The sequence below is a fragment of the Micromys minutus genome (genome assembly GCF_963924665.1).
Source record: "Micromys minutus genome assembly, chromosome: 13".
Classification (NCBI taxonomy): Eukaryota; Metazoa; Chordata; class Mammalia; order Rodentia; family Muridae; genus Micromys; species Micromys minutus.
The window spans coordinates 57152313-57224401 of NC_137982.1; the positions used below are offsets into that span (position 1 = coordinate 57152313).

Sequence of the window (72089 nt, forward strand, 5' to 3'; positions counted from 1 at the left end):
ATAAAAGAGCTAGAGAAAAGCCTAAAGGAGCTGAAAGTGTATGCAACCTCATGGGAAGAACAACATCATGAACCAGCCAAGGCACGAAGTTGGAGAGGGTGATTGGGCAAGTGCCCACCTTCTTGGAAGCAAGTTGAGGAGGAGGAGGGAGAAGAGGAGGGCAAAAGGGTATAACATTTGAAATGTAAATACAGAAAATATCCAATAAAATTTAAATTAAAATAAATAAATAAATAAAAGAAATATGGGAAGTTTATGGAAAAAGTAAATTAGTCTTTGATGTCAAAAGACATCAAAGTTGATTAATGCCCAGTAAAAAATAATTAATTCTATTCTCTGACTATGTAAGAAAGGTTTATGAGAAACAAACCAGAAATATATCTATACATTTACAGAATGTTTTTAAAGCTATAAAACTTAAAATTAGCTCATACCAACAAGTCATCATTACAAATATTGCCCCCTCAGAAACAACCTGACCCTGGCAGCCACAGCCGTGGGCAAATATCCCAATTTCCAAATTTAGAATCTAAAACTGGAAATAATTAGTTAGGCCATGAGGCAAAAACCAATGTCACTGTATCTGTGTTCAGCTTATTAAATAAAGCAATCCTTGAGGATCACAATTTGGTATGTTGTTCTCCTCTTGTTTACTGGTGTAGACTGATTATACTATGGTCTTCATAGAGCATTTGTTGTGGGGGTCCTAATACAGGTCAGAAAAAACACTACAACTGGATGCCATGGCAGGGTAGGAAGGTAGAGGCCTGCAGACCCAAGGCATCCATCTTTATCTCCCCCAACCCCTATGCAGTATGTGATTGTTACAAATCCCAGAATCTGCAAAAGTGAATGCAGGGTTTAGCCTCCTTAACCCTCATAAACTCCTGAAGGAAATAAGAATAGAACGATAACTTGCTCTACATTATCCTTTTTGGGATTTATCCTATGGTCAGTTGCTTATACTAGTTTTGGTACAAAAATATCACGATACAATAAGTATGACACAGAACAAAAAAATAACCTCGTGGTATATGGAAAACAGCAAAGATCAAAGAAGGAGCTCAGTTCTATTACTCATTTCCTGTATAGTAAGTCATTCTGCTAACTTTTGTTCTTCTGGAAATCATAATTGACTTGGGGTTTAGTGTAGTAACAAATCAATGCCCTTAATCACAAAGAATGTTGAGAGAAGCTGGGAAGGCAGATACACCTTGAGTGGTTAACATGAAAGGTATGCTCACGGCTAAAATAAAAGAGATAAATAGAAAAGAAAGTCAGTGGTGACAAACATTTTATGCCAGGTAGGTCCAAGTATTGAATCAATGTAAAGAATACAAAATAAGCTGGCAAATGTGAATTTCATTCTCCACTGCTGGTAAGAGTATAAATTTCAGTCATATTTTAGGGAAATTTTGAAACCCTTTGTAGAGTTAATTGCATGAATTAACAAGGATGATTACTTGGACAAAGTGTTATCTCAACTAAGCACATAAATACAAAGTGACTCAATGATCCTTACTAAAGAAAAATGTATTTAGAAGAATATTCATAGAAAAAAAGACAGGAGCAAAATTGTACACATTTGATGATTTCACTTTTAAAGGTTTAGAAGCAGAAAATTAAATGTTGTTAGTAAATATTTTAAAGAATTAAAAGAACATAAAGATAACGGTGACAAAATACTTTGTTTTTCTTACATATATATTATATATTTGATTACATAAGATTTCACATATAGATGTACATACATTATATTTATGCATATACTGAAAGGGAATTATTTGGACAGAGGAAGAAAACCAGCAAAAGGAGGTGAGGTGAAGACCCTCCAGAATATGCCAGACACCTAGGAGGTCAGAGACTCTCTGGTAAGGACTCAAAGGGAGGAACCTTGGATTAAATGCTCAACAGTTGAGAGGGGTAACTTATATAGTTCACTTCCAATGGAGGGAGAAGATGTCAATTGGAAGGTTGTTGCTGCCATCCAACGGTCAAAAGCTCTGACACAGAATAGTTCCTTCTTTAAGGAACTGCAGGGACAAAATGGACAGGAGCATGAGACAAAGTATGTCCAGTGACAGGCACAAATTCGGATCCAGCTCAATGGGAGATTTTCAGTCCAGACAGTGTTACTGGTGTCGTGCTGTGTTTTCAGACAAGAGCTTAGCATGACTGCTCTCAGAGAGGCCCATCAAGCAACTGAAAGAGTCAGATACAGATACTAGCACCCCAACACCGGACAGAAGCCAGGAAACTCTATGGTTTAATTGGTAAAAATTTGGAAGAAGTTGAGGAATAGGACAGTCCTAATGGACTGTCTCAACTGACATGAACCCCTTAGTTCTGTCAGACATTGAGCCACAAATCAGGAAGCATTCAGCATCTGACATGAGGCCCTAACACGTATACAGCAAAGGACTGCAGGTCAGCTTAAGTGAAAGAAGGTACATCTTATCCTCAAGAAACCTGAGACAACAGGGAGTGTGGAAGCATGATAGCATGGGGGTGGTGGAGTGGGGACATCTTAAAGATGGCAGTGGGGATGAGGAGGTAAGGGATGGGGATTGGCCAGGGGCCATACCTGGAGGGGTATTATATCTAGAATATAAAAGAGTATTAAAGAATAAAAATAGATGTCTTCTTTAGTAGATTCCCATGTTGCTCTAAATGTAGTTTTATTATTCGATAGACTATATATTTATCAATTGATTGGCAGCACAGATAAATTTGGTATAATATGCACATAAAATGGTATTAAATTTGAAGAGACACCACATTAAACCAGGTACACTGAAATTATTTGAAGAGAAAGTAGGGAAAACCTTAGAACACATAGACACAGGAGAAAAGCTCGTGTTCTAAGGTCAAATATTGACAAATAGGACTTAATGAGATTGCAAAGTTTCTGTAAGGCTAAGGGCACTGTCAAGAAAACAGAATGGCAGCCAACAGAGTGGGAAAAGATCTATACCAACCCCACATCAGATAGAGGCCTAATATCCAAGATATACAAAGAACTCAAGAAGCTAGATACCAGAGAATCAAACAACCCTATTAAAAAATGGGGTACAGAGCTAAAAAAAAGTTCTCAATTGAGGAATAGCAAATGGCTGAGAAGCATCTAAGGAAGTGCTAGACATCCTTAGCCATCAGGGAAATGCAAATCAAAATAACCCTGAGATTTCACCTCACACCAGTCAGAATGACTAAGATCAAAAATTCAGATGACAGCAGATGCTGGTGAGGATGTGGCAAAAGAGGAACACTTCTCCACTGTTGGTGGGGTTGTAAACTGGTACAACCACTTCGGAAATCAGTCTGGCGATTCCTCAGAAAATTGGACATAGTATTACCGGAAGACCCAGTTATTACACTTTTGAGCATATACCCCAGAGAAGCTCCAACATACAACAAAGACACATGCACCACAATGTTCATAGAAGCCCCATTTATAGTAGCCAGAAGCTGGAAAGAACCCAGATGTTCTTCAGTAGATTAACGAACACAAAAATGTAGTATATTTACACAATGGAGTACTACTCAGCTATCAGAAACAATGACTTTATGAAATTCTTAAGAAAATGGATGCATCTAGAGAATATCATCCTGAGTTTGATGACCCAGTCAGAAAAGAACAGACATAATATGTAGTCACTGATAATGGGATTCTAACCTCAGAAAGCTCTGAACACCCCAGAAACAACTCACAGACTATGTGAAGTTCAGGAAAAAAAAAAAAAAAGAAAAAAAAACTTAAACAGAAAAGACTTTTCTAAAGCTTGAGGTATTAGGAAAGATACATTTGAGGTATTATCATAATATGTGAATATTTATTTCTTTATATATATATATATATATATATATATATATATATATATATATGCACTTTGACTAGAAATAATGCCCTCTTGTATTTGTTATGTTATGCTTGCTTATCAAATTCATACAGTCAAAGGATCTATTAAAACAAGTACTATGCTCACTGTTGATTGAGCCAAAAAAGATTTCACAAGAAATCTACTGAATACATCCAGGCTCTATGCAAGAATAAAAAACAACACAGAATTTCAAGTATCTTTTATTTTAATTTAGATAATGATATACAAAGAAAACAAGAAATAAATTAAACATATATGGCCCATAAAAGTAAATAAAACAAAAATTCCTACAATTTTTAAGCAAAGATTTATCATCTACTTGAATTGGTATATTCATTTGAAAGTGCCTATACACTAAATTGGGGAAAATAGATTCTAGGAAGAAACTACAAGTTCTTTTAGGGACAAAATTTTCTAAATACCCACCACCAGGGGCAACATATATGAAAGTTAGGTTGATATGATGTGTAAGGTTCATATGATGGGACATTTAAGCAAGGTCTATGTTAATTTACAAGCAAAGCAGAGAATTCAGTTTTCTCTTACTGTGATCAATTGAGACTTTCACACATCAAATAGAAATGAATGAATTTTAAAAAGTAATGAAGATGTTGACACAAATGTTGCAACACATTAGAAAACATAATGAGTCTGGTATACAATATCATGTAAGTTCTGTTCTACTGCTCCTGTTATATATAAAGAGTATAAAATTATACCAGTGAGTATTGTGACCTTTACACTTTGTGAATTTATGTGACCATGCATTTTCCATTACAACCCAAACCTTCTCAGTTAAAGAGGTAAGATTGATTGTTTTCTTCATAAATTTTTATAGAGCATTTATATGTTTGACAACCAGGAAGAATGATAATCTTTAATTCTCTTGATTCTTTGTATTTGCTAAACATTTCTATAGATAATAAAGAGTGAAGAAATTGAGTCCTGTGTGCATTTCAAAAGCAAACACTGTGTATTTTTTTCCCTGTCCTATGGAGAGCATCTTTTACATCTTTGTTCCTCAAGCTGTAGATCAAAGGATTCAACATGGGGATAATCAGGGTGTAAAAGACTGAAGCTAATTTATCAGTGTCAAAGGAATGACTAGATTTGGGCTGCATATACATAAATATCAATGTCCCATAGAAGACAGTGACCACGGTCAGGTGGGACCCACAGGTGGAGAAAGCCTTGCGTCTACCCTCAGCAGAGTTCATCCTGAGAATGGCTATGAGGATGAGGAGGTAAGACACAAGAACAAGGAGAAGAGAGGAAATCAAATTAAAAGCAGCTAAGAATAGCATTATTACTTCAATTTCCTGTGTATTTGAGCAGACCAAAGATAACAAAGGAAGACTGTCACAGTAGAAATGACTAATGACATTGGAACCACAGAAAGACAAAGTGAAGATCTTAATTGTGATTAGAAGAGCCACAGCAGTACAGTAAATATAAGGAATTACTACAAGTACCCAGCATAGTCTTTTTGACATGATAATCATATAGAATAGGGGCTTACAGATGGCCACATAGCGGTCATAGGACATGGCAGACAGAATAAAAAGTTCACAAGCAATGAACAGAAGAAAGAAAGCTAACTGTGTAGCACAAAGATTAAAGGATATTCTATTTTGATCGACAATAAAATTTGTTAACATTTTGGGTCCCACAGCTGTTGAATAACCAAGGTCCACAGTGGCGAGGTGTCTGAGGAAGAAATACATGGGTGTTTGCAGCTTGGAGTCCACCAAAGTAAGGACAATCATGCCCAAGTTTCCTACCAGTGATATCAGATAGATGAGAAGGAACAATCCAAACAAGGAGGGCTGTAGCTCAGTGTTGGCAGTGATGCCCATCAGGATGAATTCAGTTACCACTGTGCGATTGTGTTTCTCCATCCTAGTTCATGAGAAACCCTGTTCTGATGGGAGAAATTAGCATCACCTGTAGAGTTAAGTTATTGTTAATTGGAGAAATTTGTTTAAAAGCATAACAGATAACATATCTAATTTGTTCAAGACCTAACATTTAAAATTATATATTTAATACACACATATAACATTCTTAGCCCTAATAGTTGTTGTGATGTTTAAATAATTTCATGATTAATAATCTCAGATAAATGAAAGGTAGGTAGATGGTAGCTAGAAGCATACCTTAAAATACACATTCTAGATATATAATTTATTGGCATGTATATTAAAACACATGTAACAGTTTCAAAACTTTGTTTGCCACTGTTTATTACACTTTTTAGCATTTCATCATTAATCATTTCTATATTTCAAAATCTCAGTGACATGTAATTTTATTTAGTAATATATACAAATTCATATACTTGTGTATAGCTAAGGCCATTTAAAAATAAATCAGCTCATCTTTGAACTGAATCATGGGCTGCTTATGCATAGAGGTGGAGTATATAAAAGTGTTAAGCTATAAAATATGTTGACTAGACATGTAAGATCAATATTTCCAAAGAACTACAAATTGGAGTTGTATTAAGAAATGAAAGAGAGCTCTTGCTCTTGCTCTCTTGCAGCCTTGCTCTCTGCCCTATTCCTCCTCTTCCCCTTTCCTTCCTCCTCCTCACTCTAGGTGCTCATGGCCAGCCTCTACTTCTCCTCTCTCTCTCTCTCTCTCTCTCTCTCTCTCTCTCTCTCTCTCTCTCTCTCTCTCTCCCTCTCTCTCTCTCTCTCTCTCTTTATCATGTGGCTTAAACAGATGTGTTCATACATGTTTTGGAGAAAAGAAGGATTTTATGTTGTACTGCATGTATACTACCCCCAGTAGCTTTCAAAATCATAGGTATAAACTTTTTTCCCATTTTTAAACAGGGGTTAAACTTACCATAATGGGGCTGTATTCAAAATTATTTGTATACATCCCAGTGGACAGTACTGAACTCTTTTACTGATCTGAAATCGTAAGTAGATAGGTAATTAGATCTAGCATTTTGGTGTTCATTAGACCTATTTAAGGCATTGTCTCCCCTGCATTAAGAGTAACACTGCATTGTTCACTATGTTTCAGGTGATTCTTGATGATTTTGTGAGCAGTACGGATGAAGGAAACAACTATTACTATGACTACACAGATAATATATTCAGGAACACATCATAAGACTGTGATTTCTCTTAGTTGTTCATACTTTTGTCACACTACTTGTGAAGATGCTGTTGACAGCTGTATTTGTTATTGATGTCCTAGACATATAGAACCAACCACTGACAATTACAATTTGGGGAGGGTGTATTGAGCTATCCTCAGAGGATCCATTGGGGCAAATTGCAGGCTGGCCTTCATCCTTCAATTACATTGGAGCCTTAATTTCTATTTGTATCTGTCAAACTGAATTTAAAGGCAGGAGCTTAACATAACTCTCTTCTGAGATGATTCACCCTGCATCTGACTAAAATAGATATAGGAACCCACAGCCAAGCATTAGACTGAGCTCTAGAAGTTTTGTGGAATAGCTAGGGGAAAGGTTAAAGAACATGGAGGGTATAGGTACCCCACAAGAAGACCAACAGAATCAGCTATTCTGGATGCTTGGGGCCTCCCAGAGACTGAATCTAAAACCAAAGAGCATACAAGGGCTGGACCTAGGCACCCCTGCATATATGTAGCACATGTGCAGCTTGGTCTTCATGTGGGTCTCCCAAGAAATGGAGCATTGGCTTACTCTAACTCCATTGCCTGACTGTAAATATTGTTTCCATAAATGAGCTGCTTTGCATGACTTCAGTGGGAGACTACTGCCTAGCCCTGCTGTGATTTGAGGTGTCAGGGTGGGTTGGCACCAAGAGAAGGACCTCAACATTTTCAACGTGGAAGGACAAAAGTGATGGGGGAAGGACCAAGTATGTGGGGAAGACTGTGAGGAGGCAGAGCTATGGTTAGGATGTAAAGTAAATGAGTTAATTAGTGGAAAATATAGTATATACATGTGAAATAATTATATGGTTTTATAAATTTTTCCTAAAGATACTTCTTAAGACAATAAAATTTTGATACATATATTTGCATATTATAGTGAAGAACCTAGAAATATATAAAGATGTCTGAGCAAATAAGGAAGAATGACTTATTATTGGTTTAATAATAAAAATTTAAAATTCACTAGAGAAAAGTGTGGTTTTAATATAATAAATCATAATACTTAATATTCCATATATTTTACTATGGTAAACAACATTATGAATATAAAATGAAATAAATGTTTAAATAAATTACAGGGATAATTTTATGTGATTTTAATTCTTCTTGTATATTATGTTCACATCTTTTTGTTCATCAGTGTCTTTCTTTGCAAATATAATAAAAAATAATTGAAGGTAAGTTTGAAAATCATAGGATATATATGAAAAAATATCCAATATCTGTTAGATTAAAATATAGTGCAGTAGACAATAATTTTGTTGAATATCATGAGCACCATCATTGTTTATATAATCTATAAATAAGCAGAATAAACAAAATGCCTAACAGTGATCTGTTAAAAGAGTTTATTTAATTTTTGCTACTCACTTAAATGTTGATTATAGTTTTTCACATCAAATTATTTTTATATTTGAAAAATGTTGCATTTAACAAGAAAATACAACAACTTTGTTTCCATGTTATTTGTTTATCTTTCCATACTGAAACCTTAAAACTATGCAACATGAGTATCATATTTCTAAAAGGATAGATATAACAGTTTATTGCTTATAGATTGAAGAGACATTGAGGGAATCAAATATTTTTTCAGAGATACTCTATTACTGAGTACAGAAAGACTGTTAAACCTCTAAATAGTCTGCAATTACATGTATAATAATTTGTCATAAACATAAAAAAAAACCTCTCATATGAAAATAATGCTAGGCACATCTTTAATGACTTGGAAATTTTATTTTCCTATTGAACAATTTAGAAATTAATTATATTTATATTTATTTTTATAAATATATTTTTATAAATTATATTTATAAAAAATGAATGCAATTGTTTTCAGAGTTCCTGGAGCAAAACTAACTGACAATTAGGAAGACACAAGAAAGGAATATGAAATACTCAAAGTCCAAGTTTTGTTATTAAAAAATTAAGAGCAGTATGTATGTATTTAGGTTATATTATATTTCATACTAAATTATGTATATATGCTATAATTTAATAAACAGTAAGCAAACATTAATTTTGGCAAACAATTCATTTAAAGTTTTTATTATCATATATAAAATCAATATTTCTTATATTTAATTTGTGAAAAATAAGAGAATAGTAAATGAATCAGTTACTATATTATTTATAACAATATTAAAATTCTATGCAATATAACATTTCTGAGTAATTTTCAAAGATGCTTATAAGAAATGTTTTTTGTCATTGCAAGTATTAACATGAAGGAAAAGTGAAAGTCATTCACCTGCTGCATGAGAATCATAGGTTCAGAAATAATTCAATATTGGTACTAAAAATGGGCTCAGATTGCTGGGGAAGAACAAACTGTGACAATGCTTGAATTCATAGATGGCTATGTCACATTCTCTTACCTGTCTGAAAGCAATGTCTTCATTCTTGAATATGGTTCTTAATAAAAGCTTTTGGAGTAAAATTTATGCATTTTGCGAAGCTACAGAAACTTTTCCCTATGGATCTTCTAAGTAAATCATCAATCACATCTAAATAATTTGTGAGTCTAATGAGATGTCTAGAGGTTATAAACTAATTGTCAGAGAACCCTAGTCATCAACAGTGACTTTGTTGTTTATTAATATACCTATTTTACAATCCAGAAATATAAGTTATGTGAATATATTGATATTAGGTTCTTAAAGAGATCTGTACTCTCACATCTACATTATGTGTACTAGACAACATGTAAAAATCTACTTAACTGTCGATTCAATAATTAATAAATAAAATATTATAGAATATCAAACAAAGTAAAGATTAATGAATTTGAAATGTTTGATAACTTAGATAGACTTGCAGAGAACATTATGAATGTCCTAAGACAGAAAGAGCAAAGCAAATATTGTATAAATCACATCAAAATAAAGAAACAAATAGTGCATATATCTTCTCAAAACCAAACCAGATAATGAACCAGAAAGTATTTTACTTGATCAAACCAGAACATGTCATTAGCTGTCCAGCACTTCATTCTAAATAAAATGCAATCATATCAAGCAGAAATAGACTGAAAAAGTATGATTCAATATAAATAGGTTTTTAAAATGTACTAACTAGAAGTCAGGAAAATAAGGTCAACTTTTGGACGGAACCAATGGATTTGGCTCAGTATAGTTGACATATTTTTTTGTTTAATACTTTATTGTTTTCTCCCCCCCTTTTTCTATTGGATATCCTCTGTATTTACACTTCAAATATTATCTCCTTCCTCTTCTCCCATCCACTTTCTCACCTCCCTTGCTTTCATAAAAATGTTCCCACTCCCAACCACCCACTCCAACCTCAGCACTTCAGTAGTCCTCTAAACTGGAAAAAGGAGCCTTCATTGGACCAAAGGCCTCTCCTTCCATTGATGCTATACAATGATATACTCTGATACATATGCAACTAGCGCCACGGGCCTAGCTGTTTTGAGAGTCCAGCATCACAAGTTTTTCAGGTTAGAGTCTATAAGTCTTGGGGTAAAATGTGTCTTCCAGTTCCTGAAGACCAATGTTATGGAGTTATGGAGTATACAGGCAGCTATGTGTTTCTCTTCTTGTTTTCTTAATGGTTAATAAAGAGTAGATGTTTGACCAGACAATGGATCTTAGACATTAATATTCTGTACCTTGTATAACAACAATAAATATTTTGATACTGGTAATGGCCATTACATTTTATTTCTGACAAAGGTATAAAATGTATAATTGCTCTCAATAAAATTGTCACAGACTCAGTCTTGCTGTGGCCCCTCAAACCCTGTCTTATTTAATTTTTTTTCATTTTTATTGGATATTTGATGTATTTACATTTCAAATATCATCCTCTTTCCCCCCTCCCTATACCATCACCCTCCCTCTGCTTTGATGAAGATTCTCCTACTCCCACCTATCCACTCCTGCCTTATTACTCTGGCATTTTTAGATATCATATCAGGTGACCTTGTCTCAGTAAATAAGCAAAGGAGTTTACAACTTCTATCATTAATCCTTCACAAACAAAATACAGAACAGAACAAAACAGTGTTGAAAGACTGATTTCTGGTTTCAAGAGGAAGTGATGGGTCAGTGATGAGATTACCAAATAGCCTTGCAATTGAAGTTAGTTTGTTTTAACATTTTGTCTTAATTGTAACTTCTTTGTTTGTCCTGGTTTTTAGATATGTTGTTTTGTTTTGTTTTGAGGGGAGAGAGAAAGGGAGGGGGAGAAATAGAGGAATAAAGAAAAAGAGGGAAAGGGAAAAGGAGAGCAAAATGGAGAAGGAAAGAGGGAGAGAGAATGGGAGGGGGAGGGGAAGAGAAAGAGAAAAGGAGAGAGAGAGAGAGAGAGAGAGAGAGAGAGAGAGAGAGAGAGAGAGAGAGAGAAAGGGAGGGAAGGAGGGAGGGAAGAAGAGAGGGAGGTGGGAGGGAGGGAAGAAGGGAGAGAGAGGAAACTTAAAGTTGGTTTGCTCGAATGTGAGGAGAATCTATGAGGGTCTAAAAGGTTGGAAAACCATGAGCAAAAATAATTAAAAGAGTGTAATCTCAGAAGGTACACCCATAAAATTTTTTCAGTGTTACTGAACAAATGTGATATAAACAAAAATTCCAACAATGACCATGCCAAAATATGTGAGAGAAGGCATCAGATCTCAATCCTATACAAAAAAATTACCTATTTATCTATCTATCTATCTATCTATCTATCTATCTATCTATCTATCTATCTATCTATCTATCTATCTACACACACACACACACACACACACACACACACACACACATATTAATTTGTGAAAATGAATCCACATATTTGAAGGTTTTGAGGGAGTAAAGATAGGATATGGGAGAGTTTGGAGGAATGAAAAGGAAAGGAAAGAAAATTATTGTAATCAAATTATAATCTCAAAAATTCAAAAACAGTGTTTGATTAGAGAGGGTGGTGCTTCCATAATATTGCACATGGAATAATGACCACCAGATTATCCATATTTATCACATATAAACTTAAATTGGTAAATTATATATCCTTCACCTGTGTATTAGTATGTAAATAATTTGTATAAAATTTTGAGATGTTTCTATTTTATATTCAATGCTAACAAGTTGTTGGTTTTTCACAAAATATATTTATACTTTCCGATCAGATTTACCCTGTACTTGGAAGTAAGTACTAGATGGTTTCAGTCAAAGAATTATATTATTAATGTAAAAATATCTATGTTTCCATCAATAAAATCTAATGAATTAAATATATTTTGTAAAAATTATATTATTTAATTTCACATCTGATAATACTCATCCACTGGTACATATTTTTAATGCTATACATTAACTTTCATCAATTTACCTAATTATTATTTTTGTTACATGTTTTAATTTTTTAATGTGTTATTTTTATAATCAGTTTAGTTGTCAGAAGCTCACTACGATAGACTATGACAAGCAGGTGAGTGGTCTGAAGATTGCCTAGTGGCTTGTATGGCTGTGATTGGTGGAATCAGAGAATGCAGGATGCTTAAAGAGTTCATCTCAGGATTGCTTCTTCCTGTTGACATGCCTTTCCTGTAACTATTACATAGACAAGTAATTTCTATGCATTAGTCCACCCTATTGAATAAATTTCCTGCAGATAAATATGAGGATGCATTTTCGTAAATTAATGCTGCTTAGATGAATTAATTACTTTATAGCAGTCTTAGTCTGATGATTTTAGTTTTGTTGCAGAAAGATATGATAAAGTAAGAATCAAGAAGGGGTTTGCTACCACATTGGAAAAACAGCACTATCAACCAACCAGACACCCCAGAGCTCTCAAGAACTAAATCACCTGTCACAGACTACACTTGGAAGGACTCCTGGCTTCAGTTGCATATAAAGCAGGGGATGGCCTTATCTGGCATCAGTAGAAAAGGAAGCTCTTGTGCCTGTGAAGGTTTGCTGGTCCAGCCTAGGAGAATGCTAGGGTAGTGAGGCAGAAATGGATGGGTATCACCATCATAGAAGCAAGCAGGAGGGAGGTGGGATATAGGGTTTACAAAGGAGAAACCAGAAAGGGTTATTTCATTTGAAGTGTAAATAAATGAAATAACCAATAAAATATAAAACTAAAATAATTAAAAAAAAAAAAAGAATAGAATATGCCTTTTCCTCATGGAATAATAAGTAAAGGCTTCATAAATAAGGAATAAAATGACCTTTCATAAGTTATGATAAGAAGAGAAATAGGCTTCCAACAAACTTGTAAACAAGGTAAAACATCCATTCTAGGTAAGGTCCAAGGATGAAGCTACAGAAGTCACTCATATAAATCAAGGTCATGTGAAACTGTTGCTTTGAACTTATAATGAGGTTACCAAATGAAACACTTCTTTGAACTTACTATCACTATCCATAGGTTAGTTTCCTTTGTGTAACATTTTATCTATGAGGCAATATTATCAGGAACTTTTCTCTAAGAAGTATAAAAAAGCCAGAGTGAAGAAATAAGGCATGGCTTTTAGGATTCTGTTCCATCTACCAAAAGTGAATGTGTGTGTGTGTGTGTGTGTGTGTGTGTGTGTGGTGTGTGTGTGTGTATGGATGTGTATGTATATGCATGTCTGTCTTTGTGTATGTTTGTACAATATATTTATATGCATATATGTACATACATATATCTATCTGTATATATATATATATATATATGTGTGTGTGTGTGTGTGTGTGTGTGTGTGTGTGTGTGTGTGTGTGTATGTGTGTGTGTGTGTATGTGTGTGTTTGTGTGTTGAGACAGATAGTCAGGTCTGTCCAAATGGTGTGTATCCATGTTTGTGCTTGAGTTCTCCCTTACTTCCTTTGCTTTTCTATTTTTTTCTCTGACTCATGTAGAATTGCTGAACTCCAAACCTTTTGCTTGGTCAGCTAGGAGACCTTGAGCCAGAGAGAAACTCAGCCTTTTTCATAATTCCCCTGCTGCTATCAGCAGAAGCAAAATTACCACAAGCCAGAGGCTTTTCTTCATATAATATCAAACAAAGACTTCAGGACAAAAGAATATCTAACAGTAATTCTTGTAGCCACAGAGTAATGAGAGAGGGTTAAAATTCCAGAAGCCATTAGCTTCTGGCACTCAGCAGAGTAAGAGAGCGTTACAAGTCTTTTGCCTTGATCTGAGAGTGTTTCCCACCTTAGGACCTGATCCTGCCTGGGATGGATCCCTATATTTAGTGGAAATGATTGCTTTATTGATGGCTTACCCTTGTCTCTCTGAAGTGACCAACATGTAATATTTTTCAATTTAAATTTATATCATATTTTTATTACAATAATATTATTTTTGTAAAATAGTGTTCTATTATATATTACTGGTATAATATACTTTATATATTATTAGATAATAATATTACTATAATTGTTTTATTACTATATATTACCACTACAATATTATTATGTAAGAAATACAGGTCATAATTAATATGTACAAATTATCTACAAAAGTTTTACTTTTATAAATATGTGTGCAATCATGTATATCATCGAGTTTCCTAAGGATTAATAGTCTATTATTAACAGAGCATAAGTGTCTTCATTATCAGTGATTAAAATACCAAGGGAGATATTCCAGAGGGATTATCCTTCATTTATTTTCTAGTAGGAATGTAGCAATCTATTAATTTTCTTTATAGTGACAAAACAAGTGCTATGGGGAAAGCCTGAGTTGGTTCTCTTTATTTATATAATGATTTTTTTATTGGCCAGTTCTAAAATTTCTTAGTGTTCATAGATATCTAACCTGTTAAAAGAACATGGTGTGCTTCCAAAGGATCTTACATGATTCCAGGTCCAAATCATGTAGCTTACATTACCTGTCATTAGAATTTCAGGGTATCTAATGCTCTATTATAGTCTCTGAACACTTACATTCACATAAACATACCTCCATAAAAATAACATCCTAGCTGACAACTGTCCAAATGTTGCTGTCTTCATGCTTCCCACAAAGTCTGAAGTGACCAAGAACACAGGTGAGAGTTTCCCTCAAATAACCATTCCAGCTGGGGAACCCAAAGAGCCCATCTCAGGACCATCCCCTTTCTTTCCCAGTTCTATTCTTATATCTAGGAAACTCAGGATATAATCAAATGATCAAACCAAAAAAAAAAAAAGAAGAAAGAAAAAGTAAAACTAGGACTAGAAGGTAGAAGGTCAGAAAACATTTTCAAAGGGGAAGTCTACCTTCCTTCTGGTCAATTTTTCCACCTGGGGCAGATCAGCAGCCAGGCCAGTCCTATACCTGCCCAAACTCTGCAACCAGATTGCTTCCCAGGGAATCTGTAGTAACCAAGAACACAGGAGGTCCACAGTAACCAGAGACACATGAGGTCTGCTCTAACCACGAATGCAATGCAATTGGGAAGCATCAGAACCAAGCTTTCCAAACACAAGCCCTGTCTAAGCTAACACACACGGAAAAGCAAGATAATATCTAAACTCCTATCTTATGAAGATGATACAGGCCTTTAAGGAGGATGTAAATATCTCCCTTAAAGAAATAATGAAAAATAAAGTCAAATATGTGAAGCAATTGAACAAAACGATCTGAGAAATAAAACTGCAATAATAAAGAAAACACAGAAGGAGACAACCCTGGAGAAAAGCAATTTAGAAAGATCAGGAGCTGCAAATGCAGCATCACCACCAGAATCCAAGAAAAAAAAGAGAGAATTTCAGGTGTAATACATATCATAGAAAATATTGACACTTTGATCCAAGAAAATACAAAGTGTAAAAGCTAGTAGCCCCAAATATCTAGAAAATTCAGTATACAAGGAAAGATCAAACCTAAGAATAATAGGACTAGAAGAAGGTCAAAAATATCCTCAACAAAATTATAAAAGGAAACTTTCTTAATTTAAAGAAAGAGTTGAGCATAAATGTACAAAAAGTCTACAGAACATCAAATAGATTGAACCATAAAAGTATATATTCATGCCACATAGTAATCAAAACATTAAATGCATAAAAGAAAGAAGGAATATTAAAAGCTGTAAGGGAAAAAACGCTCAAGTAGCATATAAAGGCAGACCTATGAGAATCACAACTTACTTCCTTTTTTAATTAATTTATTTTTATTAGGTACTCTCTGTATTTACATTTGAAATGTTATCCCCTTCCCCGACAAAAATTCCCAAGTGAGGACTTTTCAATCACACCTTGAAGTTGGAAGAAAATAATCATGGGTGGCAGAGGGAGGGAGAGACCTGGAAATGAGAGAGGAGGCACAAGGGGAGGGGGAAGGGAGAGCAAGGTCAGGTATGGTGGGGGGATTTGAGAGAAGCCCAGATAGACAAGATTATAAATCCATTTATAATAAACAGCTTCCAGAAGAGGGAGGTATAGGAACACTCTATAAATTACCAGAGTCGCAGAAGGTAAGAAACACTCAAGACTCACTGGGGATGACCTTAGTCAAGATGCCTACCATTCGGGGAAGGGAACTCAGAGCCTACCTCCAGAAGATCTACGGGACCTCAAGTAGACTGGCAGAGTTACTAACCCATAGTCAAAATTTCTGACCCAGAATTATTCCTATCTAATGAATTGCAGGGACAGAAATGGAGAAGAGACAGAAGGAAAAGCAGTCCAATGACTGGTTCAACTTGTGATCCATCTTATTTGGGGGACACCGAGGCCTGACACAATTACTGATATGATATGCATAGAGACAGGAATCTGGCATTGTTATCCTCTGGGGGTTTCTATCAGCAGCTGAATGAGATAGAAGCAGATATTTGCACACTATCATTGGACTGAAGTCACAGACCCGTATGGTTGTATTAGAGGAAGAATTGAAGAAGCTGAAAGGGAGAATGATTGTGTAGGAAGGCCAGCAGTCTCACCTAACACAGTCCTCAGCGAGCTCTCAGAGACCACCAACCAGCAGCATATATACTTCTTGTCTCCCTGTCTCCACCCACATATGTAGCAAAGGTCTGCCTGGTCTGTGTTCAGTGGGAAAATATGTGTTTGATCTGTGGAGACTTGAGGTCCCAGGGCAGAGGGAGGCCTGCTTTGGTGAGAAACATGCTGTAGAAGGCAAGGGGAAGGAGGAATGTGATGGGGTAGTATTGAAGTGGGAATATCTGGAAGGTAAATAAATAAAATAATTTAAATTAAGAAAATTAAAATTAACAAAATTTAGATCAACTAAGGACTTTGATCATTTCTTTAGGTGCTTTTCAGACATTCGAGATTCCTCTGTTGTGAATTCTTAGCTTAGTTTTATACCTCATTTTTTGATTGGGTTGTTTGCTTTTATGGTGGGTTAGCTTCTTGAGTTCTTTATATATTTTGGACACTAATCCTGTATTGTATGTGAGGTTAGTGATGATTTTTTCCCAATGTGTAGGTTGTCAATTTGTCTTACTGACTATGTCTTTTGCCTTACAGAATTTCCAGTATTATAAGGTTCCATTTATCAATTCTTGGTCTTAGAGTATGAGCCATTTGAGTTTTATTTAGGAAATTTCCACCTGTGCCAATGAGTTCAAAGCTCTTTCAAAATTTCCCTTCTATTAGATTGGCTGTATTTGGTTTTATGTTGAGACCCTTGATCCACTTAAACCTGAGCTTTGTGCAAGGTGACAAATGTGGGTCTATTTTAATTTTTCTATATGCAGACCACCACCATTTATTGATGATGCTTTGATTTTTCCATTGTATATTTTGTTCCTGTCTGAAAGAATTTCAGGTATGGAAATCGAGAAGAGCCTAAGGAAAAGAAGTGCCAGGGACAGGCCTAAAAGGATATCCAGCTCAACTGAAGACCCCAAGGCCTGGCACCATTACTGAGGCTATGGAACACTCACTATCATGACTGCCCTTAGAAAGACACAACAGGCAGCTGAAAGAGTCAGATGCAGATATTTACACTCAACCAATCAACAAAAGCTCCTGACCCCTGTGGTTGAATTAGGGAAAAGTTGGAAAAAGCTGAGGAGGAGGGTGACCCTGAAAGTAGACCAGCAGTCTCAATTAACACGGACCTCTGAGATCTTTCATATATTGGATAACCAACCAGGCAGCATACACCAGCTGAGATGAGGCCCCCAACACATATACAGCAGAGGACTCTTGGGTCTTGGTTCGGTCAGAGAAGATACATCTAACCCTCAAGAGACTGGGAGAGAGAGAGTTGAGAGATCTGCTGAGAGGTGGGAAGTTTGGTGAAGGTGGAGACATCCTCATGGAGACAGGGAGGCAGGAAGGATGTATGGGATGTGTAACAGTCATAGGGCTGAACTGGGAGGGGAATAAAATTTGAGTGTAACAATAAATAAATAAAATTTAGACTAGCAAATCTATGAAAAATTGTGTTTCAAATATGACTGACATTTTTCTTTTGAGAGGGAAAAGAATATTCAAATTATTGAAAAACTTTTAAATATTAATTTGTCTTTGCAAGTATCAATATTAACAGTAATACAGTATCATGTTAATTTGTCATTAGCTTTATGGTTTTCCTGCTATAAATGTGGTTCAGGAAGAGCTCAGCAAGTATCAGAATAAAACCTCTTAGAGTACCTTGTTCACTGATAACAAAACAAACAAAACCTAAAAGGTTTGTGCATTCTTTAAAACACTTCAGCTCTTATAGCCAAGAGGCTTTGTGATGTTGAATTTCTTTTCATGGTTTCCAGTTTCATTTGAGAATAAATAGAGTACAAAGTAATTAACAACTTTTTGAGATGAATTTTCATTAAGTTTTAGTAGTTAACTTCGTGTTCTTTTTTTTTCTTTCTTTTGATCATTTTATTTAAACTTCATGTTTTTTACTGGAATCTTGTATTATGTATTTTTTGGTAGATAGATGTTCTTTATCAAAGAATGACCAAGGCCCTGATTTAGTCTCTAGTGTATGAAATGACAAAGTTTGGTCATTAATATGGGTTCTAAACATTATATTTACATAGAATTTGGTAAAAGTTTAAGCCAATTGAAAATATTTATTCAGGCTAGCTAGGGCTACAATAAGATATTCTGGACCCAAGTACAATGTAATTATCCACAATATAAATTTTGTTTTGTTTTTCTTTTTTCCCATTAATTAATTTAATTATTCAATTTATATCCCAATTACAGTCCCCACCCCTACTCTCATCCCAGTCTCACCCTCTCACACCTTAACTTCCTACCCCTTCTCTTTCAGGTCCCCTTCCCCTCCAGGTATTGACGCACCCTGGCACAAGATTCTTCAGTACTAAAAGCATCTTCTTTCACTGAGGCCACACAAGGCAGTCCAGCTAAGGGAAAGTGATCCAAAAGCAGGTAACAGAGTCATAGTCAAAGACAGCCTCTGCTCCAATTGTTAAGGACCCACATGGAGACCAAATTTTACATCTTCTACATAGATGTAGGAGGCTATGTTCAGTTCATGCATATTTCTTCTACCAATAAATACACAGACACAAGTAAACACTAGGCATTTTATTGAAAAGTTAAATTTATAAAATGAATGTAAAATACTCAAGATATCTGTCCTATTGTTTCTTATACACAACAAACACCATGTTAGCCTTCTATTTAGACTTTAAAAATTCACTGTGTTAATTAATTTCTTCAATGGTATTGTGTATAATCTGTCTTCTCTTTAACAAAACATTTGTTTTACTGTTTTTTTCACTGAATTTTATAAAGCATTTAAATTTATTTGATTTGAACAGCTATAAACTTAAATAATATGTTGTAAGTTCTAGGAGAAGATATTTTGTATATTTTTTCCTGTCTTTCTAAGAGCATATTTTACATCTTTATTCCTCAAGCTGTAGATCAGGGGATTTAACATGGGAATTATTAAGGTATAAAAGATGGAAGCCATCTTGTCGGTGTTTAGAGAGTGACTAGACTTTGGTTGTACATACATAAAAATCAGAGTCCCATAGAAGACAGTGACTACTGTCAGATGAGACCCACAGGTGGAGAAAGCCTTGCGTCTGCCCTCAGCAGAGTTCATCCTGAGAACAGCTCTGAGAATGAGCCCATAGGAGACAAGGATGACTAGGGGTGAAGAAATCAAGTCGATAATTGATAAAATTAGAATTATCATTTCACTTTCCTTTTTATTTGAGCACAGCAGAGATATCAAAGGGAGACCATCACAGTAGAAATGACTGATAATATTTTGGCCACAGAATGATGAAGAAAAAATATTTATGGTGACTATGAGAGCAACAAATATACTGTATAGGTATGGGATGACCACCAGGACCCAACACACTCGTTGTGACATAATGACATTGTAGAGAAGCGGTTTACAGATGGCGACATAACGGTCATAAGACATTGCAGAGAGAATAAAAAACTCACTAACAATGAACATACTGAAGAAAGACAATTGCATAGCACAGAAATAAAAGGATATTGTATTTTGTTCTACAAGAAAATTTCTTAGCATTTTTGGTCCCACAGCTGTTGAATAACCAAGGTCAGCAGTAGCAAGGTGTCTGAGAAAAAAGTACATGGGTGTTTGCAGCCTGGATTCCACCATTGTCAGGATGATCATGCCCAAGTTTCCTACCAGTGTGATCATATAGATGATTAGGAACAGTCCAAACAATGGGGCCTGCAGCTCAGGGCGGTCAGTGATGCCCAGAAGGATGAATTCAGTCACCATTGTGAAGTTTTGTTTCTCCATAGGGCTTATGAGAAATTCTGTTTTAGTGGAAATTATTATACAGTCAATAGAGCTTAAAAGTCATTTGTTGAGTTTTTACTACCTAAAATGGCTTAAATAAAATATCTCCAAACATTCAAGTTATTTTCGAAGAAAATATAATATACCATTATACACATCTACACGTATACATAAGTATAAATGTGATTTTAAATGCACAAATATGAATATTTAGTCCTGTTCCAATAATAGCTTAAATCAGAGGGTACAGTAATTATCACCCAATAATATTTGCTTTGCCTAACTATATTGAGATCAGTCACTTTAGTTCAGTACTAGACATTAGTTAATCTATAAAAGATCCTTCTACACCTAATATCTAGCCAAGAAAACATTCAGCTTCAATTCCTAATATGCCCAGGATTCAAGAATGTTGCTCTTCAGAAAAATGTATGTACATGTATAGATGATATAAATATATGTATGTATATATTTATATTAGATACTTACTGATAGAACATTGATGAAATTTATTTTTCTTATATATTTTATTTTTGATAGGGTACTAACACATAGTAATATTTAATAATTATATACTTGTGATAATACATAAGATATTTGCCCATAATAGTACATATACTTATTAAAACTTAAAAAAAACAACTCTACTATCACATATAGATCTACAGAATCTTCACATAAAAATAGAAGATCTGGAGTTTCTACACACTCCATATTAGTCAGATCAATGAATGAGCTTAGGGTTACTCATTACACTCAGAATTGTCTTGATTTTACAAAACCTAGGAGCATGTAAGAGTGTCTGTGCAATCCTCCTACATATTACTTAGCATGTACAAGCATTTCTATGGAAAAATAAGGTGAGGTATATACAAAGTAAAGACATCTCTGTATGAACTTTGAAAACCTCAAGTAGAAATAAGTGATCCAACAAGTTTGTGCTTCTAGGAAATAGTCTAAAGAGACAATGAACACATAGATTTTAATCCATTTCTGGATACACGTACTGACCTGAAATTATTTTATTATGAATGTTTATGCATATCATGTACAAGAGGATATTAGTTTCTTCATTAAATCTGAAAAAAAATGAGCAAAGAGTTTGTTGGTGGTGAAAATGGGGTAACCAGAAGCTGCCACTCTCTGTAGATAAATGAGCCAAAAGAAAATTTTCATATTTTATTCTCATTTTGAATGATTGTTTTATTCAATATCATGTTAATAAATAAAATATATTGCATAAAATAATTTATTTTTAACAAAATTAAAATAAATCATATAAAACTGAGAAATGGTCATTGTCTCTCTCTCTCCCTCTCTTTCTCTCTCTCTCTCTCTCTCTCTCTCTCTCTCTCTCTATATATATATATATATATATATATATGTATATATATATATATATATATGTATATATATATAGTGTGTGTGTGTGTGTGTGTGTGTGTGTGTGAAAGAACACTTTTTTATTATAACACAGTTTAGTTTATATAATTCATCAGAAGTGGACTACATGTAAGTGCTAAGAAATGGGAAAGCATCTGAAAATAATTAAGAGAAAAATTATAAATTGGTTTATGGAGAAACTATCAATATCCAACATTTATTAAGAAATATTATAGTATAATAGTATACATTTAGTCACAGTGTTTCTAAGCATGGCTAAGACGTTATTGTAATCAATGTTTAGTGTTTTATATTATATTAGAGATAACTGAGGAGTAAACAACACCAAACAAAACTAACGTTCTATAAGATGGCATCTTCATGGACACAAATGAGGGATAGGAAATCTTTTGAGTTGGTTAGTTCAAGGAATACCTTCCATCACGACATAGAACACAATGTAATATGCCATGTCTGAATGTGACACAGAGAAAAATCTTAGGACAAAATAAATTTTACTATTGTAAAAATGAATATGAGTTAATGTATCCTGGGGAAAGTAAAAAAAAATACTATGCTTTACAATGGTATCCATGGTAGAAAGTGCAGCCTCGGGATCCATGAGGATGAGATATTTGAGCATTCACTGTTCTGTTACAGCTGGTTGTATTTAACTGACACTTCACTCACACAATCTGGTGGTTACCTGATAATCTATTCTCTACATATACACTTCATATCTTATCATATAAATATTAGTAATTTTATAACTTAATAATATCCAAACATAATTTATTTTGTATAGGCATGATTGATAATAGTGTAAAGGACAAAGCTTAAGTGGACAAACAGTGAATTTTCTTATAGGTAAGGACAGACCTGATAGTCTTCCTCTGAAGAGATTTAGGACCCAGTGAAAAGAAGAGCATATTGTAGCATATGTTATTTTGTTCACTGATACTTAGATGCTATTTTTAAAAAGTATACTCTCAGAAAATGTATTTGTATTTAGTACAAGTTTACCCATTATCATGAAGGTATTATGGGTATCTTTTGACTCTCAAGTATTGTTTTTCATAACTCTTGTTTCCCTCATTACAGAACCAGAAATTTCTCAGAGATGTCTCCACATGTCAAACCACATAGTGTGGGGACTCGAGTTTGAGCAAGAGGACACAAGAATGGAATAGGAGAACAGATTCATGAACCTGTACAGTGATTTCTGCACAAGTGCATTAACAGTTAATTAATTAATGAATTGATAAATATACTGTTAATACATAAAAGATTAAAAAGTAATCACATCTACACATTTCCTCTACCAAATGATTTGTTGACTTTAAAATATTTAAGATAGGTTTTATAGCATAAATATTTTTATTATATATTTTTTATGTTTTAGGTATTATAATTGGTTTTATTATAGCATTTTCATATTATATTATCAAATTGTGTTCTAATTCCCCTCTATCTCTTCTATCAGTCTGTGACTAGTTACTTTTCTTATCTTAAATATTCTACTGCTCTGGTTTTGGGATAATGTTATAGGGGATACTTAGTAAATTTCAGCCAAACATAATTTATTATTTTTCTATAAAACATAACAGATTTAATACTTGATTCTCAAAATTTTTCTCTAAATAAAATTCCATCAATTTATTTAATATCTATGTCTTCTAGGCTTCAATAGTTTTAAAATTTAGTGAGTGAGTGAGTGTGTGTGTGTGTGTGTGTGTGTGAGAGAGAGAGAGAGAGAGAGAGAGAGAGAGAGAGAGAGAGAGAGAGAGAGAGAGAGAGAGAGAGAGAGAGAGAGAGAGATTGGGAGAAAGAGAAAAGAGGAGAGAAAATATTTTACCTAGGAAAACTATTCTGTGTATTTAAAAGGTAGTTAATAGTATTTGCTTTCTCAACATCAAATAATGTTCTTAAAATAGCATTAAATAGAGAAGTGAAGAGGTATTATTGCTGCCAAGGCTTGTGGAATATTACAGAGAATAGATACCAAGCAACAAAAAATCCCCATAAATAATGAAATCATAGAAAAAGATGCCAGCATATTTTTAATTCTTAAACTACAGAGCTTTGTGTAACAGTTTGTTACCTGCAGTAAAATTGTCTTCATTTCCCACTGTGGTTCTTAGTTTTCATTTTGATATCTATCTTTGTATGTTTTTATACCATAGAGACTGTCCCTGATGACACACAAAAAATTTATTAATTACAAGCAAACATTTGAAAGTCTAATGAGATAATGCCTGGAGGTTATCAACTCTCAGGTTCAATTTGTCAGCAACTGTGATTTACTTATTTGTTGTATAAAAACCAGCTTTCATATGGAAAAATATAATAATTATAATAGAGCATTGAGTCTAGATTCTAAAGGGTAATTGTGTGGTCTTCTGTTTATTGCAATATACGTAATTTCCAAGTTGTAAATAATGAAATATCCAAACATGGATATATGAACGCAAAAATCATTTATACAAATAGTACAATGTTACAATATATAAAAACAAAGTATATTAGTTCACCGTTAAAAATTCATACTTTGTTAGCAGAGATCAACATGAATAATACCATGCTGACAGAAATAACTTTTAATTAATTGATGATAAATAGAGTAAGGTTTCAGTTACGTAATGTGCACTAAATTAGAAGACATGTGAAAACTTAAAGAGATTAAATGATCACTTTAACTTTGTGATTATTTGTTTTTTTTTTCCTTTATTTAATCCACATCTGGGAGGTTCAGACAAATAGGTAAAATGCATAATTTGTTTCATTATGTCTGTATTTTTAGCTGTTCTTTATCAGAAACCCCTTTGAACAAAAACAGGTGCAAAATTAGGGGACTTTGATGAAAATTGAAAACTAATCAGAGTACAGGGCCTTTAAATATAAAACCACTGTTAAAAGCTGAAACAATATGAAAAGCATAGTTGTTGTCTTGAAAGTAAGATCTTCATCCACAAACATGAAATAAAGGCACCATTCTCAGATCACAGCCAAAGCAACACAATCCCACAAAGCAGTGTAGCTGAGCTAATGCATACACAGGGTGAAAAGCTGACCTACTTTTTTTTTTTTTTCTTGAACTTCACACAGTCTGTGATTTGTTTCTGGGATATTCCGAGATTTCTGAGGTTAGTATCCCATTATCAGTGACTGCATATTATGTCTGTTCTTTTGTGACTGGCTTATTACACTCAGGATGATATTCTCCAGATGCATAGATTTTCTTAAGAATTTTATTAAGTCATGGTTTCTGATAGCTGAGTAGTACTCCATTGTGTAAGTGTACCACAATTTTTGTATCCATTAATCTACTGAAGGACATCTGAGTACTTTCAAGCTTCTGCTATTATAAATAGAGCTGCTATGAACATTGTGGTGCATGTATCTTTGCTGTATATTGGAGAGACTCTGAGGTATATGCCCAGAAGTAGAATAGCTGAATCTTCAGGTAGTACTATGTCAAATTTTCTGAAGAACCGCCAGATTGATTTCCAGAGTGCTTGTGTCAGTTTACAACCCCACCAACAGTGGAGAAGTGTTCCTATTTCTCCACATCCTCACAAGCATCTGCTGTCATCTGAGGTTTGAATCTTGGCCAATCTGACTGGTGTGAGGTGAAATCTCAGGGTTGTTTTGATATGCATTTCCCTGATGGCTAAGGATGTCGAGCAATTCTTTAGATGTTTCTCAGCCATACGATATTCCTCCATTGAGAACTTTTTGTTTAGCTCTGTACCCCATTTTTAATAGGGTTGTTTGATTCCCAGGTGTCTAGCTTTCTGCGTTTTTTGTATACTTTAGATATTAGGCCTCTATCTGATGCGAGGTTGGTAAAGATCTTTTCCCACTCTGTTGGCTGCCGTTTTGTCTCTAGACAGTGTCTTTAGCCTTACAGAAACTTTGCAATCTCATTAAGTCCCATTTGTCAGTCTTTGACCTTAGAGCACGAGCCATTGGTGTTCTGTTCAGGAAATTTTCTCCTGTGCCTATCTGTTATGAGGTTTTCCCTAATTTTTCATCTAATAGTTTCAGTGTACCTGGTTTAATATAAAGATCTTTGATCCACTTACACTTGAGCTTTGAACAAGGAGATAAGAAAGGGTCTATTTTCATTCTTCTGCATGCTGAGTGCCAGTTGGACCAACACCATTTGTTGAATAGGCTGTCCTTTTTCCATTGTAAGTTTACAGCTCCTTTGTCAAAAATCAGGTGACCATATATGTGAGGGTTCATTTCTGGATCTTCTATTCTATTCCATTGATCCAAGTGCCTATTTCTGTACCAATACCATGCAGTTTTCAGCACAATTGCCTTGTAATATAACTTTAGGTCAGGGATAGTGATTCCAGCAGATGTTTTCCTGTTGTTGAGAATGGATTTTGCAATTCTAGGTCTTTTGTTATTCCAGATGAAATTGCACATTGCTCTTTCCAGTTCAATGAAGAACTAGGTTGGAATTTTGTTGGGGATTGCATTGAATCTGTAGATTGATTTTGGTAAGATGGCCATTTTAAAAATCCTTCCAGTCCATTAGCATGGGTAATCTGTCCATTTTCTGAGATCTTCCTCAAATACCTTTTAAGAGGTTTGAAATTCTTACACGATATATTACCACAAACCCAGCACTACAATGAATTATAGGTGAAAACCCAACAATGTGGGGAACTACCTCATAGTAAAAACAAGAAAACTCCTAAGCAAAAAACCAAAAGAAGAAAGACACACAGGCACAATTCAACCTACAAAAGCAATAATAGCAGGAAACAGCAACTACTATTCCTTGATACTTATTAAAATAAATGAATGAAACTCCGCAATAAAAAGATATAGGCCATCAGACTGGATACATAAACAAAACCGAGCATTTTGCTGAATACAGGAAACTCGTCTCAGAGACAAAGACAGACACTATCTCAGAGTAAAAGGTTGGGAAATAACTTACAAGCAAACAGCCCCAAGAAGCATGCTGGAGTGGCCATTCTAATATCGAAGAAAGTAGATTTTCAACCAAAAGTTATCAAAAAAAATAAGGAAGGACACTTTTTACTCATTAGAGGTTAAATCAGTCAGAAGGAACTCTCAATCCTTAACATATATGCTCCAAATACAAAAGCACCTATATTCATAAAAGAAACACTTAAAACTCAAAAAATACATTTTGCCCCACACAATAATAGTGGGAGACTTTAATACCCCACTCTCATCAATGGACAAATAATGAAAACAGAAACTGTACAAGGACCTGTATGATAAGAACTTCAAACCTCTTCAGATTCAATGTAATCCCCAACAAAATTCCATCCTCACCAGCAAGAACACATCTGCGAGAATCACTATTCCTGACCTCAAGCTATATTACAAGGCATTTGTGCTGAAAACTGCATGGTACTGGTACAGAAATAGGCATGTGGATCAATGGAATAGAATAGAAGATCCAGAAATGAGCCCTCATGTATATGGTCACCTGATTTTTGACAAAGGAGCTGTAAACTTTCAATGGAAAAAGGAGAGCCTATTCAACAAATGGTGCTGGTCCAACTGGCACTCAGTATGCAAAAGAATGAAAATAGACCCTTTCTTATCTCCTTGTACAAAGCTCAAGTGTAAGTGGATCAAAGATCTCCACATTAAAACAGATACACTGAAACTATTAGAGGAGAAAGTAGGGAAAACCTTAGAACACATAGGCACAGGAGAAATTTTTCTGAACAAAACACAAATGGCTGAAGCTCTAAGGTCAAAGATTAACAAATGGGACTTAATGAGTTTGCAAAGTTTCTGTAAGCCTAAGGACATTGTCAAGAAAACAAAATGGCAGCCATCAGAATAGGAAAAGACCTTTACCAATTCCACATCAGATAGAGGCCTAATATCCAAGGTATACAAAGAACTCAAAAAGCTAGACACCAGAGAATCAAATAACCATATTAATAAATGGGGTACAGAGCTAAGCAAAACGTTCTCAATTGAGGAATATCGAATGGCTGAGAAATATCTGAGGAAGTGCTCAACATCCTTAGCCATCAGGTAAATGCAAATCAAAACAACCCTGAGATTCCACCTTATACCAGTCAGATTGGCCAAGATCCAAAACTCAGATGACATCAGATTCTGGCAAGGATGTGGAGAAATAGGAACACTTCTCCACTGTTGGTGGGGTTGTAAACTGGTACAACCACTCTGGAAATCAGTCTGGTGTTACCTCAGAAAATTGGACATAGTACTACCTGAAGACCCAGCCATTCCACTTCTGGGCATATACCCCAGAGACACTTTAATATACAACAAAGATACATGCACCACAATGTTCATAGCAACTCTATTTATAATAACTAGAAGCTGTAAAGAACTCAGATGTCCTTCAGTAGATGAATGGATACAAAAATTGTAGTACATTTACACAATGGAATACTACTCAGCCACCAGAAATAATGACTTAACCTAATTCTTAAGAAAATGGCTGCATCTAGATAATATAATCCTGAGTGAGATAACCCAGTCACAAAAGAACAGACATAATATGCAGTCACTGATAGTGGGATGCTAAACCCAGAGGCGCACACTGCCCCAGAAACCACTCACAGACGGTGTGGAGTCCAAGAAAAAAAAAGAAAACAAAACAAAACAAAAAAAGTCATGCTCTATCCTTACACACCAAGAACACATTGACAAATTCCGGGTTACACCCTGTATTACATGTAATTTTTGCTCATTGTAAAAAAAAAAAAAAAAGCAAAGCACTGACACAGTTGTATTTGTATACATTTATGCAAAAATGTTTAAGTTTATTTATCTTTGTTTTTTCATATAAAGTCTAAAAATAAAAGAAAAAAAAATTGACCACATAATTGGACACTGAAAGAGGCTCTATCGATATAAGAAGATTGAAATACTCCCATGCAACCTTTCTGATCACCGTGGTCTAAGGCTGGTCTTTAATAAAAACAAAGACAACAAAAAGCCCATATACACATAGAAACTAAACAATGCACTATTAAACGATAGCAGGGTCAAACAAGAAATAAAGAAAGAAATCAGGGATTTTCTAGAATTCAATGAAAATGAAAATAGGACATACCCATACCTATGGGATGCAATGAAAGCATTACTGAGAGGAAAACTCATAGCTCTGAGTGCTTCCAAAAAGAAACTGGAGAGATCACACACTAGCAACTTGACAACACAGTTGAAAGTTCTAGAACAAAAGGAAGCATATACACCCAAGAGGAATAGAGAACAAGAAATAATCAAACCTAGGGCAGAAAGAGACCAAATAGAAACAAAAAGAACCATCCAAAGAATCAAAAAAAACCAAGAGCTGGTTCTTTGAGAAAATCAACAAGATTGATAAACCCTCAGCCAGACTAACTAGAGGGCAAAGAGAGAGTATCCAAATTAACAAAATCAGAAAGAAAATGCGAGAAATAACGACTGAACCTGAGGAAATTCAAGAAATCATCAGATCCTACTACAAAAGCCTATAGTCAACAAATCTGGAAAATCTGGAGGAAATGAATGAATTCCTCAACAGATACAAGATACCAAAGTTAAACCAGGTCCAGGTAAACCATCAAAATGATCCATAACATCTAAAGAAATAGAAACAGTCATCAAAAGCCCCCTAAACAAAAAAAGCCCAGGTCCAGATTGGTCAGTGCAGAATTTATCAGACATTTATTGACGACATAATACTAATACTCTCCAAACTATTCCACAAAATAGAATCAGATGGAACACTACCTAACTCTTTTTTTGAGGCTACAATAACCCTAGTTCCTAAACCACACAAGGACCCTACAAAGAATGCTTACTTCAGACCAATCTTACTTATGAACATTGATGCAAAAATATTCAACAAAATCCTTGCAAACCAAATCCAAGAACACATCAAAACGATCATTCACCATGATCAAGTAGGCTTCATTCCTGGGATTCAGGGATGGTTTAATATATGGAAATCCATCAATGTAATCCACCATATAAACAAACTCAAAGAAAAAAACCACATGGTCATCTCACTAGATGCTTAGAAAGCATTTGACAAAATTCAACACCCCTTCATTTAAAAGTCTTAGAAAGAACAGGAATCCAAGGCCCATATATAAATATAATAAAAGTAATATACAAAAAGCCAACAGTCAACATCAAACTTAACAGTGGTAAAATTGAAGCAATCCCACTAAAATCAGGGACTTGACAAGGCTGCCCATTCTCCCCCTACCTATTCAACATAGTATTGGAAGTCCTGGCCAGAACAATTAGACAGCAAAAGGAAATCAAAGGGATACAAATTGGAAAGGAAGAAGTAAAAACATCACTATTTACAGATGACATGATAGTGTACTTAAGAGATCTCACAAATTCCACCAGAGAACTCCTACAGCTGATAAACAAGTTCTGCAAAGTGGCTGGATATAAAATTAACTGAAACAAATCAGTTGCTTTCTTATATTCAAAGGACAATCATGCGGAGAAAGAAATTAGGGAAAAGATACCCTTCACACTAGTCACAAAAACTATGAAATACATTGGTGTGACTGTAACTAAGCAAGTGAACAACTTTGTGGATATTTGAATAGAATAAAATCAAAAAGGAAGACTGTTGAATTAGAAATTGCTGATGAGTTGAGTGCACAGAAAGACTAAGTGACCATCTCAGTCTTCTTTATAACAAGTAAATTTGTCCTTTAAAGATAATGACAAACACTGGGCACTAACGTGTTTTTTGTTGACATGACCACTTTAAAAGCTATAGAGTGATCATAGGACATTAAAACAGAATAAAAATCTTACCAGAAATAATTAACAGATAGAGGGATAATTGTATAGCACAAACTCTGTTTCTCACAACTTTGGTTGGGATGCTGTAAACAAGAATTCTAGTAGCTACAGGTCTGGGAAAGTAGTACATGGCTGTTTTCTGCCTGGAGTCCATCATTGTAATGAAGATCATGCCCATTGTGCTCATCAGAGATATCACATAAATGGTTATAAACAATTTTAACAGTGATGTTTATATTTTCAAGCAGTTTTTGATACCCAAACCAATGAATTCAGTCACTACTGTGAGTTGTGACTTTCCATCAAAACTTATGGGATGATTTCTTCTAAATAAAATATTATATTACCATCAGAATTCTACTATTACTATTTGGAAAAAGTTTTATAAACTATTATAAGTAACAGAAATCTAATTCTTTCATTTTTAATATTTAATATTCTGTATTTAATGTACATATATAACACATCTCTAAGTTTTTCAAATTCAAAACAGACAAAGTTATGAGAAATTGTTCAAAACTAGCTTTGTCTTTCAATATAATGTTATTCGATATTAACAAATATTTGCTTCTGAAACTGTAGGAGTTTTCTACCCCCTCATATCAGGTGACAGCAACCCAACTGACCTATAAAATATCCAACTTCATCCACTACTCAGACACCAAAAATATTAGTGGATTGTTTTCTGCTCTGAAGGTTAACAATAACTTAGTGACATAAAGATAATATTTATGTACAAATAAATTTAAAATTGTGTAAATCATAGGTGGAAATATTTAACTTTTGGGGACATGTATGTGAATGGTGATTCTTATTTTTAAGATTTGTATTCATCTTTTTATAATTATAAGACCACAATACATTTAGCAATATATTATAATGTATACAATAATTATTCTACAATATCAGGTATGAAAATTAAAAAAAAATCCACCACCTATCATTGAAAACTGAAAGAGGAAAACCTAAACTTAGAGACACAGTAACTACATGTGTTATGTTGTAAATTTTATTGAATACAGATGTAAGTTTATTACTGAAGATGATACACCACATAAATATATATGAAGAAATCAGAGAGTATATCCAGGATATGAATTATTTATTAATTTTAATATAGGGTGTGTACACATTGGTAAATTTGGGGAAATGTTTCATTATAATTTCTTTCTTTTTATCTCAACCTAAAATGCCTCTTCATGTTTTGAAGTAAGAGCGAGGATTTTATGCTGGATTATATCTAACATGTACTAAGGAAATCTCAAAAATCACACACGTGTACTGTTTTGCATTATAAATCAGGGTATAAACAGATCCACAAAGAGGTTGTGCTCACATATGCTCATGTACATCCCACTGGTTAGTACTGAACTCTCTACAGACCTGGAATGATAAAGAAGTGGGAGTCTGTCACTTTTGCTTCATTGACCTATTCATGCTTTCTTCAACTATGGCAAGATTAGTCCCCCACAATGTGTTGTCTTTCAATTTTTTTCACTATTTATATGAATATTAAACAATTAATATGTTCATGTGATAAAAACTGTGGACTTGTAAATTTTTATTAAGAATGCTTTCCAATTTAATTTTGATAAATCTATTTATATATTATAGTCAAGTACCTACAAACACAGAAGAATGTCAAAGTGAATTAGAAGGAATGGTTTTACTATTTGTTTAAAAAGGAAGACTCAAAATCATACTTTGGTAAAAGAAAAGTTTCTGTAGTTTCTTTTTATAATACATTTTAATGTATCATGTATCTTTTCCCATGATAAGTAATAGTGTGCAGATAAAATTAAATAGAAATTATTATTACATGGGTATTTTGAATGATTTTAAAACTTCCTGTGTATCATATAAACTTTTTTCCTTTTTATTCTTTTCTTTCTTTCTTTTTTATTTTATTATTCCTTACCACTTTATTTAACAACACCAAAAAAAGAGGGATACATTTACATATTTTCAAAGGCATTTTGGCATAACACCACATGAATAATTCCATCAGTACTTAATTCCAAGAGGTTTTATAGCATGCACAGAAATCCCACTAGCCACCATAAGCATGAAGTACATGTAAGACAGAATGCAACATGAAAACAGATCTCCTGTTGGGTATAGTTTAAGGATAAGGATATGTGATTACCAAAAATTGAAACTTAATACAGGACCCATTGAAGAAACCTTGAGAAATCAAATGTCAATCTATCATATTTTTTACAGATTGAAAATATACAGAAGTATATATTTATAGTTTTATTTAATATTTATTTTATAAATCTATTTAATCATTTAAAATTTTAATTTTATACTCAAGGATTTATTCTCCTCCCAGTCTACCCTCTTATTCTTCCACATTCCATACCCTCCCCAACCTACCCCATCTACATGAGGATATCCCAATGCCACCCACACCTCCACACCTCTAAATCCCTGAGGCCTTCAGTCTCTTGAGGGTTAGTTGCATCTGTTTACTGAGTAAAAAGAAACAAAAGTAAGAGAGTTAGTTCACTCTGAGGATGCTGGGGAAAATCTGTTTGTTTAATTAAAATATAATCAGCAAAGTCAAAAGGCTTTACAGTGGTATGTGAAAACATTAAATTTAATTTGCATTACCCAATTAAATATTGATTTTTATAGTTTATGGTTCTAATTCTTTTCAAATGGGGAAACACTATTAGTTTATATCATAAGAGAAATGTCTCTAAGAATTTTATTCAATTTCAGCTTTAAATTCCAATTATGATAACTTAAAAGAGAAATTACAAATACAAAAATCATACTTTTCTAAATATACAGACATATAAAGCTGTACTATATTTAGAATTTTATGAGTCAACAGCCAGAATTAATACTGGAAGATTAATTGGAAATTCTAAACATTATTATTTTCAGATCTTAATACCAAATGCAGAAAAACTTTGTCTTAACCCTAAATTTGGATAAAGATATAACAAAATAATTCTACAGCACACCTCTGTTGGCATAGACTATTTTGCTCTTGATAAAAATATATTTAATTGTTTTTAGAGATCCTGAAGCAAAAAATAATGGAAAAGTTGAAATAGACATGAAAAAGGAGAATCTTTAAATTTAAAATACTGTAATTGAGATATCATTATAAATAATAGTATGTATAAATTTAGATTACATAAAATATAACCCATATAAAAATTTTCATTTTTAGTATTTTTAACAAGATGTAAAAAACCACTTACTTTGGAACAATTCATCTAAAGCTCTGATAAGAGATACAAACCAACATGTTATATACTTGATTTGTGAAAGAAAATGGGTTATTAAATGAATTTCTCTATGATATATTCACGTATTGTTATTTGGAATATTAATGTTTTTAAAGATGCTCATTATAATTAAACAGTTTTGATTAGTTATCAGTTTTAAAAATTAACATAAAGAAAAAGTTTAGTGGAAGGATTGAAGCTTGAGAACCACAGAGAATGCAAAGTACAGAATTGCTAATAGAAATAGACTATTAAGAAACTGGAGAGAGCATACACTAGCAACCTGACAGCACAATTGAAAGATCTAGAACAAAAGGAAGCAGATACGCCCAAGAGGAGTAGATAGAAAGGAATAATCAAATTTAGGGCATAAATAGAGCAAATAGAAACAAAAAGAACCATCCAAAGAATCAACAAAATCAAGAGCTGGTTCTTTGAGAAAATTAACAATATTGATAAACCCTTAACCAGACTAACTAGAGGGCAAAGAGAGAGTATCCAAATTAACAAAATCAGAAAGGAAAGGGGAGAAATAATGACTGAAACTGTGGAAATTAAAGAAATCATCAGATCTTACTACAAAAGCCTATACTCAACAAAGCTGGAAAATCTGGAGAAAATGGATGAATTCATAGACAGATACAAGATACTAAAGTTAAACCAGGACCAGGTAAACCATCTAAATACACCCATAACACCTAACAAAATAGAAGCAGTCATCAAAAGCCTCCTAACCAAAAAAAGCCCAGGTCCAGATAGGTACAGAGCAGAATTTTATCAGACATTTATTGACATCATACTACCAATACTCTCCAAACTATTCCAGAAGACAGAATCAGAGGGAAAACTACCTGACTCATTTTTTGAGGCTACAATAACCTTCATTTCTAAACCACATAAAAACCCTACAAAGAAAGAAAACTTCAGACCAATCTTACTTATGAACACTGATGAAAAAATACTCAACAAAATTCTTGCAAACCGAATCTAAAAACACATCAAAATGATCATTCACCATGATCAAGGAGGCTTCTACCCTGGGATGCAAGGATGGTTTAATATACGAAAATCCATCAATGTAATTCACCATATAAACAAACTCAAAGAAAAAAACTACATGGTCATCTCACTAGATGCTGAGAAAGCATTTGACAAAATTCAACACCCCTTCATTTAAAAAGTCTTGGAAGAAACAGGAATCCAAGGCTGATACCTAAACATAATAAAAGCAATATACAGCAAACGAACAGCCAACATCAAACTTAACGGTGGGAAACGTGAAGCAATACCACTAAAATCAGGGATTTGACATGGCTGCCTACTCTCCCACTACCTATTCAACATAGTATTGGAAGTCCTAGTCAGAGCAATTAGTCAGCAAAAGGAAATCAAAGGGATACAAATTGGAAAGGAAGAAGTAAAAACATCACTATTTGCAGATGACATGATAGTGTAATTAAGTGACCCCACAAATTCCACAAGAGAATTACTCCAGCTCATAAACAAGTTCAGCAAAGTGGCTGAATATAAAATTAACTCAAACAAATCAGTTGCCTTCCTATATTCAAAGGACAAACATGTGGAGTAAGCAATTAGGGAAAAGATATTGTTCACAATAGTCACATATCTATGAAATACCTTGGTGTGACTGTAACTAAGCAAGTGAAACCTGTATTACAAGAACTTCAAACTTCTAAAAGAGGAAATTGAGGAAGATTTCAGAAAATGAAAAAATCTCCCATGCTCCTGGATAGGAAGGATCAACATTTTAAAAATGGCCATCTTACCAAAAACAATCTAGAGATTTAATGCAATCCCCATCAAAATTCTAACCCAATTCTTCATTGAGCTGGAAAGAGCAATGTGCAATTTCATCTAGAATAACAAAAGACTTAGAATAGCTAAATCCATTCTCAACAACAAGAAAACATCTGCTGGAATCACTATCCCTGACCTCAAACTATATTACAAGGCAATTGTGCTAAAAACCGCATGGTACTGGTACAGACATAGGCACTTGGATCAATAGAATAAAATAGAAGATCCAGAAATGAGCCCTCGCATATATGGTCACCTGATTTTTGACAAATGAGATGTAAACAATCAATGGAAAAAGGACAGCCTATTCAACAAATGGTGTTGGTCCAGCTGGCACTCAGCATGCAGAAGAATGAAAATAGACCCTTATCTCCTTGTGCAAAGCTCAAGTGTAAGTGGATCAAAGCTCTCTACTTTAAACCAGGTACACTGAAACTATTAGACGAGAAATTAGGAAAAACTTTAGAACATATAGGAACAGGAGAAAATTTCCTGAACAGAACACCAATGGCTCATGCTTTAAGGTCAAAGACTGACAAAAGGGACTTAATGGGATTTCAAAGTTTCTGTAAGGCTAAGAACAATGTCAAAAAGACAAAATGGCAGCCAACAGAGTGGGAAAAGATCTTTACCAACTCCACATCAGAGAGGCCTAATATCCAATGTATACAAAGAACTCAAAAAGCTAGACACCAGAAAATCAAACAACCATATCAAAAAATGGGATGCAGAGCTAAACAAAAATTTCTCAATTGAGGAATATCGAATGGCTGAGAAACATCTAAGAAAGTGCTCAAAATTTGTAGCCATCAGTGAAATATAATTCAAAACAACCCTGAGATTTCACCTCACACCATTCAGATTGGACAAGGTCCATACTCAGATAACAGCGGATGCTGGCCAGATTGTGGAGAAATAGGAACACTTCTCCACTGTTGGTGGGGTTGTAAACTGGTACAACCGCTCTAGAAATCAGTCTGGCGATTCCTCAGAAAATTGGACATAGTACTAACTTAAGACCCAGTTATTCCACTTCCGGGTATATATCACAGAGATACTCCAATATACAACAAAGACACATGGACTACAATGTTCATAGCAGCTCTATTTATAATAGCCAGAGGCTGCAAAGTACCCAGATGTCATTCAGTAGATGAATGGATACAAAAATTGTGGTATATGATACAGTGGAGTACTACTCAGCTATCAGAAACAATGACTTAACGAAATTTTTAAGAAAATGGTTGCTTCTAGAGAATATCATCCTAAGTGAGATAACACAGTCACAAAAGAATAGACATAATATGCAGTCACTGATAATGGGATACTAAACCCAGATTCTCTGAACACCCCAGAAACAACTCACAGACTTTTTGAAGTTAAAAAACAAACAAACAAACAAAAAACATTATGCTCAATCCTTACACACCAAGAAAACTTTTACTAATTCTGGGTTACATCCTATTTTACATGTTATTTTTGTTCATTTTTAACTAATAAGATATTATTGCACACCATCAAACCTTTGAAAAAAGAAAGTCAAGCACTGACAAAAAATGTATTCGTATACTTTTATGCAAAAATGCTTAAAATTTTTCAATTATCTTTGTTTTTTAAATAAAGTTGTTCAAAAATAAAGAAATAGACTCTTAGAGATTTCTGGGACATGGTGGAATGTGAGTATGTTTTCAAACATTCCTGATGTAAATATGTATGTTACACTGTTACCTATTGGAAACCACAGTTTTAACTTCCAGTGTGACTTTTCGAAATGGCTTCAGTTTAGGTTTAGTTCATTCTGCCACTGCATGTGTTATTCTTTGAGGCAAGATCTTTCACAGCCCCTAGTGTAGAGAACCAGGGTGTAACGTGTAGAGACTAGCCATTGATGTCATTGTGTTAACTTGCCTCAAATCCACTTAGATTGGATTACATACCTTCACTATCACTTTTTGATATTTCCTGAACACTAGTGATCCAGACACAAGTCGCATGCTTATGCCGAAGGTACTTGACACACTGACCCATCTTCCAGCTTTCTCCCTTACTTAATACACAACCTCACCAAGAATTTCTTCTGCATATTCTACGCTTGTATCAGCAGGCCAAAATTCCAGGTCATTATACATGAGCAAATGATGTCCTTGTGCCACCAGATAAACACAATTTAAATGGATATTAAACATGGAGTGATACATATCATAAAAACATACACATATTGACTGAGGTGTGTCTCTCATGCTTCCTTAAAGGCCTCCATTACCTTCATGAGATGGGATTTCAGGTCTTTATCTTGCTTGTCGTGTGTGTCAGGGTAGCCCGGGCTTGCTCTGGTGGGAGAACTTATGATATTGCTGAATTGCATTGGGTTCCATTGTTTATGAACTTGTGCTTTCCTCTGGCCATCTGCTTCTCTATTGTGTTAACTGGCCTCCCTGGAGTCATCAGTACCTTTTAACATGAGTTAGAGCTGGTCTCCTTAGAGGCAGGCAGTGTTGTCTCTGTAGTATAGGCCTCCTATGTTCCTGGTTTCTGTGGGTCTCAGAAGGCTTGAAAGATGCTGTTTTTGGGCATGTATAGTCAGAGTGAGAAAATTAACTTCTGCAAAATCTGAGTTATAGCTCCACCGTTTAAGACACCCCCATGTTGAGGAAAACTGGATTATGACCCTTAAGATAATTTATTATGATGATTTTGATGGAAGGAAAAGTCTTAATGAATCTCCAAAGACTTATACCTATAGATAAATGAGTCTCTTAATATTCATCACAGGAAAAAAATATCAGCTTCTCCTCCCACCCCTAAATTGTGACTAACATATACCCACAACTACTCAGGATGTTTTAAAAACAGACATTTAAACACCCAACTCTGAATGTAACGCCTTCCTCACACCACTTTGTAAGAAAGTATTATCTAAGAAGAGCTATGAGTATGAGCAGAGGGTAAGCCTCAGGAGCAATACATAACAAGAGTAAAACTGTGGCTGTGATATACACACGGATGTTGTGTACATGGACTCAGAATGACTTCCATTACTTAGACAAATACTATGAAAGGTGAAGAAGACAAAAGATAAAGCACAGATGAGGAGGTGTTGATGAAGTCCCAACCGCAGTTGAGAAGCTGTGGGTGGTAATTAATGACTGCTGCGTATGGGAGAGTAATAATTCTTCAGGGATATGTGCTCCAAGGGACTGTCAGTACCATGTTATTTTCAAATTTTAAAGGCTTATTCATGTATTATCTTCATTTCAAAAATATAACTTGTTTCACTCAACAAAAATAAGAACATTTCTGTATCTTCTATGCATTTCGTGAGTACCCTTATTTTCAAATATATTCAATAATCATATTTACAGACTCTTTAAGGAAAACTGCTTTTCATCTCAACATTACAAATTCTTAAGTTATAGGTTTTTTTAATTTTAAATAAAACCTTGATTTTAATTGCTAGAACTTGCTATGAGAAAATCAGAATTTGAAAATATTTGTGACTTTCATAACACAGTAAAGAATCAATATTTTATTAATTTAAATATCTAACCAAAGAAAGCACAATTAAACTTGAAATTTTAAATTCCACGTCCATGAATAAAATTCTTCAGATAGTCTGCAATTTACTGGCTCAAAGGACATAAAGTACAAGTTTGAATATGCCTTAAATGCATTTTGATGATAAACACCACATGGAATGCCCCAGAGACACCATGCATTTATCATCTGCTTTGAAATTAGTGAAATGATAATGTGCTGAAAATGAGAAAAACATAAACAAATTAAAAAATAAAACAACAATAGTACTGGAAGAAAGCCTCTTCTACTGTTATTCACTGGTAGAAACATATTTTAGCACTATTTAAAACCCACAAAATGACTGTTGAGCATAACTTAATGCTGCTATTGGATTAAAGTTTCTGAGATTTTTTTTTTTCATTTTTCAAGTCATCTTATATAGTTAGCATAGACTGATCTCAGAATAACTATTCACCCTAGGCTAACTTGGAATAATTATTTTTCTGCCTATACTTCTCAATTAATTTTAAGATGGCAATTTTACCCAATAATCAAAACTAAGCATTATATAAAATATTATATCATTCGGAAACATAAAATGGAAACCAAAAAATTAAGGTTAATTCAGTAAACAAGACAATATTTAAGAAAGAGAAGCTGCCATAGAAAAATTGTACACATATAACATAAACTCTCTCTCTCTCTCTCTCTCTCTCTCTCTCTCTCTCTCTCTCTCTCTCTCTCTCATATATATATATATCTCCCTATCACACACCCACACTCACAAAAGACACGTACATGTATCATGTATGCTTTGATGTACATATTATTTATTAAATGATACAGTGAAATTTTGAACTATAATCACTAAAGGTACGGCATTAATTATTGCTGTTTGGATCACATAGGAAGTAATGTGAAAGAGAAATAATATGAAATCAGGACATGACTGAAGGAGCTGAAAGGGTTTGCAACCCCACAGGAAGACCAACAGATCCCCAAGAGCTCCCAGGGCCTAAATCCCCAAGCAAAGAGTACACAAAGAGAGAGTCACGGCTCCAGCCACAGATAGAGCAGAGGATGGCAATGTCTGGAATCAATAGGAGGAGAAACCCTTGGTCCTGTGAAGGCTAATGGCTCAGCATAGGGAAATGGTAGGAGAGTAAGGTGGTAGTGGGTGGTTTGGTGAGGGACCACCCTCGTGGAAGTAGTGGAAGAGGGATAGAATAGCGGGTTTGTGAAGAGGAAACTCGGAAGGGGGATAACAACTGAAATGTAAATAAATAAAATAAACAATAAAGGGGAAAATAGAAATTCAAAAATTGTAACAAAAATAAACAAATGTGGAATGAAGGCATTTGTGTGCTCTCTGATATTGCTAGGGTCTTAATATCAAAGTGTTAAACTTCAATTTTCTAATATGGTAATTAACATTTTTGAACTATATTTTATGGAAATATGCATAAATATAAAATCTATGCAAATCCTAAAATATTAACAATTCATTTTCATGCAAACAAATACACATGTGTACATGAGCAGCAGAGTATTTATTTGAAAGTTCAGTACATAAAGCTAATTAAAATAAAAACAGGTATCTGTCCTCTTCATTAATCTACAGAAAAACCTTTGTTAACCTCTTTAGGTTTATAGACTAAAATAATTCTTTGATACTACTTTATTTCTTCAACTGTATTGCTCATAATCTTCCTCTTCTTTCAAGAACCTGTTTCCTTTGCTGCTATCTTGACTGAAACATATAAATCAATTACATATATTTGTTGCAGTGAGGTAATATTAAACAGCATGCAGTTTCTAGGAAAAAATATTTTGTATGGTTTTCCTTGCTTTTCTAATGGAATATTTTACATCCTTGTTCCTCAAGCTGTAGATCAAGGGATTCAACATGGGGATGATTAGGGTATAAAAAATGGAAGCCGCATTGTCAGTGTTTAAGGAGTGACTAGACTGAGGCTGCACATACATAAATATTAAAGTCCCATAGAAGACAGTGACCACTGTCAGGTGGGACCCACAGGTGGAGAAAGCCTTGCGTCTGCCCTCAGCAGAGTTCATCCTGAGAACAGCTCTGAGAATGAGCCCATAGGAGACAAGGATGACTAGGGGTGAAGAAATCAAGTTGATAGTTGATAAGACAAAATTTAAGAATTCATTTTCCTCTTTATTTGAGCAAAGCAGAGATGTCAAGGGGGGACCATCACAGTAGAAATGACTGATAATATTGTGGTCACAGAATGATGAAGAAAAAGTATTTATGGTGGCTATGAGAGCAACAAATATACTGTATAGGTATGGAATGGTCACCAGGACCCAACACACTCGTTGTGACATAATGACATTGTAGAGAAGCGGTTTACATATGGCAACATAACGGTCATAAGACATTGCAGAGAGAATAAAAAACTCACTAATAATGAACATACTGAAGAAAGCAAACTGGACAGCACAACAATAGAATGATATTGTATTTTGATCTAGGAGAAAACTACTTAACATTTTTGGTCCCACAGCTGTTGAATAACCAAGGTCAGCCGTAGCAAGGTGTCTGAGAAAAAAGTACATGGGTGTTTGCAGCTTGGATTCCACCATTGTCAGGATGATCATGCCCAAGTTTCCCACAAGTGACATCAGGTAGATGATGAGAAACAGTCCAAATAATGGAGCCTTCAGTTCAGGGCGGTCAGTGATGCCCATCAAGATGAATTCAGTCACCACTGTGAGGTTGTGGTTTTCCATCAGGGTTATGTAAAAACCTTTTTTGAGTAAAGACCACTGAACAGTAAATAGATTTCAAATATCATATTATTCCAAGTAACTTAAATAAATCGATTGAAACATTTACAATTATTTTTGAAAAACGATATATTTAAAATATATAGACATACTCTTTTATATAAATCACACAGATGCAAACATGTGGCTGGAAAGGCACAAGCAATTCTTCCCCAAGCCATAACATTTTAATCAAGAATAACAAAAATCTTTACCAATAATACTTGCTTTTTCTAACTATAATAACGGAAGTCACTTTATTTCAAAATTAAAGACTTGTTAATCTGGTAAACATCCTCCTACTCTTAATGTGTAGCCAAGCACATATCCATCCTCAAACCTTTCTACTCTCAAGACATGAGAAAGTTGTTGTACAAACAGAAGTATATGTCTAGATTAATATATATGAATACATAGTATATCTGATGAATAAAGTATTTAAATAGTAAGTCATTGGATTTATACACACATTGATTAAATTTATTTTATATTTGCTTTGTTGTGATTACTACCACATTTTGATATTTAATAATTTGATACTAGTGATAACATGTATGGTGCTTGCCAATAATATTATATATACCTACAAAAAATTATAAAACTGCACAATAATCTACTCTGATGTGTAGTTCTACAGAATCTTGACAGGTAAAATTGAAATACTTGGAGTTGTTATCTCAATCTTTGTTGTTCTTACCTATGAGTAAGTTTAGCCTTACATATCTAAGTTGTCTTACATTCATAATACATTGTTTTGAGGAAAGCAAACACCATATCAGTCAGAGCTTTTGCACAATCATCTTTCAGAATACCTAGTACTACCTTTGGTAAAGAAATGTGAGATGTATAAAACACTTTCTTAGCATTTTTAAAATCAAGAGGTTTCTGTATGGGTTTTGAAAATCTGAAGCAGAAGTAAGCAATCCAACAAGCCTGTGCTTTCTGGACATAGTCACAAAAATGATAAACCTGGGGATTTAAAACAGTAACTGAATACATTACCTTACCTGAAAAATTTTTCCTTATAAATACTTCTCAGTGGATCAGAAATGATTCAGTCTTAGGTTCTTGGAAAGATCTGAAAATATATGGAAAAGGAAGGGAATGGAATGCAGAAATAGGGTATTTATAAATTATCACAGTCTGAAGCTCAAAATCTCAAGAGGAATTTTCCATATTTTTCTCTCATTTTACATTAATATTTTATTCTATACTATGTTAATAACATTAATAAAGATATAGTATGTTACAAAATAATGTTTTTTCAAATAAAGGGAACAAGAGAACACATAAAATTAAGGAAATTACACAAAAGCTTTAAAAATTAGACTCCTTCATATAAACATAATCTTGAAATAACATTCTTATTATAATACTTCTTGTGTATATTATGTCAGGCACAAATTAACTCAACAAGCAGCTTAAAGAGTCAGATGCAGAAATTTGCACCCAAGCAATCAAAAGACACCTGCTGACCCCTGTGGTTTCATCACCAACCAGGCAGCAAACATATGAGGCCCCCAACACATATACAGCAGAGGACTGCCTGGTTTGGCCTCAGTCAAAGAAAATACACCATACCCTTAAGAGACCGGAGGACACAGGGAGTTCAGAAGTTTGATGGAGTGGGAACATACTCCTGGGATAACAGTGGTAGTGAGGGAAGAGGCTGGGAGAGGATGAGAAGTAAAGCAGTGGGAGGGTGAACTGAAAGGGGAATAAAATCTAGAATATAAAATAATGATGATAATAATAAAAAGATAAAAGAAAAAAGATGATACTGATAATAATATCTACCCTGTATGGTGACTATAAAGTTCAATTGAGTTAATATTTGTTGAGAAGAACACTTTGATATATATAATAAAATTTATAAATGAGTATGAAAAAGTACCATGAACATCAAACAAAGGAAATAAATTTTTACCAATATAAAGAAAAGAAAAACATGAAGAAACCCAAAAGAGTAGGAGAGTTTATAAAAATTAACTTATGAAATAACTTTCTCAATATTTCCACATTGATTAATGAGGTAGCATATTACAATAGTAACTTTTTTAGTCATATCATTTTCAAGCATGGCTGACCATTGACATGATAGATGTTTAGTGCTTGATACTAGTTAAAGATTTAACTGTGGAATAGCTAACACAAAACAAAACCAATGTGCGCTCAGAAGGCATTTGCATGGATGCAAGTGAGAGTCAGAAAACTATTTTCTTGTTAGTTCACAGGAACATTTCCAACACATGACATAGGAAACACTGTAATGTGCCTTGTCTGGATATTTCCCGTGCACCAGAGAGAAAGTCACAGGAGCGGGAGGATTTTTCCTTTTGTAAAAATGTGTATGTGTTGATGTTTTCTGAGTAAATTCAGAAATAAAATGATTTAGAACTGTAATCCTGGAAGAAAGTGCAGGCTTTGAGTAAACGGGAGAGAAATCCCCCAGCAGACACTCTTCTCTGTACAGGAAATGGTATTTAATTGGAGCTTTGCTTACTTAACAGGTTGTTTTATAATGTGGTTACCTGATAGCATCCCATTCTCCATACATACACTTCATGTATTAACCATGAAAATTATAAATTCTTACATAACTGAAAATCAAATAATCTCGGTCACTTGTACATTGGTTTAATTTGCAATGATATAAACGTAAAAATATAAGTACACTTAATTGCCAATTTCTTATAATTATAGACAGAACAAAAATTGTGTGTGAAAAGATTTAAAACTCAAAGTAAATAAAAGCATTCTTTCATATAGATTCATTTGTTCACTGCTTACTTTTTTTTAAAACCATAACATAAAAAAGTAATTACATTTAGTAAAATACAAGAAGCGTTCTCATTGTCATAAATGTATTACAGGTATCTTTTGTCTCTTAAGTTATTATACTTAGACCCATTTTGAAATGCCAATCCCCTTTCCCTCATAAAGCCTTAGAAATGGCTCACAGAGTTCTCTCCACAGGTAAAAACACTCAGTTGGAGGAACCCGGATTTGAGCAGGAAGATAGTGATGGAAGGGTACAACTGAATCATTTGCCTTTCCACTGATATCTACATGTTTGTTACAATTAATTACTAATTGATACATTGAAAACAGTTTAAAAGATGGAAAAGCCATCAGATCTCCAACTTTGCTTTAAAATACTCTGTTAAAGTTCCAATTATTTAAGTTAATTTAACAAAATATTTTAAAATCTTTTTAACGTTATTTCTCTCATTTCTCTCTCTTCTCTCTCTTCTCTCTCTCTCTCTCTCTCTCTCTCTCTCTCTCTCCCTCTCTCTCTCTCTCTCTCTCTCTCTCTCTCTCTCACTCTCCTTCCTCTCTCTCTCTCTCTCACTCTCCTCCCTCCCTCTCTCACTCTCTCTCTCTCTCTCTCTCTCTCTCTCTCTCTCTCTCTCTCTCTCTCTCTCTCTCACGCACACACACACACAAATATATATATTTACACATTTCACATTTTCTAATATATATTATACATTTTCTAATTTCCCTCTTTTTGTAAGGGATTCTAAGTCAATCTAGGGACAAATGTAGTTGAGTATGGTAAGAACACATAATTATTGACTTAATACTTGTGTTCTCCAAACTCCTTCCTTTGAATAAAAGGAAGTAAATTTTTTATTTATTATTATTGTTTTTATTTATTATCTAGGATTCTCATCTAGGTCATTCATTAATAATAAAATGTGTGTGTGTATGTGTGTGTGTGTGTGTGTGTGTGTGTTTGTGTGCGCATGTGTGTGTGCATGATCGCGTGCATGAAAGAGAGAGAAGTTTTATATGAACAAATTATCATAAAAATTATTTGTGTATGCTTTAAGATAGTAGCAATATCTTCTCAACCTGAGTGAAAATATGATATGATATCATATCAAAACCTAATATGAAAAAGAAAATGATGAGGTATTATTTCTGTTCAATTGCCTTGAAATACTAGAAAGAATAGACATACATACACAAAGGAAAAACTCCAAATGCTGAAACTTAGGTTAAAGAAAAGGGCACACATCACCTTAGGCTTAAACTCTAGGCCTCACTATGACACTCTCTTCCTTGTTGGGAAACTTCTGCCTTCATTTTCCACCGAGGCTCTTGGTTGGTGCTTGAGATCTTCTTTTGTGTATTTTGAAACCATAGAGCCCCTCCCTGAGGGGACATCAAACTATTAATTACCAGCAAACTTTCGAAAGACTAATGAGATAATGCCTGGAGGTTATAAACTCTCAGGGTCAATTTGTATTTATCTGTGATTAACTTACTTGTTCAATAGAACACCATTCATACTTACAGCATTCATCAACAGTATTGTGGCTAAGTTCTCAACAGTAAATTGATCCTCTTATTCTAATTGTAAAAATATGTGTGATTTTCAGGATGTAAAACAAATATAATATTCAATCATGAAGGAATGAGCAAATAATGTATTTCATATAAAAATAGAGATCAATTTAACTTTAAAAATGTGAGGTGTGTTACCAGGGAGAAACATAGACAAATGCTGTATGAAATAATTCTCAACTATACCCAGAAAATATGGTAAGTTTCTTATATATGAGCTTCATGAAACTAGTAGAGAGGAAATCAAGTTAAAATCTGAAAAGATCAATATTATCAATATTATCACTTTAGTTTTGTGTATATTTGGGCAAATCAATGATAACAAAGGAGTAGAAATGACTGATTACATTGTTCACATGGAAAGACAAAGTGAAAATATTCACTGTGAAAAGAACAGTCACAATTGAGCAGTGAAGATAAATATTGCAAGCAGTAACCAAAATAATATCGTTGACCTGAGAGGATCATGAAAGGAGAGGCTTACAGTGGTCATACTGTTGTCATAGCACTTAGAAAACAGGATTAAAATCTCACAAGCAATGAGATAGAAGGCTAAACAAGTATCACACATGCTAAAATATACTGTTTTTTAAATCAACAATAAAATGTCTTAAGAATTTTGTTCTAATAGCTATTGAATAAACAAGAACTCTAGTGGTTATAGGTCTGAGATAAAAGTACATGCTAGTGGAGTCCACTATGGTAACAAGGATCATGCTCCAGTTGTTTATTACGGAAACAAGATAGATGATAAGGACAATATGAACAATGATGCCTACAGTATAAAGATATTTGTGTGTCCAACATGATGAATTGTATCACCTCTGTCGGTTGTGCATTTCCATCCTTGCTTATCAGACAATTTTTTTGTTGTTGTTAAATAAAACATCATATTATCAACAAAGTTTAACTAGTAATTTAGAGAAATTGTTATAAATAACATAAACCTATTCTTTTCAATTATCAACACAAAAATTTCATTCTTGATTCAGATACACAACACATCTGTATATGATTCTACAATCAGAAATAGTCACAGATTACAAGAATATTTCTAACCTAGATTTGTGATACCAAATAATGTTCTTCAATGAGTACAAATTTTGCACTCTTGGTGGTATGTTTTATCCTCATATCTGGTGTCAAGAAAACAATTATTCTGTGAGATATTATACTTCCTCAAATATTAAGACCTGAGAAATAATTAGTGGATGCTTTATTAGTTTGAACATCCAATAACTCCTTTTCTATAACACATAATAACAATGTTCTGACTTATGATTGTATTTCTGTTTCATTTCCACATAATAAAATTTTGATATGTTTCCTTTATGCATTTAATCATTTACAGGTAGAGAATTCATATTCTGATTGGATCACATACCTACACAAAATTTAGATATATGTTAGAGCTATAAACTGACTTAGGAGAGTATGAAGATATCAGAAAATCTAAGGGATGAACACTTTGTTAAACTAACCTATATTCTGAACTACCAAATTTTCTGTTAATGCACAGAAAACATTTAAAAGACAGCATACATGTCAAAGCATAAATTATCAGTGTCAATCTTTCTCATTTTATATGTTTGGATGAGACATACACACACCCTAGTAAAGAAGCAAAATATTGTATGAAGAAATTTGCAATGATCCTTGGGTGTGGCAGAAAAATCTTCCTGTCCTGTTAAAATGAGATCATCTCCCAATTATGATGATGGACACAGGGGACATAACTCTGTATTCAGAAAGGACACTTCTGTCTGAGAACTTCTTACAGATCATAGTGGAAATTACAAGAAAGCAGCAGCTCTAAATTTTGAAAAATGTATGTTTCAATATATTAAATAAAAAAAACAAATAAAAGATACACAGTAGAAAAGAAAAGTAGATATTGTACTCTCTGAATAACAAACAATAAAATCAACCTGTTTAATCTTGTTTAAAGGTGATTTCTTTTTATATAGCATATGTTGCATGAAATAAATCTTGCAAATTGTCCCTATCAAATATTTGTCTATATTCTTTGTGATCCTGTAATCCTTTCACAAAAATATAAATTTTTGTAATAAATATTAAAATTTTATATCATTAAAATATATAAGTACCCCCAGAAATTGAAGAAACTAGCAGTTCTCTCTTCGTTTAATTTATTTTACAGTGATAAAACATTTTTCAAAAGGCACATTTAACTGTATTAAAAAATGGGGTGCAGAGCTAAACAAAAAATTCTCAATTGAGGAAATTCGAATGTCTGAGAAGCATCTAAGGAAGTGCTTGACATCATTAGCCATCAAGGAAATGCAAATCAAAACAACCCTAAGATTCCACCTCACACCAGTCAGAATGGCTAAGATCAATAATTCAGATGACAGCAGATGCTGGTGAGTATGCAGAAAAAGAGGAACATTCCTTCACTGCTGGTGGGGGTTGTAAACTGGTACAAACACTCTGGAAATCAGTCTGATGATTCTTCAGAAAACTGGACATAGTACTACCTGAAGACACAGTTATTCCACTTCTGGGCATATACCCCAGAGAAGTTCCAACATACAACAAAGACACATGCACCACAGTGTTCATAGCAGCTCTATTTATAATAGCCAGAAGCTGGAAAGAACCCAGATGTCCTTCAGTAGATGAATTGATACAAAAATTGTGGTACATTTACACAATAAAATACTACTCAGCTATCAGAAACTATGACTTTATGAAATTCTTCAGAAAATGGATGCATCTAGAGAATATCATCCTGAGTGAGGTAACCCAGTCACAAAAGAACAGACATAATATGCAGTCACTGATAATTGGTTACTAAACCCAGGAAGCTCTGAACACCCCAGAAACAACTCACAGGCTATATGAAGTTAAAGTTAAAAAAAAAAAAAAAAAAAAAAAAAAGAAAGAAAAAGAAAAACCATTATGCTTAATCTTTACACACCAAAAAAACTTTGTCTATTTTGAGGTTACATCTTGTTTTACAGGTGCTTTATGCTCATTGTAATTAGTAAGATTTTAACGCATACTATAAAACCTTTAAAAAAAATCAAGTACTGACAAAAATGTATTTGCCTACTTTTATGCATAAATGCTCACAATCTGTTCATTTATCTTTGTTTTTCTAAATAAAGTAAAAATGTGAAAACAGTAAAATGAAAAGGCACATTTAATATATTTTTTTCACCAAGAAAGTAAAAAACTTGAATTTTCTCCTATATTCTCCTAGACATTTCGGTGAGATCTAGTACAAAAATGAAGAAAGTTTATCATTTTTATAAAAAAGTTATCAAATGTGCTCTTACTCTCCAGTGATCCTTGTTGAAGCTAGAGTGAGATGTGAACTACATTTCTCTCAGAGAATCATCTGCAAATGTTCCAGAGATGGTTCATCTAATGAGATCTTGTGGTCAATCCTAAAGACCTAAATTTATTCTTTTTAACCCACACGGGAGAAGGAGAAAACTGCCTGTGGCAGGATGATCATCATACATTGCACCATTTAGGCAGCTAAGAATCTGAGATTATAGACCTTCCGGAAAATTCTCCAGTACTGATTTTGATAAAAGGACACAGTCTTAATGGGAACCTAAACATTTATACCATAGATAAGTGTGCCTCTCAACACTCATCACAAAAGCAAGTTTTGTTGTTGTTGTTGTTTTACAATAAGTGGCATTAACAGAGACCCACAACTTCTGGGAGTATAGAAAATAAAGACCATCATGATATTCAAACTTGAATGTGATACCTTCTTGACATCACATTGTAGAAATATATCATCCCAGAGGAGATATGGGCTTGGGGAGAATGTAAACACCATGAACGCAGATAATAGCCTAACTGTATTTTAGAGATACAATAGGGCTGTTGTGCACATGAACTGAAATTGACAATAATTACATGCACAGATACTATTTTAAGTCGAGAAAGAAAAAGATGAAAGCACAGAAGAGAAAGCCATGATGAAGTTCCAAACCTAGCTGAGAAGCTATTGATTTTAGCTTATGACTGCTGAGTGTGGAAGAGTCCTTATTCTTCAGGGATATGTGCCCCAAGGGACTGCAAATGCCATGCTGTTTTCAAAATTTACAGGTCATTTACTGAATTATCTTTGTACTAATATTTAAGATATAACAGGCTTAACACATATAGAAAAACATTTCTTCATTTTCTATGCACTCACAAGTATCTTAATTTTGAAGTACATCTATTAATTCAGAAATTTAAAAGCTCCTTAAAAACTGTTTTTAACACAATATTTTAAATTCTGAGGCTAGTTATTTGATACATTAAATAAAATCTTGATTTTTTTTCATCTCAAGGCATTACTATGAGTAAAACAGATTTGAAAAATTCATGCAATTTTCACAACACAATAAAGAAACATGTTTATTAAGAAAAATTGCTTAACAAAAATAGAAAAAAAACTAATATTGACATTTTTGATTCCAGTCTCCAAAAATACTACAGATATTCTGTTGTTCAAGCAAACTAAAGGAACAGGGCATGCAAGTTCGAACACATTTAGTTCCCATAATTCACCTTGTTTATATCCATTTAACAATTCAATAAAACCTAAAGAACCTGCCCCAGAGGGATCATCCTTAATTTATCTTCTGGTTAGGAGTTAGCAAAAAAAAAAAAAAAAAAAAAAAAAAAAAAAAAAAAAAAAAACATGTGGTATGATGGGTAAAACCAAACCAAGCCAAACCAAACCAAGCCAAACAAAACAACAAACTCGAAAAAAAAAAAAAAAAACCAAACAAATAACAAGCAATAAAACAACAATACTTCAAGAATAAAGCTTTTTCCTTTGCTGCTTCCTGAGAGAAAAATTATTTTCTACAGTATTTAAAGCACTTTAGATCCTATGACCAAGATTACTAGTCATGTTGGATTGCTTTGTACATGTGTTTGAGCCTTTTATTCTTTAAAACATTAAAGAATAAATGTTATATTATTTTTTATTTTAATAGCTAATTACATGCTCTTTCTTTGACTCTCCTTTCAGATATTTGTTTTATGTTTAAAGACATGTTGTTCATTGACCAATGGCCAAGTCCCTGGTTCAATCTCTCCTGTAAGAATTCATATCGAATTTAAATATAAAAGTTTCATAGTCTTTATTATCAATTTATTACTTTATCATGATTTTCATTACCACATACATTTTAAAGTTATGTTCGATTTGTTTCATCAAATATTTTATAATATTCACCTTGGTATTAAACTCACAAAAGAATTTTCAAGCATTGACAGTTTTCTTATTTAATCATTTCTTTACTAATATATCTCAGCTATTTTATTTTTCAAATTATCCTTTTCACCCCACATTTAGCTCAGATTAATTAATTAGCCCAGGCTATCCTAGGAATCCTGATTCTTCTGCCTCTGTATTCCAATTAATTATAGTGGTGCACTTTATTAAATAATCTAACTATGTCTATGACTTATGGGAAGTATACTTTATGTATAGAAAGGAAACATAAAATCTTTGATGATAGTTAATAGAATAAAAGAATTAAGATTGTTTCAAGAACAAGACAAGAGAAAAGAGTAAATTATTACAAGCTACCATGAAAAACTCAAGGCATTTAATACACACACACACACACACACACACACACACACACACACACACACATCGCTCACACACATTCCCATATGTGTGTGCATGTGTATGCATTTACACAATTACAGAACTATGCAATATCAGATGATTCACTATAATTATGAAATATTTACTCACTGAATATATGGCTGTAGTTACTGCTATTGTGATCATATATGAAGTGATATGAGGAGGAATTGAAGTAGAATCAGGAAATAATATTCCTACAGAATGGAAGAATTTGTATGCTCTGATATCACTGGAACCTTATTATCAAACTGATAAACTTTATGTTTATTGTGATTAAAATCTTTAGTAAAGTTAATGGAAATTTGCATGAATACCAACATATATAAATACTACTATAACTACAATACATTTTCATACACATAAAAACGCAGATCCATATAAACACCAGGAAATTTATTGTAAAGTTTTGTTCACAAAACTAAATTAATTGTAAAACTTCCTCATCATCACAAAACCAAAAATTATTCAAGAAGCTTGTCCTTCTTTTCATTCACATACAACAAACACATTGTATCCTCTTCCCTCTACCCACTTTAAAGAATTTTCTGTGTTACCTCATTTATTCAAATCTTTTCTTTACACTCTGTCTTCTCTTCAGAGTAGTGGAGTTCTTTCCTATTTTCTTCAGTGAAACTTATAGAGCATTTAAGTTTATTTGTTGTGAAATAATGTCACGTTTACTATCTTCTTACTTCTATGGGAAATTCTTGTGTATCATTTTCCCTGTTTTTCTAATAGCATGTTTTACATCTTTGTTTCTTAAGCTGTAGATCAAGGGATTTAACATGGGGATGATTAGGGTATAAAAGATGGAAGCCACTTTGTCAGTGTCAAAGGAGTGACCGGTCTTAGGTTGTACATACATAAAAATCAGAGTCCCATAGAACACAGTAACCACTGTCAGGTGAGACCCACAGGTGGAGAAAGCCTTCTGCCTGCCTTCAGCAGAGTTCATTCTGAGAATTGATCTGAAGATAAGCAGGTAGGAGCCAAGGATGACCAGAAGAGAGGAAATCAAGTTAATAGCAGATAAAATTAAAATTATCAGTCCGATTTTATCTGTATTTGTGCAGAGCAGAGATATCAAGGGAAGACCATCACAATAGAAATGAGGGATGACATTGTAGCCGCAGAAGGATGACGTGAATATATTTATGGTGACTATGAGAGAAATAAATACACTGTAAAGGTATGGGATGGCCACCAGGACCCAACATGTAATTTGTGACATGATAACATTGTAAAGCAGAGGGTTACAGATGGCTACATAGCGGTCATAAGACATCACAGAGAGAATAAACAGTTCACAAGCAATGAATAGAAGGAAGAAGGCTAATTGTGTAGCACAAAGATGAAAGGATATTGTATTTTTACTGACAACAAAATTTGCTAACATTTTAGGTCCGATAGCAGTGGAATAACCAAGATCTGTGATAGCGAGGTGTCTGAGAAAGAAGTACATTGGTGTTTGAAGCCTGGAGTCCACTATGGTGAGAATGATCATGCCCAAGTTGCCCACCAGTGAGATCAGATAGACAATGAGAAAAAGTCCAAACAATGGGACCTGCAGCTCAGGACGGTCAGTGATACCACTCAGGATGAATTCAGTCACTAATGTGAAGTTTTGACTCCCCATCTGCATTTATTAAAAATCCTGTCCGGAAAGAGATTTTAATATTATCATTAACAATGCATGGTTTCTCTCAAATGAGTATAAACTGTACCTTTAATCTAATGGTGTAATAATAGTTAAGATAAAAAGCAAAACATCTTTCCATATAAAATGTATATCATGGACAAAATCCAGACTCAAATTCTGTTACTTTCAGTATCTAGTAACGTTGCTCTACAGCCGTGTGTGTGTGTGTGTGTGTGTGTGTGTGTGTGTGTGTGTGTAATATTTTATAATATGTTTTATTATGTATTATATATAAAAAGATCACATCTATTCATACATAAAATCTTTAAACTGTAGATAGATTCATTTATATGCATATGGATAACATTTATTTTCACTTTGGTTTTATTTTTTAAATGATCAAAATAAATCATTACATTTAACAATTATATAGTGGTTATATCATACAAGGTATATGCCAATGAAAATACACACACCTACTGAGATATTACAAAACTACACACAAGACTCATTTTCATAGAAACTCTATAGACACACAGGTTGGAATATCCACAGTTACAACAATTCATATTATTCAGATGCAATTTTATTCATAGGTGTCTCCATTTGCATTAACCAATGTGCTTGTAAGTATATCTATGCCATCTTTTTACATTAATAACCTATGACATCCAACTTTTTTTCTGGGAAAATAAGATGAGATATATAGAATTTTTTTTAGAATGTGTAATACCAAAAAAGTCTCAGAATAATCTTTTGAATTCTGAAGTAGAAGTAAGTGATCCAGAGAGTCTTTGCTCCCTTAACATAGTTCACAAAGATGATATGCACATTGGTTTCAAACGGTCACTCATTATAATAACTTACCTGAAAAACCGTTTCTTTTATATTTGGGTGTGTACATCCTACAAGATAGAATGAAGCTTCTGTGTTAGATCTGTAAGGATGAGCAAATGAGGAGCTAGATATAGAGAACTGTGTAAATGCAGGTCATCACAGCCTGGAGGTCTCTCGGGCGATGGGAAACATTCAATTTGCTCTAATTTAGAATTACAGTTGACATATTACTACTTTTATAAATTTTTAACTAAGTCTCTTTTATATGTTATTTTATCCTAAGAAAGTACATTTTATTATTGCATAATTTATTTTATTTTCTCAAGTCAGATGCATGCTAAACCTTAGAATCAAGAAAAATATGAAGAAATTGAGAAAACAAATTAAGAGGGTTTATTAGAAAAGCTCCTTTTAAAACAAGAGGTACTATATTACAAATAATATAATTATTAATAAAAGCATTTAAGTATATTTGGCAAATATTTTAAAAGACGTTTAATTTCTGACACTTTATTAAACTTTAACTCTCTTGTATATAACACAAAACGAAACAAAAATGTAGCACCATGAAATTTGCATGGATATAAGTTGAGACAGAATATATTTGTTGTGGCTACCTCATAGAAACAACCTCCAAATATGCCACAAAATGTAGTGCAATAAGTTTATATACTACAAGAAGGAGTGTCTGAATACTTACAGTGCAACAGAGAGAAAATTAAAGGGGGGATATTAGTTCTTTTGTAAAATAAATATATATATATACAATAAATATATAAATATTTTAATAAAATCAGAAATAAATAGATTTACATTGATAATCATGGTAGAAACTGTCGTCTCAGAATATGGCAGTGGACCCTCCAAGTTTTGGAGGTTCTGGGTATAGATTAGCATATGTAATTTATATTAAAAAGTTTTTATAACATGTGATATTCTATTTATCAATATATCTTCAGTTACTGAATATGTAGAAAGGTCGGTTATTGTTTTACTGTAACAACCTAATCTTGATCCCTTCTGTAGTGGTTTGCTTTGCCATGGTAAATCAGTAAAAATTGAAAAATATACTGACTGTCGATTTTCTCACAGATAAGGAGAGACACAAATGTTTTACTCTGAATAGTTTTAGAATTCATGGAAAGATTATTTTGTTTAAAGATTAATATGCTCACTGAATACTGGCATGTTACTTTTTCAAACTACACTCTCATAATTATTAATGTTACATAGTACAACATTAAGGAACTCTCCCTTATCATAAGATATAATTAGGTATCTCTTGATGATCATTAATGGTTTCACAACCACTGTGGAATGCAATTCCAGTTGCTTAATTAAAGAAGTGGCTCAGGGAGATCTCTTTACAAGTAAACTGCTTGGTATGTGGAGTTGAGTGTGAGGAAGAGGACAGGCTAGTGTAAGGTGAGGAGGCACTCATGCACTTTTTCTCTGATCTCTGTATATGTGCACACACACATAAAATATGTAAATGGTAAAATATAAAATGATCAAAAGGCAAACACATGTATAAGATTTTACTGTACAGATTACTTGTTAATTTACTGTACAGATTACTTTAGTTCTAGATATTTTATATTAGGTTAAGTTAGTATAAAATATTTTCATATGACATTTTGTAAATACATGTCATACGTGACATACAGGCATACATACATGTCATCATATATTGTCTTAACTTTTCTCCATCTTTGCTGTCCATACCTGGATACTTACTTCCTTTGTCCTAGAAGCTCCACGACTCTCGGTTTAGTAAAATTTTTGTAGTGGATCCTTAATAAATTTAGGTCCAAATAAGACCAAGGATGGTAAAGACAGCATAATGCACACTTACCAATTATTTTTTTAATTCTCGTTTTTAAACAAACATGTTTATTTCCTATTACATCTCATCTCAGCCTTTCACTAGCTATGAAATTATGTGAGTGTGTGTGTATGTGTACATGTGTGTGTGTGTGTGTGTGTGTGTGTGAAAGAGAGAAAGTGGGGTGAGGAAAGGTGGTGGAGAGAAAGGATGTTTTATAATAAGGTATGATAGAATGTTTTTAGTGTGCTTCAGTAGTAATCAATAGCATTTTCCCTCAAAATCTCAGTGAGAATGTTCTTATAAGGACATGAAATAGAAAAAATAAAGAGCTTCTACTCCTACTCAGACATTACAGACTATTAAAGAGACTAGAAAACAAATCAGAAATGATTACCTCCAGATGCTAAGACACTAACAAAACTTGCCCCCAACATACATAGAAGTAAATAACTGGGCTCTGTGTATAGCTTTGTTACTTGTTGTGACAATGCTCTCTTTATTTCCTACCTGTTTCTTAACAAGGGTGTCTGAGTTCTATTTATGTATACATTTTAAACATGGACACTCTCCCTGAGGAGACACCAATAAGTGATTAATTACAGGCAAAAATTTAAAAAGTATAATGAGGTGATGCCTGGTGGTTAAAACTTTCAAGATCAATTTGTATTCAGCTGTGATTTAATTATTTATTTTATAATTCAACCTTCATACTTATAATACATATTAAAAATATATTGAGGTGAGGTTCACAAAGGTAAAAGTATAGTTTCTTGATTTTTTTTAAATGTATGGATTTATTGTGGACAGAAAGCTACAATAAACATGTGAACTCTTTGCATAGTGAATTTCGTAGCATCTAATAGAAGGTTTTGCAGTCTGTGCAGTAATTCCCGTGCTGTCTGATAATCACTGCTGGATAATAATACCGAGGACAAAACTCTACTCATTTCTAGGACAATATTAAGTAAAGGAACCTAAGAGAGTTCTTAAAAGCCCCTTCCTCTTAATATTTCTTACACATAAAACCAAATGAAATGAGGAGACAGTAAAACAGAGCAAACTCTTTCCATAACATAATTTCATCTTCTCCCTATGCATGCTCAGTGCAAAAGTTAAAAATTAAATCAAATAAAGCAAAATTCTTCTTACAGTTTCATTCCAGCACTTGCTTAGGAAGCCGCAGAGCCTGCCTTTCACAGCGCAACTTCTGCTGTCAACATATCAAAGCATGTTTCCTGTGACTTGTTCTTTAATTGAAATGAAAAGATAATGCAGATCATTTCTTGGACATACCAAAGCAACGCGTAAACCAACCAGTCATCCACAAGCACTGAAACAAGTAACTGATATAATTTGTATTAATCATATCCATTGCAATTCTGTAACGCAGCTCAGACGGCCATGGATCATTTTAGTGTGTTATTACTTCCGTAGATCCAGGCATTTCTAAACTAAAGGCTCCATGAACAGGCTGAAGCTGTCATCAGCTGAAATTCCACATGAATTTAGTATTCTAGGCTAAAAGGCACTGCTTGCTTCATCTTGTAGATAAACTTTTCCTTCACTTTGCTTCATACCTCGATTAACCAAGGATAATCTTAAAATGTATTTATACAACAATTTGTATTTTAGTGCTAATTACATGTATATTCCATCGTACATCTAATAGTAATTTTGAGCAGATGAACTGTGACATTTATTTACACACAACAGGCATCGGATGCAAAGGTGTAATGGAGAATTTTGATCCTGAGATCTGATTTTATTTTATATTTTTCCAATTTCTTTACAATAGGCCATCGTTTATTAATATTATTATTTTTTAAACAACTTTATTTTACAAAACAAAGATGAATGTACAGATTTTAAACATTTTGTGCTTAAAATTATACATTTTTGTCAGTACTTTTTTTCAGATTTTAACATAATTTTTACATAAAATTATATGAATATATTTTTAGTCAGTACTTGATTTTTTTCAAGGTTTGATTGTATGCCTTGAAAATTTAATAGTTACAATGAGCTAAAGTACATGCAAAACAAAATGTAACATGGAAATAGTTAAAGTTTTCTTGTTTGTAAATATTTTTTTGTTTTGCTTTGTTTTCTTTATTTCTTAGATTTCATACAGGCTGTGAGTTGTTTGTGGGGGAGTGCAAGCCTCTGGGGTTAGCATCCCACTATCAGTGACTGCATATTATGTCTATTCTTTTGTGACTGGGTTATCTCACTCAGGATGATATTCTCTAGATGCAGCCATTTTCTTAAGAATTTGGTTAAGTCATTGTTTCTGGTAGCTGAGTAGAATTCCATTGTGTATATGTACCACAATTTTTGTATCCATCCATCTTCTGAAGGACATCTGGGTTCCTTCCAGCTTCTGGCTATTATAAATAGACACGCTATGAACATTGTGATGCATATATCTTTGTTGTGTATTGAAGTGTCTCTGGGGTATATGCCCAGAAGTGGAATAGCTGGGTCTCAGGTAGTACTATATCCAATTTTCTGAGGTATTGCCAGACAGATTTCCAGAGTGGTTGTATTAGCTTGCAACCCCACCAACAGTAGAGAAGTGTTCCTTTTTCTCCGCAACCTCGCCAGCATCTGCTGTCATCTGAGTTTTGGATCTTGGCCAAACTGACTGGTGTGAGGTGGAATCACAGGGTTGTTTTGAGTTGCATTTCCCTGATGGCTAAGGATGTCGAGCACTTCCTCAGATGTTTCTTGGCCATTTGGTGTTCCTCAACTGAAAACGTTTTGTTTAGCTCTGTACCCCATTTTTTAATAGGGTTATTTGATTCTCTGGTGTCTAGCTTTTTGAGTTCCTTGTACACCTTGGATATTAGGCCTCTATCTGATGTGGTGTTGGTAAAGATCTTTTCCCATTCTGTTGGTTGCCGTTTTGTTTTCTTGACGATGTCTTTAGCCTTACAGAAACTTTGCAATCTCATTAAGTCCCATTTGTTAATCTTTGACCTCAGAGCTTGAGCCATTGGTGTTTTGTTCAGAAAATTTCTCCTGTGCCTATGTGTTCTAAGGTTTTCCCTACTTTCTCATCTAATAGTTTCAGTGTATCTGGTTTAATGTGGAGATCTTTGATCCACTTACACTTGAGCTTTGTACAAGGAGATAAGAACGGGTCTATTTTCATTCTTTTGCATGCTGAGTGCCAGTTGGACCAGCACCATTTGTTAAATAGGCTGTCCTTTTTCCATTCAATGTTTACTGCTCCTTTGTCAAAAATCAGGTGACCATATACATGAGTGCTCATTTCTGGATCTTCTATTCTATTCCATTGATCCACATGCCTATTTCTGTACCAGTACCATGCAGTTTTCAGCACAATTGCCTTGTAACATAGCTTGAGGTCAGGGATAGTGATTCCCGCAGATGTTTTTTTGTTGTTGAGGATGGATTTCGCTATTCTAGGTCTTTTGTTATTCCATATGAAATTGCACATTGATCTTTCCAATTCCATGAAGAACTAGGTTGGAATTTTGATGGGGATTGCATTGAATCTGTAGATTGCTTTTGGTAGGATGGCCATTTTTAAGATGTTGATTTTTTCAATCCATGAGCATGGGAGATTTTTCCATTTTCTGAGATCCTCCTCAATTTCTTTCTTCAGAGGTTTGAATTTCTTGTCATACAGGTCCTTTACTTGCTTAGTTAGAGTCACACCAATGTATTACATAGTTTTTGTGACGATTGTTAAATGTACCTTTTCCCTAATTTCTTTCTCCACATGTTTGTCCTTTGAGTATAGAAAGGCTACTGATTTGTTTGAGTTAATTTTGTTTCCGGCCACTTTGCTGAACTTGTTTATCAGCTGTAGGAGTTCTCTGGTGGAATTTTTGGGGTCACTCAAGTACACAATCATGTCATCAGCAAAGAGTGATGTTTTTATCTCTTCCTTTCTGATTTGTATCCCCTTGATCTCCTTTTGCTGTCTAATTGCTGCAGCCAGGACTTCAAGTACTATGTTTAATAGGTAGGGGGAGAGTGGGCAGCCTTGTTGAGTCCCTGATTTTAGTGGGATTGCTTCAAGTTTCTCGCCATTAAGTTTGATCTTGGCTGTTGGTTTGCTGTATATTGCTTTTATTATGTTTAAGTATGGGCCTTGGATTTCTGATCTTTCTAGGACTTTTAACATGAAGGGGTGTCGGATTTTGTAAAATGCTTTCTCAGTGGCAAGTGAGATGACCATGTGATTTTGGTCTTTGAGTTTATTTATATGGTGAATTACGTTGATGGATTTCCTTATGTTAAACCATCCCTGTATCCCAGGGTTGAAGCCTACTTGGTCATGATGAATGATCGTTTTGATGTGTTCTTGCATTCGGTTTGCAAGGATTTTGTTGAGTATTTTTGCATCAATGTTCATAAGTGAGATTGTTCTGAAGTTCTCTTTCCTTGTAGGTTCTTTCTGTGGTTTAGGTACGAGGGTTATTATAGCCTCAAAAAATGAGTTGGGTAGTTTCCCTCTGATTCTATCTTTTGGAATAGTTTGGCGAGTATTGGTGTTCTATCCCCAATAAATGTCTGATAAAATTCTGCACTGAACCCGTCTGGACCTGGGCTTTTTTTGGTTGGGATGCTTTTGATGACTTCTTCTATTTCTTTAGGTGTTACAGCTTTATTTAGATGGTTTACTTGGTCCTGGTTTAACTTTGGGACCTTGTATCTGTCAAGGATTTTGTCCATTTCCTCCATATTTTCCAATTTTGTGGAGTATAAGTTTTTGTAGTAGGATCTGATGATTTCTTGAATTCACTCAGTTTCAGTTGTTATGTCCCCACTTTCCTTTCTGATTTTGTTAATTTTTATACTCTCTCTTTGCCCTCTAGTTAGTCTGGCTAGGGGTTTATCAATCTTGTTTATTTTCTCAATGAACCAACTCTTTGTTTTGTTCATTTTTTCAATGGTTCTTTTTGTTTCTATTTGGTATATTTCTGCCCTAATTTTTATTATTTCTTGCTGTCTACTCTTCTTGGGTATATCTGCTTCCTTTTGTTCTAGGGCTTTTAGGTGTGCTGTCAGGTTGCTGATGTGAGCTCTCTCCAGTTTCTTTTTGGAAGCACTTAGGGCTATGAGTTTTCCTCTCAATACTGCTTTCATTGAATCCCATAGGTTTGAGTATGTTGTGTTTTCGTTTTTGTTGAATTCTAGAAAACCTTAATTTCTTTCTTTATTTCTTCTTTGACACAGCTATTGTTTAACAGAGCTTTGTTTACTTTTCTTGTGTTTGTGTGCTTTTTGTTGTCTTTGTTGTTGTTAAAGACCAGCCATAGACCATGGTGATCTGAGAGGATGCATGGGAGTATGTCAATCTTCTTATATCGATGGAGGCTTGTTCTGTGTCCTATTATTTGGTCAATTTTTGAGAAGATGCCATTGGGTGGTGAGAAGAAGGTGTATTCTTTTACTTTAGGATAGTATGTTCTTTATATATCTATTAATTCTAGTTGGTTCAAAGTCTCTGCTAGTTTTGCAGTGTCCTTGTTCAGTTTCTGTTTCCCTGATCTGTCCATTGGTGAGAGTGGGGTATTAAAGTCTCTCACTATTATTGTGTGGGGTGAAATGTATTTTTTGAGCTTTAGTAGGATTTCTTTTATGAATGTGGGTGATTTTTTATTTGGAGCATATATGTTAAGAATTGAGAGTTCCTCCTGACAGATTTCCCCGGTAATGAGTAAAAAGTGTCCTTCCTTATCTTTTTTCATAACTTTTGGTTGGAAATTTACATTATTCGATATTAGAATAGCCACTCCAGCTTGCTTCTTGGAGCTGTTTGCTTGGAAGTTTTTTTCCCACCCTTTTACTCTGAGATAGTGTCTGTCTCTGTCTCTGAGATGAGTTTCCTGTATGCAGCAAAGGGCTGTATTTTGTTTATGTATCCAGTCTGATAGTCTATGTCTCTTTATTGGGGATTTGAGACCATTTATGTTAATAGATATCAAGGAATAGTTGTTGCTGTTTCCTGATATTATTGCTTTTGTAGGTAGAGTTGTATCAGTGTCTCTTTCTTCTTTTGGTTTTCTTGCTTAGGAGTTTTCTTGTTTTTACTAGGATGTAGTTCCCCTCATTGTATTGGGTTTTCCACCTATAATTCGTTGTAGTGCTGGGTTTGTGGTCAGATATTGTGTGAATTTTGATTTGTCTTGAAATATCTTCGTCTCTCCATCGATGGTGATTGATAGTTTTTCTCAGTATAGCAGCTTGGGCTGGCACTTTTGCTCTCATAAGGAGTGCATGATGTCTGTCCAGGCTCTTCTAGCTTTCATAGTCTCTGTTGAGAAATCGGGTGTGAGTCTTATTGGTCTGCCTTTATATGTTACCTGACCTTTTTCCCTTACTGCTTTTAGTATTCTTTCTTTACTTTGGGCACTTGATGTTTTTACTATTATGTGTCAGGAGGTATTTCTTTTCTGGTCCAACCTATTTGGAGTTTTGAAAGCTTCTTTTATGCTCATGGTCATCTCATTCTTGAGGGTAGGGAAGTTTTCTTCTATGATTTTGTTGAAGATATTTATTGTGCCTCTTAGTTGATACTCTTCTCCCTCTTCTATTCCTATTATCCTTAGTTTCGGTCTTCTCATTGTGTCTTGGATTTCCTGGACATTTTGGGTTAGAAGCTTTTGTTTTTTTGCATCTTCTCTGGCTGTTTTTTCCATGTTTGCAATGTTGTCTTTTGCCCCCGAGATTCTCTCTTCGATCTCTTGTAATCTATTGGAAATGCTTGCTTCTGTGACTCCTGATTTCTTTTTTTGGTGTTCTGACTCTAGGGTTGTCTCTTTTAGCGTTTTCTTTATTGTTTCAATTTCTGTTTTAATTTCCCTCTTCCATTCCTTTATTTCTTTGGTTCTGTTTTCCTCTAGTTCTTTGAGTTCTTTGAGTGTTTTTCTTGTTTCTTCTTTAAAAGCTTCTGAATCTTTTTGCTTTTCCTCCCTTTCTTGTTTAAGTATCTCTATCAGCATCTTGACGTATGATTTCAGGTCTGTGTCTTCTTTTTCTGGAGTGTTTGGAATTCTGATGTTAGCTGTTATGGGAGAGCTGGGTTCTGGTGTTGCTAGATTGTCTTGGTTTCCTTGGGATATACTCTTTCTCTTTCCTCTTGCCATTTTGTTGTCAGTGATATGTTCTTTTCTTTCCCTTGTATCTGGCCTGTGTCCCTGGTTCTCCACTGGTCCAGGTGTCAGATGGGCCGAGCCCTGTTTTATGCCTCAGAATTGTTGGGTGTGAGCAGAAGTTCCAACGTTCTGTTTCTGGTTGCTGGATCAGGCACGGCAGGGCAGGGCAAGGCAGGGGGTGCACTTTCCGTGTGCACTCGGCAGAAATATCTCTGCTCCCTGGCAGCCCAGGTCTCCCACCCACCAGTTGCTCAGCCTCAGTTTCTTGATTTTTTAACATACTATGCCACAAAGTAATGAAAATTAATCATCCAACAAAATGAATGTACAAATAGTAATTCAACCTTAAACATGAAAGGTATTGTAGCAAAGATGCACATGGAGGACACTATACTGAGTAAAATACTCAATTATATGAGGATTAATATGGTAAGTTTCCAGTTCTATGAACTACATGAAGCTGTCTAATTCAGTAAAAATGTCTAATGGATGTCACAGAGAGCTGTAGCTTTGCACATAGGACAATTTGATAAAAATCAAGTCCCAATCAAACTGAAGAAAAGCTTTTACTTATGATCAATAGCAATGTCTCTCTTTGGTTTACTTTTTAATGGCATGCTTGTCATATGAAGATCAATAAAATAAATTCAAAGGAGAAAAACGTTCCAATACACAACACAACAGTTGTAGATCTTAAAATTTTCACACTAATTCAAAATTATCCATACTTAAAATATATACAAAAATGAGACATGATTTCCATGTACATAGGTTGTAAAGAATAAAGTACAATTATCTATAACTGCTTCATGAAGGGATTAGTTCTAGAAACAGATGACAGTAGTAGCACAATCCAATAATTATAATTAATTGATCATTGTAATATAGCATATTATATTATATGCAAATCTATGTAAGCAAACTGATTAAAGTTACCAAAAGTATAATTTTATAATTTTACTATTTATAGAACTTTTTACAGAAGTGTATGCTTTCCTGGTTTGTCTATATTACTTTTATATGTTTGAAAAAATTTTGTATATGATATGAAATTAAATGTTAGTGCCTCAATTGGTTTGTAATAATATTTTAAAACTAGTTTTAAAATTGATTTGTTCAATAACAGTATTAACTAACCATTACCCCCAAGAGCTCCCAGGGACTAAACCATCAACCAAGTAATACACATGGTGGGACACATGACTCCAACTGCATATGTAACAGAGGATGACCTTGTCTGGCATCAATGAGAGGAGACTCCACTGATTCTGTGAAGGCTTTGTGCCCAGAGTAGGGAAATGCCAGGGCAGTGGGGTGGGAGTAGGTGAGTGACGGAGAACTCTAGTGGAAGATGTGGGAAAGGGAGTAAGATGGGAGGTTTTTAGAGAGGAAGCTGGGAACTGGGATTACATTTGAAATGTAAATAAACAAAATAACCAATAAAAATTTAAAAAATTAAATTGCTCAAGGAATCTACACTTTGTGAACTTTAATGCTCTGGCTTAATTGTTGAAAACACTAATATTTCCTTAAATCAATATGAACTTAGTTTTCTTTCTTTTTTTTTAAATGAACTTAGGTTTATTATCAATTACATAGAAATGGATAAATAAGTTTGATTGTAGGAAGTATTAGTTTTTTGTTTTTTTTTTTTTTTTTTTTTTTTTTTTTTTTTTTTTTTTACGGTTTGATACTCTGCATTAAGGTCTTACTAGTTACAATGAGAAAAAAGTACAAGTAAAACAGGATGTAACCTGGAGTTAGTCAACGTTTTCTTGGTGTATAAGAATTGAGCATAATGGGGTTTTTTTTGTTTGTTTGTTTTGTTTTATTTTCTTCTTTTCTTGAGCTTCACACAGTCTGTGAGTTGTTTCTGGGGCAGTCTGAGCCTCTGGAGTAAGCATCCCACTATCAGTGACTGCATATTATGTCTGTTTTTTTGCGACTGGGTTATCTGACTCAGGATGATTTTCTCTAGATGCAACCATTTTCTAAAGAATTTGGTTAAGTCATTGTTTCTGAGAGCTGAGTAGTACTCCATTGTGTAAATGTACCACAATTTTTGTATCCATTCATCTACTGAAGGACATCTGGGTTCTTTCCAGCTTCTGGCTATTATAAATAGAGCTGCTATGAACATTGTGGTGCATATATCTTTGTTGTGTACTAAGGTATCTCTGGGGTATATGCCAGAAGTGGAATAGCTGGAACTTCAGGTAGTACTATGTCCAATTTTCTGAGGAATTGCCAGATTGATTTCCAGAATGGTTGTATCAGTTTACAACCCCACCAACAGTGGAGAAGTGTTCCTCTTTCTCCACAACCTCGCCAGCATCTACTGTCATCTGAGTTTTGGATCTTGGCCAATCTGACTGGTGTGAGGTGGAATCTCAGGGTTGTTTTAATTTGCATTTCCCTGATGGCTAAGGATGTCCAGCACTTCCTTATATGTTTCTCAGTCATTCGATATTTCTCAATTGAGAACGTTTTGTTTAACTCTGTACCCCATTTTTAATAGGGTTGTTTGATTCTCTGGTGTCTAGCTTTTTGAGTTCTTTGTATACCTTGGATATTAGGCCTCTATCTGATGTGGAGTTGGTAAAGATCTTTTCCCATTCTGTTGGCTGCCGTTTTGTTTTCTTGACAATTTCCTTAGCCTTACAGAAACTTTGCAATCTCATTAAGTCCCATTTGTTAATCTTTGACCTTAGAGCTTGAGCCATTGGTGTTTTGTTCAGAAAATTTTCTCCTGTGCCTATGTGTTCTAAGGTTTTCCTTATTTTCTCATCTAATAATTTCAGTGTATCTGGTTTAATGTGGAGATATTTGATCCACTTATACTTGAGCTTTGTACAAGGAGATAAGAAAGGGTCTATTTTCATTCTTCTGCATGCTGAGTGCCAGTTGGACCACCACCATTTGTTGAATAGGCTGTTTTTTTTCCATTGAATGTTTACAGCTCCTTTGTCAAAAATCAGGTGAACATATATGTGAGGGCTCATTTCTGGATCTTCTATTATATTCCATTGATCCACGTGCCTATTTCTGTACCAGTGCCATGCAGTTTTCAGCACAATTGCTTTGTAACATAGCTTGAGGTCAGGGATAGTCATTCCCGCATATGTTTTCTTGTTGTTGAGGATGGATTTGGCTATTTTAGGTATTTTATTATTCCATATGAAATCGCACATTGATCTTTCCAACTCAATGAAGAACTGGGTTGGAATTTTGATGGGGATTGCATTGAATCTGTAGATTGCTTTTGGTCAGATGGCCATTTTTAAAATGTTGATCCTTCTAATCCATGAGCATGGGAGATCTTTCCATTTTCTGAGATCTTCCTCAATTTCCTTCTTTAGAGGTTTAAAGTTCTTGTCATACAGTTCTTGCACTTGCTTAGTTAGAGTCACACCAAGGTATTTCATATTGTTTGTGACTATTTTGAAGTGTATCTTTTCCCTAATTTCTTTCTCCACATGTTTGTTTCTTGAATATAGGAAGGCTACTGATTTGTTTGAGTTATAACTTAGTTTTCAAATCATGTATTACCTTATAGTAAAACTGTATAATAGAATGTTAAAATTTTGCATGAAATTTTATTTTATGTATTTGATACTCATTGGTCACCCCCAACTTAGCCTAGTAATTATAAGTTCTAACATGCCAAATTCTGTTATCAAGTATAGACATTCACTCTCATTCACATTAATTTTATTAAAAAATTGTAGTTTATATATTTGTATTGAAGATATTCTCAGTCTCCAAATGTTCGTAAAGAAAGACATACTATATGGTAGTAGAAATATTCTGAAAATTAATGTTTTTTCATAGAGGATATATTTTGATTTGTTTAAACTTTTTGCATTTATCTTGCCACCTCTCTCTGATTTTTCCAAAATTAATTTATTGGACATTTACATGTTATATACCCCAAATTACTACTCCAATTACTTTATTACCTTAATTCTTACATGTCCTGCACATGCCTACTAAAGCAGACATCAAGCTTGGATGAATTAAAACCTGTTGCCACCTTCCCAGTCCCTGACTGGTAATTAATACCACTAAGTGTCACCTTGCCCAATGCCAGTCTAACACTATTTGTGTTAGACCAGCAGTGAATACATGTTTCCTTTTGCCTTTTCATTGATGAAGCATAATTTTGTGGATTCATTTTATTATTATGAGTGTATAATAATATTGTCATTTTATTAACCCTTTCCAAATTAGTATTAATATGTGTTAATTAATTAAATTTGTTTTAATTAATGCACACACATGCAGCAACTAAGATATAGGTTCAATTTTTAAATTATTTGCATATATATATATATATATATATATATATATATATATATATATATATATATAACCTAGTTTTCTCTAAAACATTTGTCCTTTTTGTTAGATATGGTCTCTTTATGTAACCTGGGAGCACTTCTGCACCCTATTATGTATAGCAGCCTGACATTAATATTACAGGGACCATTCTGCTTCAGCTTCTTGATGGACTATTGGGGTTAAATGCATGTACAACAACTGCCAGTTTGACTATATTTTTCATTAATGTATTTGTTTTTCTACTGTACATCCCAATATCCAGCCCTCTTCTCATTTCAGTCCCGTCCCACAGCTTCATCGCCATTAACTGCTCCATGTCATCTCTGAGAATCGAGAGCCTACTTGGTTATCTCTTAACCCTGACACTTTGAGTCTTTGTAGGACTAGGTCCATCCTCTTCCATTGAGACAGAGCAGCCTAGTGCGTGGAACAGGATCCACAGACAGGCAACACATTTAGTGACAGCCTCTACTTCAGTTGCTGTGAGAAACTTATGAAGGTCAGCTGCACATCTGCTACATATGTGTGGAGGGAGGGTTGGTCCAGCCCATCCGAGCTCTTTTGTTGTGGTTCTGTCTCTGCGATTCCCCAAGTGTCTAAGTTTTTTGACTGTGTTGGTCTTCTTGAGGAGTACCTGTCCTCTTTGGGTCTCTCAATCCTTCCCCCAACTCTTCCACAAGATTTCCCACACTCGATCGAATGTTTGGCTGTGGGTCTCTGCATCCGATTCCATTGTTGACTGGTGGGGTCTCTCAAAGAACAGTTAGTTATGCTAGAACTCTGTCTGCAAGTGTAAAAGAGAAGTGTTAATAATGTCAGAGATTGATTTTTGCCTATGAGATGGGTCTCATTTTAGGACAGCCATGACCATAAATACATTTTCTGTATCTATAGCTCTTAGCTCTCAATATAATTGTGAATCATTCCCACGGTCAAAAGTTAACAGCACTGTGAGATTAAAATTAGTCATTGTGATCTTGAGACATGTTTAAGACCTCAACATTACAGGCACTTATAATCCTATGTGTATTCACAAACATACTAAGGTTGGTTATAATTGTTAAATTTTTATATCCACAGGTAAAAGCAACAGGTGACCATGTCTGTGTAAGAAAAGCATGGAATAAGTTCATATCAGATTGGTGGTTCCTCCCATATTCAAAGCAAATCCAAGACTATAGAGTACTCTGATATGGGACCCAGTATTTGTATTTTGGAGGAGCTACTTAAAATAATCATGTTTTTAAAATGTACACTTTGCTTTTATTTTCTTCACTGAGAATATTTCCTGTGGCAATATATATCTAAGGGAACCCTTGAGGGATAAAATAAAAATGTTAATAATAATTAAATTTAAAAAGGAAATATAATAAAAAACCAACTAAGTTAATTTTGACTTTGAAGGAGTTATGACAATGTGGTGAGTGTAGGGTATGTTAGGGATTTTTATGTCATAAATATAACAAAAATAAACATTTGGATTTTCATTCAAAAATGAGAAGATAGATGTGAGTTGGGATTTCTATGAGCTTTTTACAATGATCCAGAACAAAATGGAAAAAATCTAATGGATTCACAACACAGGTGACCTATGTAAGATACATATAAGCATGGGAAACTAAATGAATTGGGGAGTGATCAAAAAACCTTAACCTTCCTTAATTTATGGTGGCTGGACAAGTGGAACATGTTTTCTCCAGTGGATAGCCATTGCAAGGTGTCCATGTCCATGTGAATACATTTTTTTTTTACCATATTTCTTTAAGCAGCCCCAAGAAAGTTAGTATTCTCCAATATAAATAAAAAGAAATAGATAAATGAACATAGGACAAATCAAGATAAGATATGTTGTATCTGGGAGGAAGAAGAGTATCATAGGGTAAGGAGGAAGAGAGGCAGGAATGATAGAGTGATAATGAATTCATGCACACCTATGCACCTGTATGAAATCTTATATTATCTCATTGTGTATAATTAAGAGATTCTAATAATACAAATATTTATAAAATGTTACTCAGCAACAGAGTAGAGAACATCTCTTAGGAATTTTTATAACAGAGATTTATATTGAGTTTAAATTTAATAAACACTTTGTTTATTAATAAACATTTTGCCTATTAAATTTATTAAATATTTGTAATATGCAGTTATATTCTATAATTAATCATTGGATGTAGATAAATTCTGATTCATTTAAAGAGTACATCCAAAGACCTTCTAGTACTATGTGATGCTGTCAGAATTCAGACATGCTCTGGACTGTAATATGATCTGGCTGTAATACAAGTACAGACTATAAACTTTAACCGACTATCAAGGAAGGTAAAGTTAGTTTGGAGAAGGAAGCAGCTATGTTTGTAAGTGACAGTTAATTGACTAATAGACAAAAATATACTGAAAAGACATTTGATAGGGTGAGTCAGAGATAGGATATACATAACTCCCACAGGAACAGCTCAGGAGAAAGGTTATTGAAGAATGGGGAGTGAGAGAAGTGTGTGTATGGCAGTCTACTGGGACAGTTTAGACAAATAGGTCAAAAAAATAGGTTAGGGCAAAAAAAAAAAAAATAATGATGAGCCAGAAGATTAGAATACATAGCCAAACTTAGGATGAGAATAGGCAGAGCAATTCAGTCAGAAGCCAAGAGAAGATTAATTAAATCATTCAGCTTGGATGATTATATTTTATGGAGGCTAGAAGCTGACAGGCCTACGTATAGGGATAGTTAAGTCTGAGAAAGCAATGTTCTGACCTTAGCCCAAGTTCTGTTTTTCACAGCTTGTATATAGATATTATATCCTATCCCTTCATTTAAGGAATAAAAGTGATATTTATGCTTCAATAATATCTAAATAGATTTTAACACCTTTTTTACAACATACACAGAAATGAACATGAGAGTATTAACATATTGTTAGCATCATACTATCAATACTTATAGAAAGTTGCATTTAAAGGTAATTATTGGATGGTAAATTAGATAACAAGGTAGATAGATGAGAGATAGATAGTTAGATAGATAGATAGAAAGACAGATGATAGATAGAAAGATAGATAGATAGATAGTCATATCCCAGACATTTGTTCATAAATTCCAGGCATTTCACAGACTCTCAAGTAATATAGGCACGATAATTAAATGCCTGGAATACACTCAGGGAAGGTTTCTCACGTCTAACAAAAATGAATCATTTGTTCTATTTAACCTATTTTAGCAATCCAACTAGGATTTAAAACAAAAATAGTTTCAGATATATCAGAAATAGCAGTCGTGGGATAGATAGATGCTTAAATATTCAGAGAGGGCCAAATTTTGCTCTGACATTTGCGTTTCTAAGTGTGTATTGCTGATTCTGCTTTGTGCTTTCCAATGCTTGAGGCAACAGCATGACCTCATTCATTTTTTTTCTTTGTGTTAAATTTTAAAATAGGAGTATTTAAATAAAGATGTTAAATATCTTTAATCATACTTTTAAAATATGCAAAATCTTTTAATTTTGACATGCATCTGCCAGAAAAGACTGAATGATTTAATATTCCCTTTCCTCAATTTACTTTGGGTATTAATGGTTATATTATAGCTACAATTTTCCATTGCATTCCATTCCTCTAAATATACTTATATAACATTCTGTTTTCTCTTTCAAATTCATAACATTCTTTACATTAATAGTTGTCATGAACATATATAATAAATGGAATATGTGATCATAAGTGCATTAGATAAGCAGTTTATATGTTCTTAAATGACTAAGATAATTTCTCCCAATATTGGTGAAAATTAGTTGTCTGTGATTTTTATATAGGGATAAGGTCTGAATATTTCCTGTTGTCCTGTCTCAGTTTTATTTTCTGAAGTTCTTAGGTAGAACATTTTTAATCTGGTATGATGATTGCTCTGGCTAGGGATTCAAAACAGAGACCTTCTAGGTCTCTGTGAACAGATTGTATTGATACACCTTTAATTCTTCTGGCTTGAATACAGACATGCTCTTAGTAAACACTTTAATCACAAATAATGAAGTTAAAGTAATTTTGTAGATGGAAGCATTCATATTTGAAAGTGA

At 34.0% G+C, this 72089-nt stretch overlaps 4 protein-coding genes across 4 annotated transcripts; all 4 read right to left on the reverse strand.

Annotated features, from left to right (window-relative positions):
* Positions 1-4837: 4837 nt before the first annotated feature.
* Positions 4838-5779, reverse strand: LOC308428994 (olfactory receptor 8K3-like; the record flags this gene model as incomplete). The annotated part of the gene is made up of 1 exon (XM_080927635.1): positions 4838-5779. One exon carries the CDS (start codon positions 5777-5779, stop codon positions 4838-4840), a length of 942 nt encoding a protein of 313 aa, XP_080783761.1.
* Positions 5780-19754: 13975 nt separating this feature from the next.
* On the reverse strand, positions 19755-20696 carry LOC308428996 (olfactory receptor 8K3-like; the record flags this gene model as incomplete). Its single annotated transcript, XM_080927637.1, has 1 exon — positions 19755-20696. The coding sequence occupies one exon, from the start codon at positions 20694-20696 to the stop codon at positions 19755-19757; it is 942 nt and encodes a 313-aa protein (XP_080783763.1).
* A 20573-nt stretch (positions 20697-41269) lies between these two features.
* LOC308429006 (olfactory receptor 8K3-like) lies at positions 41270-42211 on the reverse strand (the record flags this gene model as incomplete). Its single annotated transcript, XM_080927654.1, has 1 exon — positions 41270-42211. One exon carries the CDS (start codon positions 42209-42211, stop codon positions 41270-41272), a length of 942 nt encoding a protein of 313 aa, XP_080783780.1.
* Positions 42212-52935: 10724 nt separating this feature from the next.
* LOC308429220 (olfactory receptor 8K3-like) lies at positions 52936-53883 on the reverse strand (the record flags this gene model as incomplete). The annotated part of the gene is made up of 1 exon (XM_080927955.1): positions 52936-53883. The coding sequence occupies one exon, from the start codon at positions 53881-53883 to the stop codon at positions 52936-52938; it is 948 nt and encodes a 315-aa protein (XP_080784081.1).
* Positions 53884-72089: the final 18206 nt, after the last annotated feature.